Consider the following 71,826-nt stretch of genomic DNA (forward strand, 5'->3'; position numbering starts at 1 on the left):
TGTTGTTTCTGTTATGTTTCGTTTAGGCCCTGTCATAGATATAATAGTGGTATACAGCTCCGCCATGAGTATAATGGTAGTTTATAACCCTACCACGGGAGTTAAGCATGGTATACGGCCTTGTCATGGGTATAATAGTGGTATATGGCTCTGCCACGGGTATAATAGTGGTATATGACCCTGCCACAAATATAATAGTAATATACGACATCACCACGAGTATAATAGTGGCATACGACCCCACCACGGGTATAATGGTGGTTTATAATCCTACCACGGGAGTTAAATATGGTATACGAACTCACCACGAGTATAATGGTGGTTTATAATCTTACTGCGTGGGTTAAACATGGTATTTATCTCAATGTGATGGTTTGATATAATATGGAAATGTTGTCTCAGATTTTGATATGCCAGAAGATTTTTGAATAAAAGTGTTTTTGAAAGTTTCGATCTAAGATTTTGATAATATGTTCTGATTCTACATTCTGAAAGTAAATATTTTATTTTGCATTCTGAACTCTATAAATGCTCATATTTACATATTAGTATATATTTTCTGCTTACTGAATTATTGATAACACAATTTTTCAGATAATTTGAATATTTTAGTTGAAGATCGAGATTATGGAGCATTGGTGAGATGATTTAAGCATAGAAGATTTCTATGAGTATTGACAGTTTTTGTTAAGTAATTTTTTCATATTCTGATGACTTGATATTTTGGGAGGTCGATTATATTGAGGTAGTGTGTTTGACACAATAATTTCTATATGTCATTGAGAATTTAGAGTCATAAATATATTGTTGGAATATAAGTTTAAGTGACAAGAAGTAACTCTCTGACCCCTGCAGGACCGGGGCATTACAGTATCTATGTATCGGCGGGGAAGGATGAGTTTATATATGCTTGTAGCATACCTTGATTTTGGGTTCACTGGTGGTGAGTTCAACGGGCTCCATCAGCTAGCATGCACGCATGCTACGATTAAAAGAAAAAAAATTCTGCAGCAAACTATATATATATATATATATATATATATATATATATGCAACTAATCAAGAGGATTATGCTTTCAGAAATGCATGGGATAGTTTTCTGGTCGTGGATTTCTTGCAGATTATCATGTTTAGCTTGATGTTATGCTGGCTTTTACTCCTTTAACTTTGATGTAAAGACCTGTGGACTGCTAATTCTGAAGTTTAATTGTATATATCTTGTCTTCTGATTCATCTCAAGAAGAAGAAAAGGATTACGTGTTTGTGCTAATTTCAGTGGATAAATCTATAATTATTGCGCATGTGTACTGCATCATGTCACTACTGATCATGCATGTAGGTAGTACTGCAGGTATTTTGATAAAATATTAATATGAAATCAGAAGGTCTTGAATTCCAACTAAACTCATACGTACACTAAACCGATTCGTCCAATACCATAAATTTAATATTAATACGCCAAACCCACATGTAGACATCCCTTCCAACCACATCCAACACAAGGGGGAAATGATTTTTTAAATTAAACTAACTATTTTTTTACAAGTGATCTTTAAATAACAAATAACAAATACTAATAATGGTAGTAGTATTTCTTACATTAGAGAGAACATAGCATGTTCTTGCAAGCATTCACATGCGCTGAAAATTTGTCCAACAAGAATAGGGAGAAAACGTACAAGTTCCAACAAGAACTTGGAGAAAACATACAATTCCAAGAAGTATTTACCTGCTCAAAAATAATGCATATGTGGGAAATTCCAACAAGCTTTCACAGACTAAAAACAGTGTAAATGTGGGGAAGTATTTCCAAATACTTGTGCACTTGAGTAGAGCTGAAATAAAAAGAATCCCACAAAAGCAGTAAGTATAACACTAAGCAGTGAACATATCATTATTATAAACATGATTCACAATTATATAATTTATAAAAACTAAAATACTGAGAGGAAAACATATATTATAATCACAAATTAAGCTTTACAAGCTTCATACACATACCACATTCAATACAAACTTCTTAAGGCTGCGTTTGGATGTTGAAATGAGTTGAGTTGAGATAATAAAATATTGTTAGAATATTATTTTTTAATATTATTATTATTTTAGGATTTGAAAAAGTTGAATTGTTTATTATATTTTGTGTTGAAATTTAAAAAAGTTATAATAATAAGTTGAGATAAGTTGAGAGGAGTTAAGGAACCAAACGAGCCTTAGTCAACCCAATACATCACCCTTTATAATTTATCAGAGTTAACACTTATCAATATCATGCTTTTTAACTCCACTACAACTCCATCATTTAATCCCAACACTTGAACGCAATCCATCTGCATCCAAACTTCATACACCAAACATCTCAATACAATGCATTTATGTAGCATTTAACAAAGTCAAACATAATTATGCAATTACAAACCATTTCTACGCTCAAACATCCAATACTAGTGTAACCAATGAGTAAATATTGAATCTGTCCATTACAAAACTATGATACAAATATGAAATTACTCTTGAAACCCATGAACATACTATTACTAAATTCATAGTCCAAATAAACTCAACATACAACAAACTAACACAATCACATAGCTTCACAATTTCAACCATGGCCTCCCTTGATTCATGAAGTCCAACACCACAACACAACTACACACTTAATCCCCATCACTTCACAAATACTATTCACAATCAATAACCCTATCAACAATGAATAGAACACATATATTCAATCCACATCCAATTAAATTCAATATGCAACACAACATAAATTACACATACTAAATCCGTAGTCCATTTAAACTCCACACACAACAAACTAACAATCCCATACCTCAAAATCTACATGCTTCACCTATAACTCCATTTCAATCCCACCCTCACAATCACTATATTCAATCAATAGGCCCATTTATAATAAATACAACACGCATATTCAATTTATCATCCATTTAAACTCAATGTACAACAAAGCCAAATAATCACATAACTTCACAAATCTCAAGTTGATACTATAATCATGATTTACAACTTCAATCATAATTATAGTGGCATACGGCCCTGTCACAAGTATAATAATGGCATACAGCCCCATTATGAGTATAATGGTATCGGAAATGCATAGGATAGTTTTCTGGTCATGGATTTCTTGCTGAATATTAATCATGTTTAGCTTGGTGCATGTTATATATGTTGGCTTTTGCTCCTCTAACTTTGATGTAAAGACCTCGGGACTGCTAATTCTGAAGTTTAATTGTATATATCTTGTCTTCCGATTCATCTCAAGAAGAAGAAAAGGATTACATGTTTGTGCTAATTTCAGGTGATAAATCTATAGTTCTCGCGCATCATGTGTACTGCATCATGTCACTACTGATCATGCATGTTGGTAGTGTAGGTATTTTGATAAGAGTGGTGCTACTATGCTATCTTTATACTCATTCTGTGTGTCGTTTAGTGAAAATTATATATTTTTTTTACTTTTTTTTTTAAAAATATTTTTTAAAAATATTTTAATATTTTGAAAAAAATATTAATATACTAATAGTCACTTCTTTAACTATTAAGAAAAAATAATAAATATATGAACGGACAAAATAAAATGGCAAAATAAAGAGGCACACTAATATTATTCTTTTGATAAAATATTAATATGAAATCAGAAGATCTTGAATTCCAATATGACTCTACCTCGTCAAATATATTTCCCAATTTGATGAGTAGATCGGTGATTTGTCCGCCGGGCCCCACTGAAGTGAGAAAATATTTATTAGATAAGAATTTTTAATTAAACTGTGAATTAACATAATATCATAACATAAAATCATATATGTTTGTTTATTTGTTTTTATCTAATTCCTTTAAAGATAAAAAAGTGTCCTTTCACTCAATAAATAGCTTTATTATTAATTAAGGAAACTCATAGAGGAGTATTAATTGTTATAGTATTTTGTAGGTTGTAAAAGATAAATGATTTTTAAAAGCTCTAAATAGTTCCTTTACAAAAAAGAAAAAGAAAAAAAAAAGACTATATTGAATAAGTGTAAAAAAAATTATTATTTTTAATTAGATCCATTTTACGAAATATACGCGGTAGAGTTATGTATTTAGAGGTTATATAAATATTCCTTGCATACATTATACATATTGTATATATCCAACTGATTGATTTTGTCCGAAGCCAATTATGAGAATGTCAAAAGTTATTGTTCATTTCATATTCCAAAAATTAAAATTGTGACTTTTGCGCTCATGATCATCATTTCATCATTGGGTAGTGATAGTGTGCTGCTCAATTTTGACCATTGGGTGTGTCTATTAGTACAAATTTTATTTTTTATTTTTTTCTTATTTACATTTTTTAACATATTTAAATACTTTTAAAAATAAAAAAAATACACTAATATACTAATAGTTACTTCCTTAATCGGTGAGTAAAAATAATTAAATATATAAGCGATTAAAATGAAAGGACAAAATGAATCAGCATAGTAGCATTATTCATTCATTTGTGATTATAAGTGAGTTCTATTTTCTTGTCTAGGGTTGTTTATTTTGTTTTGACATGTAATGTTTTGTTATTTTATTTTGTTTTCTGGATGGTTTAGTTTACGATGTTTGGGTTTTGGTTTCTTGACTACTTGTATCTTTGAGGTGTCTTGTTATAACTACGGTTTTCTTCGTCATAATTGAAGATAATCAATAAAATTAGAGTACCGTTCTCTTTTAAAAAAAAAATTACAAAAAATTTATAAGATGATAATCGCAATTAATTATGTGGACATGCATACATCACGATAATTTTAAGTATATAGCTAGACATGATTCCATTTACAAAACAGTAGCCAAAAGGCCCAAACCAGAGAGATCTAAGCACTAAAAAAAAAGAATTTGAGTGGGGCTACTATGCCGCCCCACTCTTACCGTAGTACGTTTCAGTGTTGTGTTTTTTTTCTTTTTTTTTTTATATTTTTTAATATTTTTAAAAAATAAAAAAATATATCAATATAATTAAAATAACTTCCTTAATCATTAAGTAAAATTTTTTTTTTTTTTTTTACCAAGCGGTCAAATGGAACGGTAAGAGTGGGCGGCATAATAGTGTTTCTCAAAGAATTTATCCAAACGAATACGAACAAAGTTGCCGGAAGTTGGACGGCAAAAGACTATGAATTAGTCACACACCATTTCTTAAGTGGGGCAAAAGATAAATGCTCACTAATTCTTTTCATGTGTAACCGAACCAACATATTTTCGAATATTAATGGAATGATATATAAGTTCATCTTGCAATTTGAAGATGGAAAGAATTTTTTTTTAATTAATTCAAATATGTTTGTTTTTCCTATTCAACATTTTTTTAATAATTATTCAATTATTTTCCAATCAGTGTGTAGAACATATCATTCACGTCACTTAAATGATAAAATTTAATTTTAAATATTTAAATTTTAAATTTTTTCTTTTAAATTAGATTATGTCAAGTAATCATTTTATTATGTATGCTCTAGCGACTGATTTGATAATAAAAATTCTCTTTTTAATGAGCTTTTACTATTGATTTTGTTATATATATTCGTGTTACGTATTTTGTTCCTAAAACAAATATACCATCGCAATTTTTATTGTTGTTAAGTATTATAATCGAGAAATGAAAAATATCAGCCTACATCCTAAACATACTGTATTGAGTTGAAAAAAAAAATAAATTTTTTTTTTTAAAGGTGTTCTGCGGCTTCCGGCTGATGCCCAGCATTTCTCTTTTATAATCCGATTAGTTGCTAATGCCTGCAATTAGGACTATATAAGTATACATACATCGATCAGCCATTTCTAATCCAAAACCAAAACTTGTCAACTGACAGCAACCCATTACTCCATGGCTACCAGAAGTAACTCACCTCTGGGCTTTTCTCTCTTCTCGTCAGCGCTAGTACTGCTTCTGATTCTGTTGGTCATATTATCATCTAGGTCACCCATCGTAAGTGCAGGCTATGGCTTCTCTATCAGAGAAGCAAAAATTCGTGACCTCCAACTCGCTTTCAAGCATAGCCAACTCACCTCCAGGCGACTGGTCGAGTTCTACTTCGCAGAAATCCAGAGACTCAACCCGGTCCTCAAGGGGGTCATAGAGGTGAACCCAGATGCTGTGTACCAAGCTGATAAGGCTGACCGCGAGCGCAAGGCGAAAGCACCTTGCTCACTCTCTGGGTTGCATGGTATTCCCGTTTTGCTCAAGGATAACATCGGAACGAAGGACAAACTGAATACCACGGCTGGTTCGTTGGCGCTGCTCGGCTCGGTTGTGCCTCGGGATGCAGGTGTGGTAGCTAAGTTGAGAAAAGCCGGGGCCATCATCCTGGGGAAGGCTAGCTTGAGCGAGTGGGCTAATTTTAGGTCGCTCAATGCACCCAACGGTTGGAGTGCTAGAGGTGACCGGGGCAAGGTATGTTTTCAACTTCTGGTCAAACCAATTATATATGGGAAAATGTTATTCTTACAGTTCATTTTTTGTTCTATTCTATTATTGTAATTTTTTATTTATTTTTTACTTAGTGATTAAGAAAGTATTTTTTAATAATATTATGATTTTTTTAATTTTTAAAAAATATTTAAAAGTGTTAAAAATACATGTAAAAAAAATAATAAATAAATAAAAATTTACCTAACAGTAGCTCGCCGCGACAGCTGGGAGCGGTGGACGTAGCACGTGCCTTATATATGCTACTATGTAGCTGGTGTGCTTGTTTAACATTACAAAAGTGTTATATTTACAAAGAAATTTTATAAAAATAAATTTATAAATTGACCTATTTTAACGTAGTACATTAAATTCTAAAGTATTTTTCTTTACATTATTAAATGACATGTTGACACCCACGGATGCGTCTCCAAATCCTTTATATGTATAATTGGCCATTAATTTGATGTGCAAGTAGCATTATTTGTATACCAAGAATTCTTCATCCTTAATACACACCATATGATATAATGCAGTTTACATAGTTTTTCTATGTAAATTAATTAAGAGAAAATCTATTTATAAATATTATCTTTTACACACCCAACACATCATTAAAGTGGAAACTTTCCACATCAGTCATGCTAAAAAATTATTGCCTTTTGAATTCATTTTAAGTTATAATGAATTTCACTATAAATAGTGTGTTAACACACCAAATTATGTGTACCAAAACTCATCAACTAAATAAAAAATCACTTATTAACTAATGTGACCAAGGATAACAATATTAGAATGAAGAGCAGTATGCCAGTAATATTTCTTTTTCTATCTATTTCACCATGCTAATTAATTATTTCATTGTCTAAATCTCTTGTCTTCTATTTTTTTAAGATGCAAAATGTCACATTAATATAATAAATATATGTATTTAAAATGTTCGACACCTTAAGGATTATAATTCGAGTAAGAAAGAGTCAAGACAAAATAATGCTAATATAAAACAATCGTCTTAGATCCTAACTGGAACAGCTAATAGCTTAAACAGAAATTTAAAATTCGACACATACTTTAAAAACCAACCTCGGACCTATAATTTTAAAAGTCTATCAATAACGAGTAATAGGATATACCATACACTCATCATATTTTGATCATACTAAATATTATGTGGCACATTCATCACCTTTAGATAATAAAGAAATATACAATAAATGATCATATAATAGTGATAAATGTGCCACATCATTCTTAATATGATGAAAGTAAGATAGTAGTATAGTATATAAAATTTTCCATCAGCAACCTGTCGTAGTGTTGTGTGCTGTTATGACCAGATATGAAGAATATGCTATTCGTACCTGTCCGGCGGCCGCGAGCCTTTTACTTGATCATCTTTGAAGTTGAATATATTTTTGGTCCGTGTCAGATTTGATGAAGTAAGCAAGTTTTTACACGAGTGAATATTGTGACAAGGAAATTTGCAATCTTTTGCAATTTTGTTTGCAGAATCCTTATGTGTTATCGGCAGATCCTTGTGGATCAAGTAGTGGTTCAGCAATATCAGTGGCTGCGAATCTGGTAGCAGTGGCGCTTGGGACCGAGACGGACGGCTCAATCCTATGTCCAGCCAGTTTTAACTCAGTAGTAGGCATCAAGCCAACCGTTGGCCTCACCAGTCGAGCAGGAGTCATCCCGATCTCTCCTAGACAGGACACTATTGGGTAGGTGATGTTCATGGCGGCAGCCACTCTATTATTCCGTCTTAGTTTTTGTGCGGCAATCTTCATTGCCATCGTGTTTATGTTCATGGAGCTCCCCTGTTTTGAATTGAACAGGCCCATCGGCAGGACAGTATCGGATGCTGTCTATGTTCTTGATGCCATTACAGGTTTCGACTACTATGATGAAGCAACGAGGGACGCATCAAAGTACATTCCACGAGGTGGCTATAACCAATTTCTGAAAGCTTGTGGGCTCAAAGGGAAGAGATTGGGAATAGTGAGGAATCCCTTCTTCATTTCCGGTAGTGGCTCTGGGCAGGTTAAGGCTTTCGAGAATCATTTCCAAACTCTAAGGTCAGCAATTTCCAAGAACTAGTGTTAATATACAAATAAATCACTCGAGGTCAGCCATGTCATTTTGAAACGTCATAAGCTTTTTTCTGCTATCAAGGCAACGAGGTGCAGTTTTGATAGACCACCTGGAAATAGCCAACATTGATGTTATATTGAATGCCGCATTGAGTGGGGAAGCAACAGCGTTGCTGGCTGAATTCAAACTCTCCCTGAATGCATATCTCAAAGATTTGGTAGTTTCCGCAGTGAGAACCTTGGCCGATGTGATTTTCTTTAACGAGAGGTTCTCGGATTTGGTAAGAATATCAGCAAAAGGCCCCTTCATCTCTCTTGTCTTTGCATGTTCAGGACGTGGGGGCGGAGCTCATTCATTTTATGACTATTCGACTTGTATACATGGCCTAATTGCAGGAAATGATAAAGGAATTTGGCCAAGACATCTTTCTGGCAGCCCAAATCACAAATGGAATTGGCAATAAAGAGAAGGAGGCATTGCTTAACATGACAAAACTTTCCAGAGATGGATTTGAGAAGGTGATGAGAGACAACAGGTTAGATGCATTGGTGACTCCTGGTGCCGACGCTGCTCCCATTCTTGCAATTGGGGGATTTCCGGCCATCAATGTCCCAGCAGGATATGATAGTAAAGGGGTGCCTTTTGGCATATCGTTTGGAGGACTACAAGGGTCAGAGCCAAAGCTGATTGAGATTGCATACGGCTTTGAGCAAGCGACTAAGATCAGGAAGCCACCTTCATTTAAACCTTGAAAGCTTTCCAACAATCTCTGTTCAAAGCTGAAGAACTTGTATCAATACCTCTTATCTACAAATTTATATATCAATTGCAAGGAATATGTTCTTTGGCACAGAAAACCGAATCTTTTATCCCAACAAATTATATTAAAGGGTTTCAAGGATAAAATATGCAGAACATATTATGGATTGCAATGAAATATATTGATCTTGAATGTTTCCCATCTAATTAAAAAACTGGACAGTTGATTAAAGGAGCATGACATGTGCGAGCTTCTACAGAGGATGAGCTTCATGATCAAGCGACTCGCAGAGAAAGCTTTTACACCATAATATCTACTGGAACCATAAAAAGCAAGCAAAACTAGGGAGATGAATCTTCGATGATAGAACTAACTAACGATTAGCTAAAACAAAGTGAAAGGGCACCTTTGAGAGCGTGACCTGCCCTTTGCCTAGCTACAATTGGTTCCAACTGGTAAAAGAATCTCGTATCAATGATTTTTTATTGATGTTTTAAGGTTGACCGAAAGATTAATTTAAAAAAAAAAATTACAGAGAACGATTATAATAATTAGGGCTTAATAATTCAAATTTTTTATTTCGAGGGTGTGTGATTCCTTAAAAGGAAGTGTAATAATCTTCGGCAAGTTGTTTTGGTACACTTAAATTTAATTTAATTTTTGGTTTCAGTGGTCGAAGAATTACAGATGACACTCATCAAGGTATGGATCATCGCCGGTATATTCTTCTTCCGTACAATTAACGGCGAGGATTTCTCGATCGAGGAGGCGACGATCGAAGACATCCAACGGGGCTTTGCGGAAAACAAGCTCACGTCCAGACAGCTGGTTGACTTTTACTTACACAGGATCCAGACGCTGAATCCCTTGCTTCGCAGCGTGGTGGAGGTCAATCCTGACGCGAGGGATCAAGCCGACGAGGCCGACCGGGAGAGGGTGAGATTCGGTACTTCCGGGGACCTTTCGTCGCTGCACGGAATCCCGGTGCTCTTCAAGGACACGATCGCCACGAAGGACAAGCTGAACACCACGGCCGGCTCGTATGCGCTGCTGGGCTCGGTGGTGCCACGGGATGCGGGCGTGGTTGAGAGGCTGAGAAGAGCAGGGGCTGTCATCCTAGGGAAGGCCAGTCTCACCGAGTGGTATTCTTTTCGTTCTCTGGGCCGCATTCCTAATGGTTGGTGTGCCAGATCTGGTCAAGGCGCGGTCAGCTCTCTCTCTCTAAACTTTTTCTTTTTGAATAATTGTGCCCTGGTATTTTTGTTTCGCCAAATTATTAGGAATTCTATGGCTATAAATCGTGCAGAATCCGTACGTTCGATCTGGGAATCCTTGTGGTTCGAGCAGCGGATCAGCCATTTCAGTGGCAGCAAACATGGTGGCAGTGTCACTTGGGAGTGAGACTCACGGCTCCATCCTCTGTCCAGCTGATCTTAACTCCGTTGTGGGGCTAAAACCTACTGTTGGACTCACCAGTCGAGCCGGGGTCGTTCCCATTTTGCCCCGCCATGACACAATTGGGTAAGATCGTCTCTCCTACTTTTATAAGCATGCAATACTTGTTTATCGTCCAAGTTGCTCATATTTGTGCAAGGATAATCATATGGATTGTGCAGTGATGATTAAGCGTTTTAATAACTCTCAAATCATAGGCCTATAAGCAGGACAGTGTCTGATGCAGTTTATGTGCTTGACGTCATTGTGGGTTTTGATCCGCAAGATTCTGAAGCAACAAAAGAAGCGGCTAAATTCATACCCGTAGGTGGCTACAAACAATTTCTCGACCCAAATGGGCTCAGAGGAAAGAGATTGGGGGTTGTTAGGAATCCATTTTTGGGGTTCTTGAATGGATCCTCAGTCATTCAAGATTTTGAGCGTCATTTGAACACAATGAGGTGCAAAATTAATTATTCAAAGCAAGTAATTCTGCGTTTTCAGGATTGAAATATCAATATGCATGCTGAACAAGTACTTATTTTGTGGATTCAATCTTTTGCTTTCTAGAGAAAGGGGTGCAACTGTAGTGGACAATCTTAAGATAGAAAATGTTGATATAATTCTTAATCCCAAACGAAGTGGTGAATTGACGGCAATGCTGGCTGAGTTCAAGGTATCTTTAAATGATTACCTGAAAGAGCTTACCTCTTCTCCAGTGAGGTCACTCTCTGACATTATTGCCTTCAACAAAAATAATCCTGAACTGGTGAGTAGATGATTCTGGTATCGCTTTTAATTCAACAAAGTTGATGTTGTGAGAAGTGGAAGTCCTATATTGGATACATGTCACTCTCCTGATTGCTTAATTCAACATATTTGATCCACTCCAATAAGCTTAAACTCTGAAAATTGCATTTTGTATTCTTTGCTAATTTTGTTTAATGCAGGAGAAGACTGAAGAGTATGGTCAGGCCACTTTTATTGCATCAGACAAGACAAGTGGTTTTGGAGAGAAAGAAAGGCAGGCTATTGAGTTGATGCAGAACCTATCACGAAATGGGTTTGAGAAACTGATGATGGATAATGAATTGGATGCAATGGTGACACCAGGTACCGGTGCCATTGCCGTGTTAGCAATAGGAGGCCATCCGGGAATTACAGTCCCTGCTGGTTATGATGATGATGGAATGCCATTTGGGATTTGTTTTGGAGGCCTAAAGGGTTTTGAACCAAAGCTGATTGAGATAGCTTACGGTTTTGAGCAAGCCACCATGGTGCGGAGGCCTCCCCTTTCCAAATCATTTGACATGAACCGCGAAGTTCTATTTGGCAGTGTATAGTCATTTGGTGTCATTGTATACAACTGTTGAAGTATTCTATTAGTCTGACTGTGTAAACAACTCTATTGACCCAAAGTCACCGTAAAAAAAAAAGGGCTAGTTCTGTTTTGAGGGCTAGTTCTGTTTTGATAACATGCCTTCTTTTTGCAGCAAATATAGTGACTAACAAGGGGCCAGCTCTTCTGCCCCTGCAATCAAAGTACATCGATAGCAAATAATTTTGTGGTGGCTACATGCAACCTTTAAATATGCTGAATAAGAGGGAAGAGTTCTACATTCATCAAAATCTGAAGTGCAAAGTAATCATAGAAATACCACATGTTACCAGTGCACAACTTCCGATTAGAATCACCTCATCTTTTTCTTTTTGGTATAGATGAAGGTTATGATTCATGTATCTCTAACTTGAGTGTGCTTTCTTGTTGGTTGGGATTATTTTCCATATCTTTTTCTACTAAAAGAAAATGATACGTCGTCAATTAAGTTTGCTTTTGTAATGTTGTCAATACTTTTGCAGTAGTTCAGTTCCTGATCCCATATTTCATCCATCTAAGTTAATTAGTTCACATGTTCTTAACTCAAACTTGAAGACAGTGTTAGAATATAAAGTAACTTAATAAATTCATATTTTTCTATTAGTTTAACCTTTTAAAACAAGTGATGTTTAGCATGTCATAGCCTTCAACATCAAAAACCCAAATTTGGTAAGAATACAGGTATAGCTTTCCTTCGTATTTCTCTAATTTTATGTTGAATATGCACTCTCCATGACAGCCATTCTGCTTGGACTGAGAATACTTTCCAAGCGTTAAAACACGTACAAAATTGGAAATGTAGAGATGGTAGTAGGAGCGGCTCAAAGGGGTGCATGGCAACTAAGCCTACCGCCTAAGATCCCCATGGGAGACGGCCTTCCAAGCAAAAAATAAAACAAAAACAAAATTAAAAGCCTAATCACAAAATTAAATTAAAGAGATATTAGCAACCATTTACTATGAAACTATTATATTTATAGAAAGAGTCAAAAGTATCAGTATTTTTTATATAAGTTAATGAGAAAAGACAAGTTTCTATATCAAATGTGTTTGGTGTGTCAATAAAAAAATAATAATAATGCTATATGTAGTTATAGAGTGTGTAAGTATCGTACAATCATTTTAGAAAAGAGTAAGATTTATTATTAAAAAATTATTATTTTTTATATAGATTTCGTATTTATTTATCTTTTTCAAAATGATTGCATAGTACTTGCATAATTATAATTACAATTATCATTTAAAAAAAATACAAATAGAACTATTCTAATTTAAATTGAAATTTTAAAAAATCTATCCAAAGTGTGGGGAAAGAACAGTGAGCTGGCATCTTAAAAACCAAGTTAGTAAGAGATGGATTCGAGAAGTGACGAAAAGTAAAAGGTAGGGGGTGCCTTTAGTCTGTTTCCATTGTTCGTGAATCGTGCTTTGAGGTGGGACTTCTGAAGTAGGACCAAACTTTAGTACAAAGGTTTAGGCAATGGTGGTGGTGAATGATGCGAATGTATATCTTTATCAAGTCAACATTCATGATCCAGAAAATGCACTAGAAAACTAAAATTGTGGCCGGAATCAAGCAGTATAAAGTGCTTGTTCTATGCACTTTCGGTGGTGATGGAACAAACTGCTAATCGATCTGATGTACATAATTAATCGACAGAAAGATTTTAGACATCAAATTTTTGTATAAAAATAAATTATAACTAGAAAGTTCGCAGGTCGTCGCCTGTGCCGCTGTGGTTATAAAAAAAAAAATGGACTTGCAGGATCTGAGTATAAACGATAGTTGGCCAATAGGCGAGGCCCCACTCAGACAATGCAGTGGTTATTCTGATTTTTGTTTACTACTTCTTGAAGATCTAAGCTTGTTTTGTTTGTTTTTATTTTAAGGAGCATTTGAATAATTAAATTTTAGAAGTTCACTGAGAAGTGCACAAGCATTCTGGTTTGTCGCTTGTAAGGCATTATCACGGTTGGAAAAGGCCATCTCATTATACCATTTTCCAAAGGCACTAAAAACAAAAAGCAAAAAATAAAAAGAAAAGTAACAATCCCCGCTATCTATTCATTAAATTATTAGGCTTCTTTAAATAATTAGATGCCCTATTTGGCAGTCTATGGATCCTACTACCTCTCTTTCCTTTTCTTCTCCCAAATTTAAGAATGACTTGGATTAATTCATCTATAAGCTGTACTCTTGGAAACATTTGCAGCAGAAGTGCCATCACAATAAAAGATTTTTTTAAAAAAAAAAAAAAAGGTTAGATTTCCCGAATAGAATATCAGGTAGACTGTCAGGGCATGCAATTCCATTGAAAATCTACTATGGTTGCTTTGTTTAATCTCTTCTCATTTCAGAACTCATAAGCATTAATGTTGTTTAATGGTCTTGGACTCTCTTCTCATTTTGTCGTGTAGAAATCTTGAGTTTCATATCCTTATTAATTGATTTTCCTATTTAATTTGGGCTTGACATATGTAATGGAGTTCAATAACAACAAGAAAATAGAGGATACTATACTTCATTTTTCAAATTTTAAATTTGTTTAGATTTATGTGTTTATCATATTTAGAATTGTAATATTAATATTATTATAATATATATTTATCATATTTGATACTGTTAAAATTTCATTAAAAGATGATTATAATATCATAGTCAGAAGAGGGAATGGGTCATGACTCATGGGTGTAATCGGTGGGTTGGTGTTCTAACCAATGTTTTGAATACCGTACCGGACGCTGTACCGGTCAAGGCACTGAAACGAAATATTTCGGTACCGGTACCGTTTCGAGATAGCGTTTCGGGATAACATTTCGGAATAGTTGATATATAAATAAATTATATATAAATTATAAATAGTCTAATCTAAATTAGGGGTTAAAAAATGAGCTTATAGTTTGAAAAAATTTAAAAAAAAAAAAACGAAAGTCGAAATATCGGCCGGTACAGACCAAAACACAGGCCGAAACGGCCGGTACCAGCCGGTACAGCCGGTATTTCGACCGGTACGAAATACAGGTAGTACCTGTACCAGCCACTAGGCCGGTACGGCAAATACCGGCCAGTACGAAACGATTTTTAAAACTTTGGTTCTAACTATGTAGGGCTTTGTAAATTGTGAGTGTGTTTATCATGTTTAGAATTATTGGAATTTTAATTTCGGTCTTTTATTATTTAGATTATAATTTTAGATTTGTAATTAATTTTATATTTTGTTATAGATATTATGATTTTAATATTTATATAAAATTAATTAGGTCAAACGAATTAATTTCGAGTCTGTTCAATCTATTAATATAAATAGATTAAAACGGGTCGGATTGGATCAGATCGAATCGTGTTAATTTATTTCATAACATTCATTAATAGGTGATCGTGTCGTGTCAATCCATTTTATTAACGTGTCATGTTATGTTTAAAATTTTAATACGAAAAACCTAGCAGTTGAATTGATTCATATGATATAATATAATATAATATTCATGTTAAAAAAATCTGTTAACACGATTTAGCCTATCCTCTTCCCAAAGAAAAGCAATTGGATTTGGATATAAGAAGGTACCCTGCGGATTATGCAGTGATCCAGCTAATTCAATGGGTACTGACAAGTCACCCCTATGCTATCTAAGCTTCTCTCTCTTCTCAGCCCTACTCCTGATTCTTCTAGCCACACTAGCATCCGGGGCCGGGCTCCAAACCCTGAAGTTCAATGGTTTCTCCTTCCGAGAAATCACCGTGCAGCAAATCCAGCTCGGTTTCAAGCGAAACCAATTCACCTCCAGGGGACTCGTTGAGTTCTACCTTAAAGAAATCAGTAGAATCAACCCCGTGCTTAAGGGTGTCTTAGAGGTGAACCCAGACGCACGGTCCCAAGCTGATAAGGCTGACCATGAGCGCTATACTAAAGCACCCATTTCACTCTCTCCGCTGCACGGTGTTCCTATTCTTGTCAAAGACAACATTGCAACCAAGGATAAGATGAACACCACGGCCGGCTCGTACGCGTTGCTCGGCTCGGTTGTGCCACGGGACGCCGGCGTGGTGACCAAGTTGAGAAAAGCTGGGGCTATTATATTGGGGAAGGCCAGCTTGAGCGAGTGGTCTCATTTCAGGTCGGGTAATGCACCCAGTGGCTGGAGCGGCAGAGGTGACCAAGGGAAGGTTGGTTTAGAATATTAAGAGATGGAAAAATTGTACTTAGGACATCCATCGTTTTCGTCTCTATAACCTTCCAGCATTAACTAACTGACCTTGGATCTCTCTCTTATCCTTGCTTGGCTTCCTACTACCTACTGGGATAGGAACTACTTGGATGGGAAGAGTTCAAAGTAACCTAATTGGATCTCTCTCCTCCACTCTGCCTAGCAGACAGCTTGTTGTTTACTGTAGGGATAGATCAAATAATTTAGTGGGATAATTTATTCGGTTATTATTCACCACTTTATATTTTATATTCTATAAAAAAAAAAAAAAATTTATATCTTATAAAAAATACTATCATATCTTATAAAAAAATTATAGATACGAAATAAAAGAATAAACAGTAATTAATACATAGTAAATCACACGCGTTATGGTTCTTGACATAGATTTCTATTCGAGTATTTAAGATTTTTTTTTTTTTGACAAATCATGGCTAAGATCTGGTACGAAAAGTTGGTTTGGATATAAAAAATTACTCTAATTCATCTCATATAATTATTATATTTTTTTAAAATTTTTACATAAAATATAATAAATAATTTAAAATTTTTAAATCTTAAAATAATAATAATATCTTAATAATATTTTATTCAATTTTCAACTTTAATCTCAATTCACTATAAAACCTTACTTTATTCTCATCACACCACATGCACAAATCATAGCACAATAGGGGGCATCAGCCATAAAGTTTCTACTTTTCTCTTTCTTTTTCCCGTAATTAATATTAAGTATGTAAAAACCTAATCGATCATCTCAATCTCAATTGCAACATAAAGTTTGTCATAAGAATTCTCAACAGGACATTCTCAAAATCCATGATTTGCGATGGCTTGCAGAATCCCTATACAGGGGATGATCCTTGTGGATCAAGCAGTGGATCAGCAATATCCGTTGCAGCAAATATGGTAGCAGTGTCGATAGGGACCGAGACTGATGGCTCTATATTATGTCCGTCCAACAATAACTTGGTGGTGGGCTTCAAACCGACGGTTGGTCTCACTAGTAGAGCAGGAGTCATACCAATATCCCCAAGACAGGACAGCGTGGGGTAAGTTATCATGATTCATGTGCATGTAGATTAATATAGGAATTAGGGGGCAAAAAAAAAAATCTACCATTTTACGCCTAAATTTTATAGTCTAATTATTCTCTATCCTCCAATCTTCTTATGATTGCATTTGCTTAATCTTTCACACTTCTATGTTTATATTCCAATAACATAATCTACCTCCGATTATTTCTCATAACGAGAACTGGTTTTGTGTTTGATAATGCAGGCCCATTTGTAGGACAGTGTCAGATGCTGTTTATGTTCTTGATGTCATCGCAGGCATTGACTACAATGACAAGGCGACAATTGAAACATCACGATACATTCCGAAAGGTGGCTATGCACAATTTCTCAAGGCTGATGGGCTCCGAGGAAAGAGACTGGGGATAGTGAGAAATCCCTTCTATCTTGGGATCGGCAATGATACCAAAGCAATTGTTGAAAAACATCTCAACACTTTGAGGTAACCAATTAGGAAGATTTCTGTTCCGTTTGCTTTGTGTCAATTTTAATGATCTTAGAGATCAGTTGAGATAGAGACAGGCAACACCATTTGTATGCTAAAAAACACAAATACTTTTTTGCAAATATAGGAAGCGAGGTGCAGTGCTGTTAGACAATCTGGAAATACCCAATCATGCCGACTATGGCATTGCCGGGAGCGTTGAAACCATTGCATTGTTGGCAGAGTTCAGAATATTCTTGAATGAATACCTAAAGGAGCTAGTGGCTTCCCCAGTGCGGTCCTTGGCTGATGCAATTGCCTTCAACAAGAAAAACCCAAAATTAGTGAGTGTAGTGACCTCCGGTTCTCATAATCTAGGCATCATGATCCACATTTTCTTTTGTTAAAGCTATAGTGAAGTAGTAAATTATCATGGTATTAGTAGATATTATTCTAAACTCAAGTGATTACATTCATTCTCGATGAATGCCGAAACTAAAATCTCAGGCTCATGATATGACATCCAGCTATTAATTGACTGCCGTTAATGCAGGAGAAGCTTGAATATGGGCAAGATTTTTTTATAAACGCAGAAGCAACAAATGGGATTGGGAAAGCAGAGAAGACTGCATTGGCTATTATGGAAAGTCTGAATAGAGAAGGTTTCGTGAAGTTGATGAGAAAGAATAAGCTAGACGCCTTAGTGACTCCTACGACTAGTATTTCTCGTATCCTTGCAATTGGGGGTTTTCCAGGAGTAATTGTCCCCGCAGGATTTGACTCTGATGGCCATCCTTTTGGCCTTGTTTTTGGAGGACTAAAGGGTTCGGAGCCAAAGCTGATTGAGATCGCATATGGCTTTGAACAAGCGACAAAGATCCGGAAGCCTCCTAAACTTTAAGGCCATGTAACAGCTAGCGTTTATTCTATGCTTTACCCTTCGTATGAATATCTCATGAAGCTGGTAATGATATGCTGCAGAAATTAAAAAAAAAAAATTATATTAATCTTAAATAAATACTCGATGTTTATCTTTACCATTTCCTTCAAAGAACAAAAATTCAGGCCCTAGTGATCATCGGAATGAATAATTTAGAAAGTCGTATAAATAAATATTAAATATATTAAGACTTTAAAAGCTTGGAACATTTTATATATGTTTTTTAATCTATAATAACTGTGTCTTATTTTCTGATATATGTCTAATTTTTACAGCTATTATAATCGAAAAGGATTATATTTAGAGAACTTATATTTAGAATCAAATTGGGCAAGCGACTAGCAGTACTTGTATTAAGGATTCGGAAGATCAAACAGAATAAGGTGGTGACACGTTTACTTTGTTTTACCCTATAAAAAAAATAAAATTTGAATATTTCTAAAGAACATGATTATCATCATGCTGGCGTATATGGGGACAGTGCCATGTTTCTCTCAAATTATAGCAAACCAACATAATCTATCCATTGAAAAGCATGCGCAATTAGATCAACCTCAAAGTGGCTGAGTGATTGATCCCGCAGATTATATGGGAACCTAATATTGATCTTGAAACCCATGCCATATGCAGACAAAGAGGTAGGAAAGACTTCCATAATTCAGGGAAAAGAGACCTCCTCCTTCTAGGAAATATAGCGTTACTCAAGGCCCAAGGGTTAGGTGAATGAAATACACGTATATGTACCAGTTTATAGACAACGTATGGAACAAAACAACTGCATTTCTAGTTTTCTTTGTGGGAGCATCTCTTGGGCTTTGAATCAGTTTGTGTACGTATCCGATTCCTTCCTAAAATTTGAAAATTTAAGAGTGAGACGTACTTGTAAAAGACGCTGGCACCGCCTGAAATTAAACAAGTGGACTCCTGAAAAAAGGGTCCAAACTTCCTTCCTCTAGTCTATTGCAGTTGAACGACCTGTGAATCTTTCACATGCCCTATATATAGACTTCCAAAGCCATAATACATATCCCTCTTCTTCCTAACTTCCTTTTACAAAACTTAACTTTGCTCGACAAAAAGGAAAGAGATCAGATGGCTAAATTAGGCGTGGTAGTGGTTATCTTCTCCCTAGTGGCAGCTATATTCCCTCGTGCTCAAAGCTTGAAGGTAGAGAGCTGGGCCACAAGGCTCGAGTCCCGAAAGGAGTCAATGACAAACCTCCAATTCTACTTCCATGACAGGGTTAGTGGCAAGAATCCCAGCATTGTTAGGGTGGCTCAAGCTATAGATACAGAGAAATCTACGACTCTTTTCGGCCTTGTCATGATGGCAGATGATCCCTTGATCGAGACACCCGATCCAAATTCAAAGCTCGTGGGCAGGGCTCAAGGACTATACGGGTCAGTAGGAACTGAGTCTCATCATGGCCATGAACTTTGGATTCACAGATGGCATCTACAATGGCAGTTGTATTAGCCTTCTTGGCAGAAACACAGGTGTGCACCTTCGAGATATGCCAATCGTCGGTGGAACCGGGCTTTTCCGATTGGCACGTGGGTATGCCATTGCTCAGACACATTGGTTTGACCCCATGACAGGTGATGCTATTGTAGGGTATAATGTGACAATTGTTCACTAGTGTGTATAATATCATGTCCTTAGATTTGATTATAATGTTTTCTATTGGTACAAGTTCAATTTGTTTTTTATAAGCATTAGTACTAGAGGTCTGTTATTATGTAGCCGCATCAGTTATTATGTTCGTTCGTAGTGCTTTTTTATTCGATATATTTTATGAGCTAATTTATACGGAATTTAAAAGAGCATTCACAATAGTTCATATAAAATATATTTTTCTATCAAATATAAAAAGTTGATCAAAAAATCATCTCAATAGATTTTGCATTTTGATCTTTATTTTACATTTTGCTACAGTAATTCTCTAGTCGTAGAGAATATTGTTCACAGCTCTAAAATATTTTTAATTATTTTCTCTCTTCTTTGAAAATTTATTAGTAGTTAGAAAAAATATTTGAAATGAATAAAAAAATATTAAAAATGAATATTTAAATGATATAGAGAAAAAATAAATAAGCTGATATATGACCTATTGTAAAAATCAATATGTAAAATAAAAAAATAAAAAAGAGTTTTAGTGATGTATTTTAAATGATAGAATAAATGAACCATTCAGAATGCTCACCAACGATGCATCAACATGCAAATGACCTATTGGTTTCATAATTTTCATTGGCTGTCCATTTTGATGAATTCTAAAAATCCGCATTTAGATTTCGAACTCAATATTTATTGTGCATTTATTTAATATTTCACATATAACAATAAATATTGGGCGGTTCACTTATGTTTCAAATTTTTTTTTTAATGCAATTTTAAACTCTAAAATTAGGAGAAGATTTCCAAGAGATGTTGATCACTGAGATAAAACAGGTAGATCAGGTCGTTCCTTGGGGTTAGCATGAAATGCATGGATTCTTTGAAAGTTTTGCCCTTGGAAAATTGCAATACGTTGGTTGGTGAAATGGGAGACGAGCCATGCATGCACCTGACTAGTATTGGGCTGAAACCTTGAAGAGCCCAAAGAAGTTGATACATGGTTCCAAAAACTCAAGTATACCAAAAAGAGAAGGTTTCACTTTTTATGACCCACTATTCCACGAACAGAAGGATCACCAGGCTCGTGGGCCGAGCTCGGGGCCGGGCTTTATGGGCTTACTATGGAGTTGCATAAACTGCATGGGTCAAATAAATTTGTTTTCTTTTGGATTTGATTTTGCCTTTTTAAGATTTTGATTCGGTAATTTGTCGAGACATTTAAAACAGGCTGTGAACAGATGGACAAGGCTTTCACAAATGAAATATTCTTCACAAATTATACATCTGTATTGTTATATTAGACAGACTTTTATCCACGAATTTTGAGTAAACCCCTCGCTTTCTAGAACTACTCCAGCTTGATAAATAACTCATACCATCCAGCTAACTTAAGGGTCAGCATCAAGCCTAAGCTTTGCTTGGCTAAAGGCAAACTATGACATGATTGATATATATATCTTCACCGTTTCGTTATTAAATAATTAGAGAACACTTTCTCGTGTGAAACATGCGGATGCTACCATCAACCTCTTGTAAATTAAGTGAAGTGATGGACCGTTATAGAGGAAAGAGCACTTAGGTGGTAGATGTGAGAAAAAGGAATTGGGCAACCTAGCTTCCATTGTACATACATATATGCATTGGAGTGGCGCCCCCTCTCCCTCTTGATCTGCTCCACTTGCTCCACCATTGCCTGATCTACATCCATCCTCTCTTGAAATAAGTTCTACTCTTTTAATTCTGGAGTTTTGCTATATATAGTTATTTTTGTGTACTCTTTATGTACTTCACTGATGTGATTGGCAAAAACAATTATTTTATATTAAAAAAAAATAATGCAACCAATCATATTAATAAATAGAGTACGCAAAAAATATACAAAAATGATTGGACATAAAATTTTTGTTAATTCTATCTGCTAGAATTCAGTAGCTCAATAATGCGTTCAAGAAGATGTCAAATAGAGGATACGACATAATTGGTAACAGTTCATCTTTGGTACCTAGTAACTAAAGACTCCCTAATGGCCTATTCCTTGACAACACACGCCCAAGGACAAGAGACGTCAGCTGCATTATTAAGAAAGTTGAGTCTGAAAATCCTCCGGCTCAGGGATAAAAGACATAGCATGTATGACCAAGAGAGGGGTTATCATAGAGAAAATGATGTTGATTCTGCCATTATAAAGAGCCTCGGGCCTACATTTTTGTTGGGAGTGGTCAGAGTGAGATGCCAAAGCTAGCTCTAGTTCTATTGCTTTTCACACAATGCATGGCCATGCCATTGTTGCAAAGCACCTTTCGAGAGTCCAAAGAAGTTGGTGAATGGATCCAAAAACTCCATTATGGCAAAGAAAAGGTGACCCGGCTCCATTTTTACGTTCATGACACGCTATCAGGGAAGAACATAAGTGCAGTGGAAGTTGCCCGAGCATCAATCACTGACACATCACCTACCCTATTTGGAGCAGTATTATTCATTTTTGATGACCAACTTACAGAAGGCCCTGAAGGCACGTCCAGGCTCGAGGGTCGGGCTCAGGGGCTCTATGGCTCAGCTGGCCAACAAGAACTAGGTCTACTTGTGGCCGTCAACTTTGTTTTCACAACTGGGAAATTCAATGCTAGCAGCCTCACCATTTTGGGCAGAAATGCTGCTTTGAATCCGCCGGCAGAGATGCCAATCGTTGGTGGGACTGGTGTTTTTCGATTGGCACGTGGATTTGTGACGGCAAAGAGGCATTTTCTTAATGTTACCTCCGGTAACGGTGTTCTCGAGTACAATGTTTTTGCAATACATTATTGAGCAGTAATATTAATGGAGTCTCTTTAGCAATAAAGATTTTAGCTATACGTACAAGTCAATGACTCAGTCCTTAGAAAGGGCCAAAATTTTAACGGCTAGAATTCTTTCCTTGTTTTTTTAACCTTACTATTCTTTAGTCTTTACAGCCTGACAATTGAGACTATCCTACCAGAAAAGCCCTGCATAATCTAAACTGAACTTGTTTAAAAAAATGTTTAAAAAAAATCTATACCGTCAGTAGAAGTTTTCGATGGTTTTTGCCGGTGATTGTAGCATTACCCAAGATATTAATGCCCCTCTTGTATAAACACACGACCCTTTTCATCATTTTTTCGGGTGTTTGGAAGTTGGAAGGGGAAAAATATGAGTACAAAGTTGAGAAAAATTATAGTTTGTCTTCGGTGTTTGTCTCTAGTTTGACTATTAGTCTATTTTATTTTATTTTTATTATTTTTTAAAGTTACTACTAGTAAATTTATATATATATTTTTAAATATTTTAAAAAAATAAGAATAAATTAACGGTCATGCCTGGCAATAGAATATGGGCGGCATAGTAACATCGTCCAAAAGTTAATGGCGTGGGATATTCCTAACTAATAATGAAAATAAATTCAAAGAGCTACCTTTTTTAAAACTTTGTATGCTAGCAACCTCAATCAGTCTCTCTGAGTCGCTTCAAGCCCCACCTAAGATTCAATAATGCATGCTATTGAAGGATGAGACATTACTACTTTGGCACTTGGTGAGTGGTGAGTACTTAACAGCCTTTTCTAATTGTTTAGATGTTGGCAGCCACAAGAGCAGTTTTAATCATTAGGACTCAGGGCATAGGATCCTCGTGAAAAAAACACAAGCCCGAGGACAAGGGCCATCAACTGCATCATAAGCAAAACTGAGGCGTTGGCACATGAAAATAACAGATGGTGTAAGAGCATCGGCCAAAACTACCGGCCAGTTCGAGATTTAGAAGAATAACAAACCAAAGGCATCTACACATTGATTTTCTTTTTCCGTTGTCTTGAAAGATTACTTTTTTTTCAGGCCAAGAGATTGATAGCGAGATTTTTAATCAATTTTTTTGGTCTTAGGTATATATTTAATTATGAGGACGATACCAAGTATCTGTATTTGTATATAAAATCTCTTGGAGGGTGGCGGATAAAACCCAAAAGAATTTTGTTTATAATATACAGTATTACAAGTTGTAGCCGTAGGACCAGATGTACAGATCCAGACAATATGCATGAATTGGCCGCTTCAATGGGATCTTTTATTCTGATGAGAATCTCCCAAACGACTATGCTTATCACCAATGAGTTATGCATTCGATAGAAGAAAGAAGACTCTGCCTTAGGAGCCATTTTCTCTGTAGTTCCTTTCGAATTGCTGCACCATCCTCAAGGATGATGGGCATTCAAAATCAAAGAGGCAATATCATTACCCCCCACCTTCTGTATCTTTTTTTTGTTGACTGGATTGTTCATTCCACCAACGGCATTCAATTATGGGGAAAGAAACATAAGCACGAGGGCCAAATAAATAGAATATAAACCTCTGAAAAGCCTGGAGTCTGAAGGATAGTATTTGTTTGACCTGGCGTAGCATAATTAGATTATTACAAAGCCACATGCTGTCCACTTCAAGTAACAAGATTTCTCTTCAGCCCAAAGAAGAAACAGTTAACCATTTAAACAAATGAACATATTAATAGCATTGAAGGAAATCTGTATCCTCTACTCGAAGAGAAGGTAAAAATGATATCCATGGAACAAAGGGAATGAGAAAGGCCAAGTTATTACACACTTGGTGCATAGAAATGAATTTTCACACCACTTGAGAGAATGATTTAAACAAAAGCATTAATTGAACAAGCCGCAATACTTGGTCCAGTAGCTTAAAGAGGACAAAATTCACCAAATGCGGATATCTAACAAAGCAGCTAAAATCACTATAATCAAGAAAAGTACTTTCTTTTGGGTTTAGAAAAGATGAAATAAGCAGCTTGGTATCGCTCACTTCTGACGACGACCATTAAGAGATGGCCGATTAAAATTTATCTCCTGCGAAGATGAAGCTGCTTTCAGTATAACCTAATTCATCATTGACTAGACTGCAATTGTTGAAGCTGACCATGTAGTTTTCTGAGAAGAGGTATGAGGCCGACCAAAGCTAGTTGAATCTGTTCCGAGCTATTCAAACGAATGCTGGCTTGTCCTGCCCCCCTGTTGTTCAGATTGACACGAGCAATCAAGTTTGAAGTCCGTCCTATAGGGATCTGGGACTGTACATTACAACCAATAGCAAGGTCACCATGCCAATCCATGACAGAAAGCCCAAGAGTAGATAAAGAACGACCAAGAGGGTGATCCTTATCTCTCAACTGGGCCTCCAAACTACCACCATAAGCAACATCACCACGAGCTGCCATCACACCACCAGTAATGCCCAACCGGAATCGTTTATTAGCAATCAGTTTGTCTTCAACTTTCAATCCAGCTGATAAGGCATCACCCAATAGAGTAAGAGAGAGACCAGCAGTTGCCTTGTTCTTCCTAAAATTGCAAAACCTTGTCTCACTACGTAAAGTATAAGCTAAATCCTTTCCAACGGTCTGCATATCAAAACCTAATGAAGTTGCTTTCCCTTCCCCATGCTTTATCGAACTGGCTACTTCAAGTTGGACATTGGCATCCTTCTTATCCTTTGAAACCTGTCCAGAAAAAGACAAAGGTACTTTGTCTTTAACCACAAACAATCTTTCTACGTTAATGCCCTCATAGCCAACATCGTGATCCCAACCATGGGTGTCTAAAACAGGCCTTACAAGCCACTGGTTGGATGAATCAAGATGGCGATACCGATGACTAGGATTATCAGAATCAAAAGAAGCAGGTAAGGCATAATCTGGCAAGGGAATTGGCACAGATGCTGCACCACCACTTTCTTCTTCTACATTTTCGCTTATTACATCACTAGGCAGGTCCTTTGCCGAAGAAGCCATCTTCTTCATCATCTTCCGTCTCTTTTTCTCTTCCTTCAACTGTTTCTTCATAAAAAGCTTCTCTCTATATTCCAACTCATCAAAATATGCCTTCTTCTGAGCTTTAGAAAGCCTTGCCTCTTGGGACTTTGTCAATCGTTTAAATGGTGGCAATTGATCAAATTCTGATTCCTCATCAGAATCCGAAGATTCATCCAGATCATCATCTATATCATCCTCACCACCAAACTGCTCCTCAGGTAGCTTCAACTGTGGCCTTGATTGAAGAAGGGATGAGAGAAGGAAAGGTAGAGGAGGTGCTCTTGTTCGATTTGGAAAAGGCTTTCCAGGGGTATTATCTTGCAACTTTAAGAGTGCGTTTGCTTCAGCCAGAATCTTTGATGCAAACGAGAGAAGTAACAAATGAGGTTTCCAAACCTGACCATTTGGCAGTACTCTCTGCCCAGCCCGATTTGTTCTGCATGCAGAATGGTTCTCCACTAATGAAACAGGATTCATAAGCCGCATATCTCCAGCTGCCTGTCTAATGGCTTGCTGGACAACGTGAGAACGTTGGGTCACAAACATGTCATAACTAGAAGCAGTACCATTAGGGCCATCAGGTGGAGCAGAAGCTGCATGAGTCAAAACCACAATTGCATTGAACCATATAGATGGTCCAAATATGTCAGTGATGGTATGCAAGAGTGGCATATCACTAAGATCCCTGCTCTGCATGTCCAACCGATCAAGATACAATACAATATCTGGAGGAGTTTTCTGAATAAATCGCTTGACAGACTGGAGGATCTTTTCATTTTGGCGCTGGTCCGACAAGGAAGGAAGAAGTCCCGGAGTGTCAATGACCCGTACCTTTATCCCCTGCACCGTTCCCACAACATCCTGCACCGTCTTTGTACCCAGTTGAAAAGCATCAGTGCCAAACTTAACTTCGTCAAATATCGAATTGATGGTTGCACTTTTACCAACTCCAGTCTTCCCAAGAACCATAATTGTGCATGAGAAGTCCAGTGGTTCCTGCCCTGCTGCCTCAAGCTGCTCTGCCATTGCACTTGCACGGTCAAAGCTAAAGGCACCCACACGACCCCCATTTCTCCCTCGCAGCTGCTCAGCTAACCCCAGTCTATACAAAACCTGTGCCACAACAACATTATGGGGTGTCTGTCCAAGCCTATGCGCAAGCCGTAAAAATTTCACCCTTATCATCTGCAGGTTTTCACGAGTCTCATCATACTCCTCAGCCTCCCCATTAACGGGGTCCTCAATTTGTTGCGTTTGCGTATGAGAAACAGATCCATTCACACGAGGCTGCTGAACCACGCGGGGTGCAGGTTCCAATAGTGGGGCAGCACGCCCGAGGCCAGCAGGACGTGCAGGAGCTGGATTTGTATACCTTCCAGATGAAGAGGCAAGCTCTGGTACTGGCTGTATCTCCGGTTCTCCATTAACTTGAGCTCTTTGCTTATCTTGCCCAGCATTTTCTTCCTTCACTGGAGTCACCTCAACCACAGTATGCTTGTGGGAAACTTCATGATCATTTTCATCAGCATGCAGAAGTTGAGAACCCTCACTATCCTCAGCTGTCAAATCCCTTCTTTTAGAATTCTCTGCTTTAGACAACTCAACAGAAGAAGATCTTCCAATTTCAGACACTGCTGAACTTCCCTCCAAGAGAGTGTGCTGATCAGCTGAAGTTTCTTTTGGTTTACAAGTTTCTACATGACACCCAGAATCAACTTCAGCTTCGGCATCTTTTGCTTTCCCATTCCAATTGGTGATGCCACTATAATCATCCTCACAACCTGGAGCAATAACAGCAGTAGCATCTTTCAAATCCCCATTCTCGCTGTCTTGACATTCAGTACCCAAGGTATCATCCTTCAGCTCCTCACCATTACCATCTTCATTAAGAATCTCCCTATTTGATTCAGTTTCTTGAAGAGATTCAATGGCAACTCCCCCCACCTTATCGCCTCCATTTTCCAATTTTTCATCTACGGGATTTTGCTCCAAATTCAAATTAACAAGATCCTTATTTTCAGAGTTTTCAATTACTAGACCGGATCTTAAATCCAATTCACCATCACCCTTCAACAGATTCTTCTCTCCACCAGAACCAACTTCGGATGCACCCTCTCCACCATTTTCTCCACTAATGCAAACTACCTCATCCCTTGACCCATTCAATTCATCAGTCTCCACCTCCTTTTCAGTCCCTACCTCAACAACCCCATCCGCCACAGCTCCATCAACAACCTTCCCCCCACTCACCACCAAATTTAACTTATCTTCAACATTCACTGGTGCCTCCGCACTTAGAACCTCACTTGGAACCTCACTCGCCTCCACACTTAGAACATCACTCGCCTCCTCAAACTCATCATCCTCATGTCTAGCATTTGAATTACCATCAAACACGCCCAAATCCAACTCATCAATCACCTCAACGTCCCCACTTCCACCACCAGAGCCACCATTCACGGAATCAGATTCTGCCACCTGCTCTTCGGAAATCTTTGGGGTACTCATTGCCTCCCCCAAACCCTCTTCATCTTCTAAATCCTTCGATTCAGCAGAGTCCAACACAGCCCTCTCCACTATTCTCTCCTCAGAAACCCCAACTTCCACACTTTTCTTCTCCCCCGTTAGAGAACCATCAACAATATCAACCCCATTTTCCATCACAAAATCCTCAAATGTTGCTTCAAAACCCTAGATTCACCAAAACCCAAAAAACAAAAAACATTTTACCGAACAGATTAATAAGCAAACGGAAACGATATAACCTACAAACTACCGTACAAGAAAATAAAATCAAAACTCCAACATCAGATATACGATAAAGGAAAATCACGTCCACATATAACAGATCTTTCTGGTGTTGTCACAATTTATCAAATATCAGAATATAAAAATCAGATCCTCGGAGAGATTTTGCATGGCCATTATTAGGGTTTTGCAAACAAAAGATGTAGAATTTAAAAAATCTAGATATTGGCAAATAACAACAAAGAAATATTACCAGCTATTCTACGGTGCCACGGAAAGAGGTCTAGAGAGAGAAGTGGGCGAATTACAGAGAGAGGAGGAATAGGGAGAGAAAATGGATCTTAAGAACAGTGGCAATGAGAAGGAGAGGAAGGGCAGTCTTTCCTATGGTCTTTCTCCATATCTTCTACCTTGAGTCGAATTTTGCAGATAAAAGATTTTATCGATGGCTTTGCTGGGCTTTTGATCGGACGGTGGAGAGTGATGCGTTGGAATCATCGCAAAGACGCCAAATCATGCTGACGTGGATGCCAGGCCCAAAAGGTTGCCTGTTTTCCGAGAGTCACGTGGGGGGGATTGGTTTGTGGTGACAAATCTCAACCGTTCCTGTCCTGTCTTGATGGCTTGATTGATAGAAGCACCGGAACGGGATTCATGATGATCATCGAGAGGGGGCAGTGTTTTCATATACAATAATAACGAAGGTTTAATGTTGTCACGTGAGCAAATCTAACCCGTCCGATTGATCAGAACAATTTAAGGTTTAATGATTGCAATCTACAATCTACAAATATGATACAACTTATTATGAACACGATATGACAAAGAATGAAAGTGTTCTGCATGTTCATGAAATACATATACCTACGATTTCTCACTGTTTAATTCACAAATTATTTATCATAGAAACAAACAAACAAACAAAAAATATGTTTTTTTATCTTGAATCTTGTCATCTTCAATTACGATATTCTTAAATAACTTTTTTATTGAAATTATATTAGATCAATCACTGTGATTTTAGTAGAATTTATTTTAGTGTTTAGAGTTTTGCCTGATTTACTAAATTTTGTTAATTAATTTAGACAGGATTAATTTTTAATGGAATCCGGTCATCTTACATGACACAATTTCAATGCTATATATCAGTAATTATTTACTCTCACATTCTATATTTATAATTTTTTTTATAAGATATGTGAGAGTTTTTTAAAAATATAAAATAATAAATAGTGACTGATGAGAATAATTTTTTAATCTTAAATATGATCGAAACATCTATAATACGGTAGGTAGAAAATAAATATTATTTTTTTATTATTTATTGCACATATTGGTCAGTTCGTATTTTTAGGAGTCAAATTGATTGAGCTAGCGTGTGTCGGACTTGTTTGGCATGAAATAAGATATTCTGTGCATTTCGCAGATTCTCTTCGTATAAAAAGGAAAAAAAATCGATTTTATGTAATTGTTGAAATGAATATCAGTAATTATATAAAAGAAACATTTGTTTTTCTCAATTATGCAAAGATAATAAAAATAAAAAGGAGGGAAGGATGAGGTCTATATTGGTTAACATCATTAGATGACATGATGTGATGGGATTAATAATACCAAAATTTGTTTATTCGTTTATGCAACGTCGTGAAGTGTTCCATTATTTATTAAAAAATAATTAAATAAATGATATGATTGAGGTCTTATTGAACAGTTTATTTATTCATATATATATATATATATATATATATGCAATCAATCCCACTTATACCAAGAGCCATGTTATATTAAGACAATTTATTCTTTTTGGTTTTCATGGTTTTAAAGCTCATTGAGCAATACAAAAAATTGCAGAATCCAGCTTACATTATTTTTATTTTTTTTTCCATTTTGCTGTTTTGGCATTTGAAGCTAACGCTAACTTGACTATCTTGGCTGATCTTCTTATACAGAAGAGTGGTGTTAGTGTAGCCCGACAAAATGTCTGGATAGGGTTTAATTCTTTTTTGAAAAATATTTTAGTCACGAATAGATTACATAAAAATAATTTTACAAATTGTCCAGTTTTATATGGTTCGTCAAATTGTAAAGTTACTTTTATTGTAAAGTAGATCTAACGGATAACATAAAACTACGTCAATTTATATGATTGCTTTTGTGTAATCTGTTTGTAGCTATAGCAATCTTTTTCTTTTTTTTATTAATTTTTTTATATTGACAAGCATTTTAAAAAAATAAAATATCATTACAAAATATTTATCTAATCACTAAGTAAATAAAAATAAAGTATCGGTAAAAGTGCTCATACCCAAAATCGAAATTCCAGACATTTCTCTCTACATAAATGTTTTAGGTTGTGTTTGGATGTTGAAATGAGTTGAGTTGAGTTGAGTTGAGATGATAAAATATTGTTAGAATATTATTTTTTAATATTATTATTATTTTGATATTTGAAAAAATTGAATTGTTTATTATATTTTGTATTGAAATTTGAAAAAGTTGTAATAATGAGTTGAGATGAGTTTGGTAACCAAACTCACCGTTAGTCTATAAAAATATTTTATAAAAATAAATTTATAAATTAATATAACTTAATATAGTTGGTTAAATTAAAAATTTATTTTTATTATAAAATTATTTTAATATATAATATAAAATTACATCAACCAATAATTTTACTTTTAAAAAAAAAATTTATACTTGTAATATTTCTCCTTGTAATAATAACCATTTTTGGGGATTGAGTATGCCTCGAGTTCCAGCAATGTCACGTGTAATTTATCGTTTGGAGAAAAATTGTTTTTCCAAGAAACACGTTTTTTAAATTATTTTTTAATTGTTTTGCTTAAACAGTTGCATTAAAACGCAATACGGCGGAAATCCAATTTAAAATTTAGATAATTTACCTTTTCAGTGTATATATCAAATTCAGTTGCATAAGAAATTTATTATCTCCGCACCACATCTCAATATATAATTTATTATTTTTATCATTTTATTTAAATATATATATTTATATATTAATATATATATTTAAATAAAAATATAAAAATGATAAATCACATATTAATATATGATGCAAGACATGATAAATAAATTTTTTCATAAATTTTATTCAATATTTGTTTTCCAAGCACAAATTATGTTTATTTACTTCCCCTCGAACGCATGCATATTGCATCCTCTTCCAGCACATTCTTTCATTACTTTTTTTTTTTTTTTTGAATTCTTTAAAAAAAAAATCAATTGCACTCAAATGAAAATGAATGAGAGAGGTATTAAAACTTTTATGAACACAAAATTATAATAAAATATTAACAATACGATTTATTTGTAAAATAAATAAGTTTTTATTAAACATAAACTATAACTCAACAATAAACTAAAACTCAATTGGTGCTTACATAATGATCAAACGGACAGAAGTTGATCATCTACCGTTCGATCAAACTCGCCAAAATTACACTCTGCTTTTGCCAACATTGGATAATGAATAAATATAGATAAAAGTCATTATTGAGAATATCTATTTTAAACATATGATGTGGCATCATCTAGACCATACATCTTTTCAAGTGAATATTGAAAATAATTAATTAAAAGTAACTATAGAGTAAATACAAAGTATGCACTACTATAATAACTTCTCTCTAACATTATTCTTAGATAATAGGATTAGGTTTTACTGGACAAGCCTCGCCACTGAAGCCCACCAAACTAACTGCGGGTATCTGGAACTAGGCCCACGAAGGTTTGTCATTCCTATCACAGCCGCCATTGCCAATGCTCGGCGGAGCAGGAGCTGCCCTCCCAAGTCTCCAATATCACCACAATCAACCCAGCAATACATAGATGAAGACGTTATGCAATGCCCTCTCTCTCTTCCCCGAGTAACATTTCACACCCGACCCAACAAGAAACATCCGGTCTCCAATACTCCCTGCGTTGTCCAATCCCTCCTCAACCTCGCCTCGGAAGGTCATATCTCCCAAGCAATCTCTTCCCTAGAGCTCTTGGTCCGCAAAGGCCTCCGCTTGCCCCCCGAAACTCTTTCCTATCTCTTACAACGGTGCGCGGACTCCAAGTCTCTTAGACATGCCAAATGGGTTCAACTCCATTTGAAGCTTACCGGACTCAAGCACCCTACAACGTTTTTGTCGAACCAGTTGATTTCTGTGTACTTCAGGTGCGGTGATGAAGTGGAGGCACGCAAGGTGTTTGATAAAATGTCTGCGAGGAACTTGTACACGTGGAATAATATGCTTTCTGGGTATGCTAAAATGGGGATGATTAAGCCAGCTAATAAGTTTTTTGATAAAATGCCGGTGAAGGATATTGTGTCGTGGAACACTATGGTGATAGCTTTTGCACGGAGTGGGTGCTGTGATGAGGCTGTGAGGTTTTATAGGGAGCTGCGGAGACAGTCAATTGGGTATAACGAGTTCAGTTTTTCCGGTGTTTTGACAGTTTGCGTGAAGTTGAATGAATTGGAGCTTACTAGGCAGGTTTTGATTGCTGGTTTTACGTCAAATGTGGTGATTTCAAGTTCAGTTCTTGATGCTTATGCAAAGTGCGGGGAGATGGGAGACTCAAGGAGAGTATTTGATGACATGAGTGTAAGGGACGTCCCTGCTTGGACCATCCTCGTTTCAGGATATGCTAAATGGGGGGACATGCAATCAGCTAGCGAAATGTTTGATCGAATGCCTGAGAAAAACCCTGTATCATGGATAGCTCTGATTTCTGGCTATGCAAGAAATGGCCTAGGGTATGAAGCGCTTGAGCTGTTTACAAAAATGATGATGCTTCAAGTTAAACCTGATCAATTTACATTCAGTAGTTGCCTTTGTGCTTGTGCCAGTATAGCTTCACTTAAGCATGCCAAACAGATGCACGCCTGTTTGATACGAACTAATTTTAGACCTAACACTATTGTGGTGAGCTCTCTCTCATTGACATGTATTCAAAATGTGAGAGTTTGGAAATTGGCAAGTGGGTTTTCAATCTAATGGGTGATAAGCGAGATGTTGTATCGTGGAACACAATGATTTCTGCCTTAGCTCATCATGGTCATGGTGAAGAGGCAATGAAAATGTTTGATGATTTGATAGGATCAGGAGTGAAGCCAGATAGGACCACCTTTGTTGTCACTCTCAATGTTTGTAGTCATTCCGGTCTTGTGCAAGAAGGGCTTAAGTTGTTCAATTCAATGACTTGTGATCATGGCATCATTCCTGATCAAGAACATTATGCGTGCTTAATTGATATCTTGGGTCGGGCTGGACGTTTTGACAAGTTGATGGAACGACTCGAGAAGATGCCTTGTAAGCCTGGTGATGAGTTTTGAATGCCGTTCTTGGTGTTTGTTGAATTCATGGAAACATCAAGCTGGGAAGAAAAGCGGCTGAACACCTTATCGAGTTGGAGCCTCAATCCTTTGCTGCCTATGTTTTACTTTCAAGTATATATGCCGTGCTTGGAAGATGGGAGCTGGTAGAGAAGTTGAGAAAACTTATGGATGAGAGACATGTTAAGAAAGAACGAGCAGTCAGTTGGATAGAGATTGGAAATGAAGTGCATGCTTTCACTGTATCAGATAGATTGCACCCTCCGAAAGAAGTAATATATTGAGTTTTAGAACATTTAGCTGGACAGATGGAAGAAGATCCATCATTACTTAATACCGAAAGTTACAACTTCATCAATTTTTATCTCTGCTGGCCGCTGGGTGGGTTTTTACTTTCTTGGGACCTGGGAGACAGTTATTATATTTCCGGTAAATTTCAGAACTCGTAACATTTTTGTTCATTCCTTTGGATCAGATTCTCTAGTACAGTTGAATCGCCACATTAATGATGCACCTATGAGACTTGTTCTCTCTTGGAATATCTTCTTCTTTTTTTCCTGTTGTATCATTATTTTTACTCATTAACAATCCAATAAAATGAAATTTGGTAATGAGTTTTATGAATTTCAATGAAACTGTGTTTGGACCACTCATTATAATATGAATGCGATAGTTTCGTACTCTAGACGTCGAGGCTTATACCACTTTGGGTTTCCAGGTTGAAAGAGACCGGTAGTATCCGGGTTTCTTCTACTACTAGCATTGCAACATAAGGCCATCTCTACATGGCAATATAAGGCTTACGATTGGGGTTGGGTTGTACTTGGCCCAACCTGAATCTTAGCCAGTCAATCGTCAGGCTTGGCCTGCATCATTTAAGTTATTATGTTCAAGTCATCTATTTCTTTTTTAATGATTAAAATTTCATAGATTCAACTAGCATTTTCCTTCTCATATAGACTGAGGAGTGAACATCAAGAGAAGAGAAATGCTAGCATGGTGAAGGCAAAGCGGCGCCTACAAGGAGGAACAGAAAATTAAACCGACATACATCCCACCTTACCAAACATGGTCATGACTTGCCTGATGTAACGGCCGGCTTATATCTTGCAAAATTATGCTATTTATTAAGTTATTGTGTCCACGCATTACTTATTATCATGAGATCTATTATAATTATATTAAAATCTTTTATTGCAACTAAAATTTAAAACTTTATAATAATAATTGATAAATGTAGTATCGATAAATAAGGGTCGTTACTAATTGTTTTTTCCTCTCATTTTGTAATTCCACGGGAAACGTTGGTATATGGCCAACCTGTTTAACGCTAGCACGTGGCTTTGGTTGGATACACACACTCAAACGTTCCAATCATTGCGGCAGTAGTTAGAAACTTGATATTGACTTCTTTGGCGACTGTTTATGATGGCTTATATTATAATAATATATCATCCCTCTAATTTCCAAGTTACGGGATGAGAAAGGAAACTACGTACTTGATTATGACAATCATGTGAAGAAAGAACGTGAAGTGAATGACGTGGGACGTGTGATATTCAATTTATTGCAATGTTCAAAAGAAAGTCGCATCATGTTAATATTTTTACTTTGTTAGATAATTTTGAGATTTTAATTCATTATATGGTTAGCAATCGAAAAATTTCACAATTTTGTTGTAAATATAATTGAAAATTTATAAAAATGTGTTTAGTGATATTCAAGCTTTTTCAAAGAAGCTTTCATAGTTTTAAGGCTATTCACGTGGGTAGAAAAGAGTAATGGAGTTACGGACAAACTAATTGGCTTGCTAGCATGCCAAATGGGCCATGATGAAATTATGTTATTGCATGTGGTGGGACTCCACCTGATAAATTTCATTATGCAGCATGTGACTTTCGATGCTCTAATGTAATTTCTTGAAGTTTATTGAATGAAGATCCTTTGGTATTAAAATAATAATAATTGGTCATCTTAATTTTAAAAGCACTTTGTGTAAGTTTTATGACTTTGTATTAGGGTCTTGCTAGTCAGTCTATCGTTAGGCGTAATTGCTATTTTATTCTCTTTTTTTTTAATATTTTTTAAACATTAAAAAAAAAAAACAAAAGTTAAATTTTGTAAACATTTAAAAAAGATACACCAACCATCGATAACTATAACTTTGAGCAGTATATTTGAGGGGGGCTAACTAGCATTTTTCATCTGTATTAACATACGTACAATACTTATAAATCACTACGGATATATTTTATTGCTATTAATATTATCAAAAATCTTTAAAAAAGAGACTTAGTTTTCTGTCATTACCCCTGAAGAGTTAATTAATTTGACCGAGTTAAATTCAAGGTACAAAAGTGATAATGGAATTTCTTCAGCAATATAAATGAAGTCATGATCTAGGTACGTACCAGATCATGAATTATTTTTGCATCTTCTCATATCAAATGCAAGACTAGTCAATAATCATACAAATACAAATACATGTAATGTCCTAATGATAGACCCAAATCATATGACCTATATTCTAAAAAGACTAGTCAATAATACAGTTGGATCCTCATGAGAACCTTATAATGAATAAAAACTTTTCATTTTCAAACAATGTGAGATCTCATTCTTCACCTTACCCTTATCCTTATCATATGGATATCACGATGCATAACCAATATATGTAATTATATATAAGTGGGTTGGTGTTATTGAAATGAAAAATCTCCCAATTTGTTTATATGGTATCAAAATACCATATATATATATATAATCCCTGGGGGCTGTGGGATATTCTACATCTCTTATATATATATAATATATATAAATATATATAGATCACACATCTCCTTCCTTTATCTTCTTCCCCATTTATTTAATTTTTTCAGGATATCGCTATCTGAAATAGGAGACAGCAACTTGACGTTAATTTTGAACCACAGATTGTGAATGCACATGGCCGTAGGCCCCAAGAATTGTGTCATGGTGCAAGGGTTTTACTGGTTTGTGACTCTGTAATTACTCTATAAAGTAGACAATTGCCTATTAATCTATAAAGCAGATTAACTCTTTTAATCTTTATATAAGACTTTGATTGCTCCATCTTTGGTTTGTGGGCTGGAAAAGAATATTATACATTAGATGATTAATCGGGTGCCAACATATCTGCCAATTACAACAACTCCTGGTCTTTGAACAAAGAGGGACCATTGATATCATCGCTTGCATGCCCACTTTTTCCTATTATTTTATTTATAAGCTTTATTTTTTTGTTATTATTATTATTCAATATGCGCTATGATTGAGCAAAATTTCCTTCAATGATAAGTGATTTGACTATGAGGTGGTTCAACCACCAACGAGTAGGACCCATATCTATGCTAGCTGGATTTCTCGTTCTCAGTTTGAATTAATATTCCTTTTTTTTTTCCCCCATTTTTGTGACCATATGGTAGCTGATTAGTCCCAAATAAATTAAGACATTATTTCGCCTTGTAATTAACCTTAATTATTATTATTAGTATTATTGGTGAAAAGTTGTATAATAGGATTTTATTTTGAAAAAGATTATTTATCATCCTTTTATTATATATCTTTTGATATTACAACCAGAAATGATAAGAAATATAATACTAAAATAATGATAATTAACATTTTTTTTCATTTTAACCAAGTTGACAAGTTGTTATGCACCATGGCAAATCAAATCCTAAATTATCTTTTAAATGAAAGTAGTGTTCATGAATTCTCGCTAAGATAAGTAATATATTTTTTTCCTTTATCCTCATTTATTAATGGAATTGCACACACAGTCCCTCACTCGAAATTATAAAAAATATTATTATAATTTTAAAATTTTTTTAAACATGACTGTATGTATTAATTGCAGCAAATATGTAGACTAACTCCTTATAATAAAAGGTATTCTCTGTCGTTACTAAATATAGGATAGATGAAAAGGTAAACAGCGGTGTGATAGAATTGTAGCCATAGATAATGATTAAAAATGTTAGGAATCAAAGATCGAAAAATACCTAATGAATCAAGATGATCCCAAAGCTGGATATTAAAACCAGACAAAACCTCATAGAAGGTTGGATAGCCATACAAAAGTGGAGAGCACTCTCGATTATGACTCTCCACCGATAATGCAATGAAAAGCCGGCCCACCAGAAACAAAGACATGCTGATCACGTCCTATCACAAACCAGAAAAATGAAAATAAAAATAAAAATATATGATGATAAAACTGAGAAAGTTGGAGTAGAAGAGGAAGTTATCTCTCTGTATTTGAAGGAAGTCTATCATATACCATTATAAAATCCCATCTGACGTTACAATGCTTGATATTAAAACCCATAAACCTAATCGTTTTCTTTGCAGATCAGAAATAAAAAGAAAGAAAAGGAAACACAAACCAGAAGTAGAAAAAAGAAAGAACTTGACTTATTTTTCTTCTTTTACACTGAGATGGGTTCCCAGGTTTCCAAACAAGTGGAGCGACGAAAGGCGATCTCGACGGAGAGGAAAAGTCTGTGCGATCTTCAAGGAAGCTGTGGCCATGAATTTCCCGGCAGTGACTACAGGCCTCCAGACAGAAAGAACTGGATGTCTGGCCTCAACCCAGAGAAGCTTCGTGTGAATCAGATAGTATGGCCTGGAACCCATGATTCCGCTACCAACAAGATCGGCTTCCCATTCGTTTCTCGCCCTTTTGCGCAATGCCAGTCTTTGTCCATCTATCACCAGCTTGTGAGAGGCACCAGGGTTCTTGATATCCGAGTTCAGGAGGATCGCCGTGTTTGCCATGGAATCCTTGTCACATATAGTATTGACGCTGTCATCAAAGACATCAAGAAGTTCTTGTCGGAGACACAGTCAGAGATCATAATCTTGGAGATTCGTACCGAGTTTGGGCACCAAGACCCTGCTGACTTTGATAAGTACCTGGAGGATCAGCTTGGGGAGTTTCTGATTCATCAGGATGATCATGTGTTTGGAAAAACAATTACAGAACTGTTGCCAAAGAGAATTATCTGTGTATGGAAGCCAAGGAAGTCACCTCACCCCAAGCCTGGGAGCCCCTTATGGAGTGCTGGTTATTTGAAGGATAACTGGATTGACACAGATTTGCCATCGACAAAGTTCGAGAGCAACTTGAAGCATTTGAGCGAGCAACCACCGGTTTCATCGAGGAAATTCTTTTACAGGGTGGAGAATACAGTCACCCCACAGGCTGATAACCCAGTTTTGTGTGTTAAGCCCGTGACAGGACGGATTCACAAGTATTCAAGGTTGTTTATTACTCAGTGCGTCTCCAGGAGTTGCGTGGATCGATTGCAGATCTTCTCCACGGATTTCATAGATGAGGATTTTGTCGATGCATGCGTTGGGCTTACACATGCAAGGATCGAAGGGAAAGCCTAAAATTTTCTTCGTTTGTTCAGTTTTTTCACCTCCTTGTCTTGTTCAATAGCATATTATAATGTCCTTGCATATTACTATCATGTTCTGCATCCATGGAAACTGGTGCGTTACTGTTAAATGGATCTGCTGTTAATTTGTTTGTTTGTAATGTAATGTATGATGTACAAATTAAGGGCTGAATAATATCAATCATAAATTGGGAGTGATTTGTTTTGGTTTGAATGACCGAAGCCTCGTGGTAACGATGTATCATGTTGATCTGCTCGTTCTAGATTTTACGGGAGAAATTTCGTCTAATTTGTATGACCTGGAAAAACCAATATTGCATTTGTTTTCTTCTGTTTACCAGAGAAGACTACGCATATAAGCAGATTGGTAAGCAGGGCCTAAAGCTTAGGTTGTAAATTGGAGTGTTTCTTTCAGATAATTGGAATATAAGACTAATTTCCACTAAATTAGCTGTTTTATTTATTACCATCGATCAATCTTTCGTTCTTAACCTCGAGGTTTCATCCCATTAGAACTTGTCGGTTTGATCTAATCAAAACGAGACATTTGGTGGTGCAGGTTTATTTCCTTGATGAATGGCGCCCTTGTGCATCAAACTTTATTGATTGAGACATCTTTGTCAGTTACCTCAGGCTCAAAGGACTGATCACTACAAGACAGATGGGAGAGACAGAGGTCCTGTTCTTGAGAATGATAAATCAATCAAATCCCAAAGAATGGGATAATGTTAACCATGAAAGCTTAATGTTCATATCGAGTACAGTGTGGTAAGGGGAAAGGAAACTGGAAACATGAAAAGGTATGGTCAATTAGAAAATCAAAGATGTAGCTCCAAACGCAGTGATGACAAAAAAAGACAAACAAGGAGAATGAAAAAATGTGCAACTGAAGCATCGCTGCTCAAACATTCTTTTGCTTGGGATAGAGCAACTTCATGGTTGTAACCTGCAAGAACATAGCCTACAACTTAATAATTTGTTTCTACGAAATAGCTTGGACAGGCACATCAACACAAAGATCTCATTTTTTTTCCTAAAAAAAATTGGAAGTACATCAAGTCAAAGATCTAAGCAATGCAGATCAATTCTCAAATATTGGATAACAGCATATACCACCTCATGTTGTATATGACTTTACAGAATCTATTAAGCTGCCTTTTAATAATTTCCCTCAAGTCTTTAACTAAATAAAAGTTGGCTCGTAATTGTAGTCAGAAAGATCGGAGGTGAACCAAAATTCAGGATGATGAAATAAAAGATATGTTACTGTGCCATAAGTGTTGAGGACAATCCAGAATTAATAACGTTTAGGCCTGGTTTGTTTTCACAAAACATCTAATTTAATTTAATCATTACAATTTTTCCAAACTCCCAAACAAAATACAAAAAATAATTCAACTTTTTCAAATCTCAAAACAAAAATAATATTAAAAAATATATTTCAATAATATTTTATTTAACTTTCATCTCGTCTCATCTATGTAACCAAACGAGGCCTTAGTATGAGCAAGACAAGTCGCTAACTATAGTCGAAGTAGAATGAACACTACAGTCCCATGGACTTGGACTTCGATGATTTGGGTTTCATAACACCAAGAAATCTCTTCTTCGGAATGGAGTTGGATATAGATTTGGGCAACATAGGCAAGCTCAAGAAAGTCACTTCCAATGTCAAGAAGAAGATCAGCACCACTGCCTCCAACAGTAATCATTAATCTTCTGAAATTGAAGCACCAGATGAAAATGGAGTATGAGTTATCTCCAATTCCCATAAAGAATACTTTTTACCCAGCCACCACAAAGGCAAGGGCTAAAGTGCTAAAGGCTGCGTCCAAACATTTCAAGAGAAGGAAGAAGAAAGATCATGCGGCATATTGGAAGCCCTCCAACTATCTTAGAGATGGAGATATTTCAAGATGATTCTATTTGTATTTTTTTTCTTTTTTTTGTTAATTAGCTTGATTTCTATTTATAATATGTGGTCTTTAAACAGGCACTCTCTTCGTCTGAATGTATGCATGTTGCATTGTATAATGATAAACTTATAACTCTTTTATAATTTTAAAAAAAGAACAAATAAAAACCAGCTGTTGATCTTCCTGCAGATGTGGTTTGCATGTTATAAGGAAAAAGGATTTCTGAAGGTTTGTGATGAATTGATAGGTATATACGCCTCAATACCCAAAAGAAATTGAACCCATTACTGAACCTTCCGCCCCTTATTAATGAGAGAAGGAGATGCTATTCCATCTAAAGACCTTTGGCAATGACCAATAATTACTAAACAAAGCTGAGCATCAAGGTGTCACAAGATTTAGGGGAGGGGGAGACGAAAAAGAACATTGGGTGTAAATGTGAGAAAAAAAAAAAAGGCAAAATAAGATCAGAAAAAGCTTGCACAGGGCCATAACTGTAGAAGCAAGGATTTTTTGTGAATAGCCAAGTTGAAAAGAATATTTCCAGAATTCTTGTAAGAATTGAAAGACTATAGAAAATTATCAGAATGCTACAATAAGAGCCTTTTGTCAAAGATAAAAAAGAGATACGAGAAGTGTTAAAGCCAGAGGCAGGGAACCTGAGACTGAGTTATCTCTATGCTGTAATGATCCTTTCACCAGTACTGTCCCCGGGTTTTGCTGAAAAACCTGTTTACATAGAGCAAGTAAACTTTGATGTGATTCCACGATCAAACTCATTAATCAAGCCAAAAAAGAAGGTAAGCTCGCTGAATACCAAAATGCGAAACCTAAGTTATTTGAAGGAGGTTGCAAGCAACTTGAACCATTAGACGTCTCTGGTTCAAGTCAACAACTTGTAGCTTCATCAATAGATTGTACTTCATTCTTCAGGATTGCACCACAGTGATCATCTGATTCAGTGATTTATTAAAATGGGATTTCACCATGTAAGCCCACAGATATATCACAAAAATTGTTTCAGATGCTATGATAGATCAGCAGTCATAAAAATATGCCATCTGTAAATGAGGCATTCAATTCACAGGATGCACCACAGTACAAAGTAAGAATCTGTCAATTGCAATACATGGATTGCAGTGTTGCAATGAATAGGCGTTGAAGGCCCTAAGAATTTGAGAAGAACACAGCATGATGTAATAATAATAGGAAGAAAAACATAAAATATGAAAACAGACCATAGACATAAATTAATGCATTTAAAACCTCAAATGCCAACATAAATATGTATGCACATAATCAATATACCAAGTCTGCCAATGCATGACTCAGCTTCAAACTATTTTGAATCTTTTGCTTGGCTGATTGTAAATGCAGATATGGTACAGGTATATATCTTCCTTTTAAATTTACCTATGAAGTAAGGAAATAATCTTCATTTTCCTATTGATAGAGGTAACATAAGTTGTTTTCAAGTGGTCGTAGGAACCTAGCTAAAAATACAGAAAACTTGAGATTGGACAACATTCTTGGGCTAACATAGAGAGGAAACCACCAGGACTTTTGATTCTCAAAAACAGGGAGCTAAGGCTGATAAATTATATGGCCATTACGAGAAGCATCAAATGCAGCAAAGCCACCATTCAAGTGAATATCAAATGGCCATTATGAGGATCATCCAAACTGCAATTTTACTAAACCCAGACAAACAAATTTCTTAACATTAGGAAAATTAGGAAATTGTCTGGATAAATAGAAATATAGATATCCAGACCTTAAGCATGAAGATATTCTTCTAAGCCACACGAGCTGATGCTGTTGATACACTGGAGGGAAAATGACCAAGCAAGCCAACATTGATCTGTTTTGCCTTGGACAAATTCAGTAGTCATTACTATTGTGACTCCAACCTCCCAGAGCATCGATATAAGGCGTATGTGATTTGATTTTCTCTCAATCAGGACAGACAAGGCCGAGGGGCCCCGACGACCTAGCTGAGGGCCATCCGGCGCCGGTCCTCCTTCCGGCAACCTGGACTATTGCAAGGGTCTATTTCTGCTGTCTTTCAGAATGCTCCGGTGGTCGTGCTGCTAACACAGAAAGTCTTGCCGACTTCAGGCAAGGCAAATAGGAGTACTTTGACGTCGATCTGCTGGTGTTTTCGTATATCCTAGAGGGCTACGACGACCCCAACCGCCGCATCCCTCCATTCCCTTTAGCCGGCGAGTGACACCTTAGTCACAGACAAGGCCAACGGGCCCTGGTGACTTCTCTAAGGGCCGTCCAGAGTTGGTCCTCCCTCCGATGAATTGTATTTTTGCAAGGGAGTTTTCCGTAGTCTCTGTTGACACAAAGAGTTGCCGGATTCCGACGAGTCTACTTCGAGCACTCCGGCGTTCAGATTAGCCAATCCCGTGAGCCCTATCAGCAGTTCATTTCGCATATTTTTTTCTGCCTCAAATCTGCCTCCCGAAGCTTTTTGCATAAATACTCGACAGAATGAAGCCCTTCAGCTTGGGAAGCCCTTGCATCTGAAGTCGAAGGTTTGATATCATTATGGGTCAATTGGTGCTCTTTTCGGTGGAATCGAAGACTTTTGAGTTTTTGCTAGAAACATGGAGGTCTTCATTAAAATTGTGGAGAGGAGCAAAAGGGTTTGGAGATTTGTAGTGATGGGTCAAGGAGTTACAACGTCTTTCTTGGGCAATCAACTACGGCGCTAAGGGTGGTAGCTCAACTAGAGGAAAGTCTAAAGGGAAGGCATTGTGAAGACGGGAAACAAGGGGTTGGGGTGGGGTTTTCAGGTAGACTTCTAGTTCTACAGAAACAAGGGGTTGGGGTCGGGCTTGGTGTATTTTGGGTTGTTTTTCACGGGCTTTTTGGGTCATTAAGGGATTTCTATTATGGGCAAGGTGTTTTCTTGTATACATTCAATATACTTGGTTACTCCTTTTGATATATATAATATTTTTACTAATAAAAAAAAAATATTTGTCGTGATGGGTTGTAGTGGTATAGAATAGTTGATGGCTACGATGGAAGCAGTATTACAGGCGGGGAGAAATTTGGATTTCACAAAACACTTCCGCAAAGGAAACAGAGCATTCATGGCTCAACGATTCTCCAACGAGCATGGTAGGTATCTAATTGTCACCGAATATGGTGGAGGAGGCCGGCGGAGTATTGTAGTCATTTCTGAAGGGTATGAAGGTCTGGGTTGGGAGAAGTTTGCTGCGGAATTACACAAAGTTGCGAATATGTTTTTTGTTGATAGATCAAGGAAGGAAAACCAGAAGAAGAATGAGAACATCAACTTGGAGGTGAATCATAAAGACCCAAGTACATCTACGGTAGCGAGGCGATCATATGCGGCAGCTCTGAAGATGGGTCATGCTTCGGGGGTTCAGAGTGAGGGGGGGCTGCAAATCACGCCTCAGAACTAGCTTGTCACGATGCACAATTCTTTAAAGGAGATGGAAACCCAACTTGTTGAGTTGAAGGCAACGATAGCTTTCTTGTCTACGAAAATAGATCTGCTTTCAGCTGGAGGCAACAGGGTTATAAGAAACAAGACTAAGATAGGCCCAAATCCTTTAAACTTAGATAAAGGAAAACAAAAAATTGGATTCAGCCCTATCCCTATAACCAGATCCAGGAGAGTATGGTGTGTCAAAAGGAAATATGGGTTATTTGAAGGGGGTTCTACGTCGGGTATCAGAGTAGAGACATCAGTAATGGACTGTCATTCGCCTCAAGTAACACAGAATAGATTGATAGTCGGTATTACACCCTTGGTCCTCGAAGAAACTATGGCTCCCTTGTCGGAGTTAAAGGAAAATGGTGTACTGCCGAGGTCTGAAGGAGATGTAGGATCCACTAAAGTTGCACATAAAGGGTCACCAGAGGTGAAGGGACTAGCTGTCATCCCAGAATCTCCAATGGGGACCCTGATACCATTGGGGAGAACCAATGGAGTTGCTGAGGAGGTACGAGATTTGAATATAGGTTTGGCGTTGGTGCCTTGTGTAGAGGAATGTCTAAAGTCGGGAGTGCAGTTGGATACTATGTCTAGGGATAATGTTGCTCCCCTAGTCTCTCTTCCTCCAATAGCAGATTTGATTTTGCCTAAAGTTAACGAGATTCAGCAATTCGTGAAAATTTCACATGGAGGATGTGAAGACCAATTTAAAGAATTAATCATTGCGATTAAGACAAGCCACGCACTTGAAACCAAATCAAGTTTCAAGAAAAGCAGGGAGTTACAACGTCTTTCTTGGGCAATCTACTACGACGCTAAGGGTGGTAACTCAACTAGAGGGAAGTCTAAAGGGAGGGTATTATGAAGACAAAAAACAAGGGATTGAGGTTAGGTTTCGGGTAGAGTTTTAGTTCTACGGGAAACAAGGGGTTGGGGTCGGGCTTGATGCATTTTGGGTTGTTTTTCACGGACTTTTTGGGTCATTAGGGGCTTTCTAATATGGGTAAAGTGTTTTCTTGTATACATCAGCGTACTTGATTGCTATTTATATATATAATATTTTTACTTATAAAAAAAAATAAACAAAGTATAAAATTTTCAAAACGAATTTATTTGACACGTGCCTGTTTAATAAGAAGGGTTTAAATCGACAAGATTAATACTGAAGGGACTGCATCAAACAACACTATCTTCAACAGAATGAGTTATAAAAGCCTTTTCTCCACCAGGAAAAATCATCTCCTCTAGAGTTTCACTCCAAGAAGTGTAGGATTTCTTCCTACTTCCTTCATGGTTCCAAAAAATTTAGGGATTACACAAAATTAAGTCAAACTTCTTGCCATCCTTGAACAGTCAAGAAGTACATGTGGCCATTATAACTCTTGTTAGCATCTGCATGAGGATCGAATGAAGCTGAAAGAAAAGCACACACCTGACCTCCACCCTAACCAAATTTACAATCAAGTCTGTTTTGCTTTCGCAAAAGATCGACTCACCATTGAGTCACTCTTTGAATGAATAGTCTTTACAAATTTCAACTTCTCTAAAAACAATGTAGAAGTCTACTTGCATTGAGTAGCCTTCAAGATAAAAGTCCGATTAACCATGTCAAGACAAAAAGGTGAAGCTAAGAAATTCTTTTGTTTTTTTATTTTTCTTAAAGGCCAGGGCGACAAGAAAATCTCAACATTTGAAGGAACAGCGTAACAAAAAATATTTCCCTCAAAGTAAGTTAGAGCAGCCTACGGAAACACTACACATAAGTTGTTTATATAAAAACTAAGGTCTTTGTTGGATAGTAAGATGAGATGAGATAATCTGTGAATAGTAGTGAAATTGTTTGTGAATAGTAGGAAAATAATTTGAATTAGAATGTTTTATAGAATTTTGGGAAGTGAGAGAAAAAATTAAATAAAAATATTATAAAGTTAAAATATTATTAGAATATAATTTTTGTTTTGGTATTTGAAAATGTTGAATTGTTTTTTGTTTTGTTTGGAAGTTTGAAAATTTTGTAATGATTATGTTATAATTAGATGAAAAAGTTGAAAATTTAAAATTGAAAAGTGTTTGCGTTTATGATGTTTGGATATTGAGAGATGAAATAAGATGAAATGAGATGAGTTGTGTGAATTTTGCTATCCAAACCAGGCCTAAATATTAAATCTTTTGGGACAAAACTACTTGGGAAGATGAGTTTAAATATTTTTTTCATTATTTTGATTAGGGGTGAAAACCGACCCCTTCGGTTTGGTTTTTGGGAAAAATCGATGCCGACCGAAAGTTAATTTTTGGGGGAGAAAACTGGCCGAAACCCCGATTGACGGGGAGGAGAAACACCAGCCGAAACCGTTGCTTCATTTTTCTAGCGGTTTACGATCGGTTCTCAGACCGAGCTTCCTCTAAAAAAGTATAGAGAGAGAGTGTTGCAGAGGAGAGAGAGAGAGGATGAGAACTGGAAAGACGACGCGAGGAAGAATATGAAGTTATTTCGAAACAACGCCGTTTGGTTTGAACCAAACAACGTCGTTCTACTTAATTTTTTTTTAATACGTTCTAAATTAAACGACGCCGCTTGGTATTTGGTAATTATACCAAACGGCATCGTTTAAGTTGTGTTTAAAACACAACTACATGCTTAAAACGACGCCACAATATATAAAAAAAAAATTTCTTGAGTCGGCTGGTTCAGCGGTTTGAACTAGGTTCGAACCGAAGCCGAATCAGCTGATATCGGTTTTCTCTATTTGCTGCCGCATGCCGACCGGTTCTCCACCGGTTTCGGCCAGTTCTGAGCTCCGGCGGCCGGTCTGAGTTAGTCTAGGTCGGTTTCTCAGTTTTTTGTACAGCCCTAATTCTGATCACCAGCATAGCATCTTATCGCAAAGCCGAAGACTTGGCCACTTGTACAACAAGGTCCTTAGTACCTCAGTAACCAGACTGACAGCGGTAACAGATTAAGGAAACCTTTGATTATCGCCACAAATTTATAAGCCTCACTGCATCAGAATCACATATAGCATTTGAAAGAACACAAAATAATGACATTGAGCATTTTTTAAGGTTTATAGGGTTCAACTGTGGGAAATCACCCTTATCCCAATTTCACATGGTAGAGAGGTCTTGAATCATAACTCTACACTTTATGCAAATAATTAAATATATCGCGTGATTGGTCTACTTATTGAGGCGAGTCTAGCTCAGATGTGAGGAGTAGCATTAAATAAATACAAATGATTAAATCTATTTATTCCTATTAACTTAATCTTTTTAGCCAAGCGGTTATTTCACAAACCGGTAGGATTTCACACTTACCAGTTTTTCAAGGTTACTACGGAACGATAACTAAGAAGAATAATGCACAAACTGGAATACTGGATTACCTCAAACAATAAAAGAAAAACACAAAACAAAAATTTCTCGATTCTTACCTCTAATTATATAAACACGACCAAAGTAAAAGAGTAGAACCAAAGGACGTCATGGTCGTGGAGGAGGAGAACCCGAGCTCCTGGGTGGCGTTAAAGTCGGTCCAGTGGCTTTTGGGACGACTGTCGCGGGTGTAGAAAAAGAAGGGCTGGAAGGAAGGGTGGAGGGAAGCCACGAGCGCGAATCGGGTGGGTTTCCGGAGTACTTGTTTCTAGTAGGGGTCGTGGGTCGCTACGACTCCATCCTCATCTACTTCTTGCTCGGCATTTTCCAGACCTAGTGCATGGGATTCGACCCCTTGTCGTGGACGGTCTAGAAGCGCAGACGGGAGAGGATGTGTGCCTTTTCAACTTTTAACATCGAAATCGGAAAAAGTTTTTCAATTGGTACGAGAATGACAAAAAAAAAAAAAAAATGTTAAATAAATCGCTGTAAAGGCGATGTTTTCATTTAATAAGTCGATAAAGTGGCCATAATAGTCTCTACTTGTCTTCAACTAAAGTTGTCGCAACTTTGTTTTGCTGTTTTGATATTTGAATTATCTCAAAATTCTGTAAATAATAATAAAATTATATGTGAATAATAATAAAATAATTTATGTTAAGATATTTTATTAAATTTAAAAAAATATGAGATAATAAATTGAATAAAAACTTTATAAAATTAAAAAGTTATTTGAATATAATTTTTTAATGTAATTTTGTTTTGAACTTTAAAAAAATTATATTGATTTTTGTGTTTTGTTTTTAAGTTTATAAAAACTATAATGATTAGATGAAAAATTAAAGATTTAAAAATAAAAATTATTTTGTATTTGAGTGATATATAAGAAAAAAATTATAAAAAATTTTTAAAAATTTCTTATTTTATCTCATTATCTAAACAATGTTGAGTGTCCACTAAATGTCAAATATAGAGCAGGAAAAAAGTTATAAAAACACTATAAGTATTTTATTTTGTGCCATCAAACTTTTGGAAGTCGTGATCTTCTAACGAATGATCATTAATTTATAAAAAAAAGTAAAATTAAAACTAATGCCATAGCAACAGAATCTTTCTTCAATGTGGGTATAACAGTATAAGATATTTGATAACATATTAATCAACGTAGTTAGATGCCAGTAATAGTGCTTTACACGTAAAATAAAATGAAAAACCCAAAAAAAAAAAAAAAAAAAGAAATGTCTCAAATTATTAACTCGTAACTCTTTTGTTGCCACCCCCCACCACGTGTCCCTTGTCTACGCTGCCCATGACTTACACCCTCTATAAACTAATCGAATACATTTTCCACTAAGCATTTGAAGGTCCCATGTGAGCTGTTTCACAGTTCCCTGTGATGACAAAGACCGCCTTGTTTGGTCTTTGCTATTAACACTATTCGTACCTCCTCAATTTTCCTTCATTTTTGTCTGTGATAATAAAAATATATAGACGCAAAAGTGAAACCTCGTTGCCAATTAGATTAAGAGAAGTGTTATAATCATAAAAAAATTATATAAAAATAATTTGTAAATGGACGTAACTGATCTATCTTATAATAAAAATAATTTTATAATTTATATATCATATTAAATAATATCAATTTATAAATTTAAATTTATTTAATTTATTTATATTAAAACATTTCTCACAGGCCAGATCGCATGTATGTACGGCTTAAACGTGAAAAGTCCAAGTAAATGTCGATTCCATTGTCTACAATGTCATCCAAGTGGGCTTCTTATTGCACGCTTCCAGATCCATCCCATTTGCCCTCGTCCTATGTCTTTTCGATATTTTATTTTCTGGGAAAAATAGGAACTGCCGTAGGCTGTTTACTGTTGTTTCGACTGTGAATTCAGCATCATCAAACGGCCATGGAAGAATCCAGAACTACTTATTAGCCGAAGTTCTCTTCCCCCAATAACATAAGCTCCAACTCCAAGTAAATCATGTTTAATTGCAAAAATGTTCCATTGGATCGTTTATTAATTAAACATTACCATCGATTAAGGAATTTGAACTTATGTTCCTGCATTTATGGGCTGAAAAAGGCCAAGTGGGCCCTATCGTCTATGAAATATAAGGGTAAGCCTATCCATATAAACAGCCAGCTGACTCAGCATCCAATGGATAAGCCTTTCAAAATCAACCACAGTTAACCCCACGCCAACATTTCACCCTGTTTTTCGTTTCTCTATATAAAGCCCCGTTCCCCTCCTCCCTCCACTATTCACTTCCAGCTTTTTATTCTCAACTCAAGCTTTCTCAATGCTCGCCTCCTCATCTTCAACCTCCTTTCTCCAACACCCACTTCCACTCGCTCTCTCAAGCAGACACCAACCTCAAGCAAAGCCATCTTTTCTTAGATTTCGTCCGCACAAAACTGTAGCTGCTGCTTGTAGCGCAGCAACAGAGACAGGTCAAGCTCAGAGACCTCACCTTAATTTTTCTGTTCATCAAATGGCCTCCGCTGCCTCATTGTACGAGGTTCTTGGGATCCCCATGAGTGCAAGTTGCCACGATATCAAGACGGCATATAGGAGGTTGGCGAGAATGTGTCACCCTGACGTGGTGGCCATCAACCAGAAGGAAGCATCGGCCAACGATTTCAAGAAGATCCATGCAGCTTATTGCACGCTGTCCGACCCCGACAAACGTGCCTGTTATGACAGAGAAATTTATGGGTATCGACGAAGGCCCTACGGTTCTTCGCCGCTCTCATCGTCGGCGGTGGCCATGGCGGGGTTTCCTGGACGTACTAGGAGGAACTGGGAGACTGACCAGTGTTGGTAGCTAAATTAGATTAAGAACTATGTATACATACAGAGTTTTACAGAAAAAAGGGAAGGGAAAAAAAAAACTATGTATGCATATCATCCCCTGTTATTCACTTTCTGTGATCGAAAACAGAGCAGAGAACAGGGTATAACGATGCCGTTTCTCTTTTTTCGGATGGGCATTCACGTGTAATATATTACCTCGTATTTATTTCTGCTGGTCCCTTTTATTCATCGTTTATGTCTCTTACATTTATTATTTTTCTGGATTTCTTTTAGAGAAAAGATAACTCTTTTGGAAAAAATATATTTATAATTATAAATTTATTTTTAAAAAAATAATAAAATATAAGATTTAAATGTAAAAAATTAATTTTTTAATAATAAATTTTATTTATATTTTTAAATAATTATACAATATTTATACACAACAACAAGATTATAAATATCTTTTTCCTAACATGATCAAACGATGAAGTCGAGATGGAATGTTGGAGACATCCAAAGTTCACAAATAAAAATGGAGAATTTAAAGTTGATGAAACTGGTTTGCAGGATAAATAAATAAATAAAATGGTTTAGTACAGCCCCCGAGCAGTGCTAGTATTCAAGGTGTACGTGGCCCTCGGCACTAAACCATTTTATATAGACCACTGCTAGAGTGCTAGGGCACCGAGGCGGATCCGACAAATTCTATCATAAATGTAAAATCTAATTTTTATTTTGTGCATTTTTTTTAAAATTTTTAAAATAAAAAAATTACAAACTCATTAGAAAAATATTTATTTAATTATTAATTAAAAATTAAGATATACAAAATAAATGGATAGAAAATGTCGGTGACCATCCTCGGTAAGAGTAGTGTTTCTCCTTAATAATGTGGATGGTGTCAGAGACGAGGTTAACTTTCTGGTAACTGCTTAAATTTAAAACTCTTTCTGGAAAGTCTGCAGTTGGTCGGTGAGTTTTGTCAACAAGACAGAGAGCAAGAGGAATCAACCGCTAGGCCTGCTGCAGCATTTTACAGGGCAATGTATCCTGTATCTGGGTGCCGAAGTCTCAAAATGAGCACCCACTACCTTACGTTGTTCAGAAGAATCTGACTCAAAATTAGGAAGTGATGTCTCTCTCACATGGTAGAGGATTTGTGAGGCCCAAAATAGCATTAGTATTAGATTATCAATATAACCGAAATGCTTTGTTTTATGTTCAACCACTATCTTGTCCCTCCCTTACTAACTATCAACTAACAGTCTCCCTGCCCATGCGTCCCCTTTTCCCTCTTTCACCCTATTGTGTCAATTCAAATATTATTTCTAAGTTTAATAATTAATCATTGATTTATGCATATTTTTTTATTTTCACAATATATTTAATATAAGATTCTACTTATTAAGTCACCATATTCCCTATTATGAAAGTCATTACAATTAATATAAAAATAATAAAACATTAATAATTATTTTTAAATTCCATTTTACTACTGCTATTGCAGCTAAATAATTGTGTTAAGATCTTTTAGATCAATTGACAATATTTTAATTTTTTATTAAGAACATTAAAGATCGAATTTCCATCCATTTGGATTTAAAAAAAAAAATTGTTCCTTAAGAATTTCCTTTTATTTAATTTTGTTTAATAATAAAAATAAAAGTAAAATTTGTTTATTTTGTGATCAATAAATGCTTGTTGTTGCCATCCTCATCCATTGTGAAGTGGGACGGATCATATGTTGGGAAACGACCACCTCTGGACGACATAAATAATTGGGGCTACGTGTTACAATCCGCGAGAATCGAGATGCCACCTACGGACCCTCTGGCCCATATTCAACGACGTGTCGACATATATCAGTGTAGGGATTTGATGATTCGCATTCCTCTAGGTCCCTAGGAGGCACTGACTCGAAACCGTCCCCTTCATTGCCTTGTCGTTTACTGTACGAATAAAATTTTGCCACTCCTATTCATTGACTGGTCGTTTACAGTATGAATAGGGTAAAACCCTACTATTTATTTATTATTTAATTTTTTAATAATTAAAAATATTAAAAAAATACTTAAAAATATAATAAAAAATTTTAAATATACTATAAATAATAAGAGAATAATAACCTATCACTGTCCAAACTCAAATATATGTTGGATTCCGTTCATGCATGGGAACAATTTACTACGATTCCAGAAAACTACATTAAAAATTGCCAACAAAAGGGCAAAAACAAAAAAGTCAAATTTTCTTAAAGAGCCGGCCTAGGCTATTATTAGTTAATATGGATCATGGCCATTAAACTTTTCAGTTGACCTGAAATATCAAACTCGTATGCCGTATTTCATAAGGATTATTATAAATACAAGCCTTTCTCGGTTGAAAATTTTTACTGCGTATCATACATTATACATAATTTTTTAATTTTTAATTTTTAATTTTTTTTCTTACTAAATATTTATTATATAAATGATGAGTAAAAAAATTAATTAATTAAAAAAATAAAAATATATATATAAATAATGAATAACAAAACTCTTATAAGATGTTAGTGACGTGATAAGGCATGTCAGGGCCTATTATAGTAGATTGTGGTGGTCTTGGCCCATATTCAAGATTGATCTGCATGACTCGGCCGGCTAGTAGCCCACCAAGGAATTGCGTAAGATGGGGCAGGAGCTTGCTTTGGTTGAACCACGCCCTGGCGTGACAGATAAAATTGAGGATATTCGGCCACAACAGATAATTCTATTTGCATGGTACTATATGACGTTGTTTCTCGATCCCTTTCTTTTATCTATTTGCTCAACTCAGCCACAACTTCTTTGATCATTTAAGTTTTAGAATAATCCGGTGCGCGCGCAACTAGAGAAAAATTAAAGGGATATATGCAAATCAAGACAAATTCATAGTTATTAGTTAAGGAATTATATATATTATCAGAAATGCTATAGACAACCAGCTTGTGTCCTCGCATCGGCATCATGTCTAATGTAGCTAAAATGAAAATGGCAACGTTTTGTTTCTGTTCACAAAAATTTAAAACAGAAGGGGCTCTGGTCTTCATCCCCATTTCGCATCCCCATTTTGATTTCCCTCATCGTTTTGAAGATAGAAGATTCTTTGGTCTCCATCCTCATTTCCAATCCACATTTTCTCCATCTTCTTCTTCCTCCATCCCCACAATTACGTTTCGAATTCGAGAAAGCCACAGGCCTCACTTTGTCTTCATTTTGCCCCCATTTTCTCTTTCTATTTTCTCCATCTTCTTCTTCTCCATCCCCACGATTACCTTTCGTAGACCTCTCTTCGTCGTCTCCACGTCGCAGTTGAATCCACAATGGTTTTGGGTCTCTTCCCTTCGTTCTATCCCTGCTCACACTCGCAAGTTCCATCGGACTCTATGGACTCTCGTCACAATCTCTCTCTCTCTCTCTCTGGGTGTTTGGTTGTTGAGAAAAATATAGGAAAATAAATGCGAAAGGAAACTTATAACTTCAGGTCTCGATTTGAGCTCTAATTTTATGTGATTATCTTTTTGGTTGCAAAGAAAACATATAGAAGTAAATGAAAAGAGATTCATGATTTCTCTCAAACAGTTTATAACCTTGACTTGCTCTATGTATGAGCATTTTCATAAGGGGGCGTTTCCATAGAAAGCTTCGACGATGGCTCTCTATCTCCATATTCGGTCCTTCTCACGTCAAAGCTCCAAACTATCATTTTCATGTCTTTGAGCTGCAGAAAAATGAAACATTGTCATTTCCATTTTAACCACATAGGACGCGATGCCACAGCGGGATGCAGGCGGTTGTCCATAGCATTTCTGATATATTATATACTACTAGCTGCCACCATCCATTCTGACGTTCTACTCATTCATAAGTACTGGTACATACGTAGGGCTGTATATACTGGTACATACGTATTTTTATGGGAAATTTATCCAAATATTTTCAGTTGTCTAGCTAACGCTAGGCTGCAGAATCACGTGAGACTTTTACTGCATGTTGCACCATGCATACTGGATGGTGCATACTGCTGCACCATCCATATATATATATATATATGGATCCATATATATGATCAGTAATGTACGTACGTGCATGCATGCAGGACGGTAATTAACAAAAAATGTCTAAATTTAGGTAGCTTTGGTACTATATAATATATATATATATATCTAATATATGTATATATATTTTGCTTTGTTTCATTCGAGACTATAGTACTGTCCAAAAAATCCAGTACTACTATATTGAACATGCAGCCATGTTTTCAAAATGTTATATATACAATTAACCGATCATATTACAAATTCATATTTGAGATTTACTGACATAATATATCATTCCTTTTTTTCTGATAAAAAAAAAAAAAAAACCCCATCCTGTTAATTAATGTACGTAGGGGTACTACTACTAGTACTACCCCATATCTATGCAATATTGGAAAACTCGTACCTAAATTTTGTTGTCTAGCTAAGAGCATTGATATTGGATTAGTTAAATATCTTTTCATCTTTAAATTTAGTGAATATCATCTATATTTACGCCACATTAAATTAGTTAAATTGTTTTCATCAAAACTATAAATTACAGTAAATTTATTCTTCTTTTTAAATATGAAAAGAACTATAACAAGTCTAAAAATATTTTTTTAAATTATTATATTATAGATATGAGATTTTTATTCATATGAGATTTTACCATCTATATACATATGTGATTATTATATTATAGATTGTTGGATTGTGAAAATAAAAATGAATATGATTTGTTAGAAGTTATTAAAGATTATGAAAATAAAATAAAAAATTAATTAAAAAAATATAAATAATAAAAAATAATAAAATTTTATTATTATAGAGAGTATGATGACTAATCCAATATAGACTTCAAGTTTTGAATGATTAGTTAAAGGTAAAAAAATTACATATTAGTTAAAATTTGAAGAATAGGATAACCAATCCAATACTAATACTCTAACAGTACTACTCACAGAATTATCATGCGAGTACTAAGTTATTATAAGTAGTACTAATGTTGTTATGGGTAACATATATACGATATATATAATATTTAATTTGTCCCCAAATTTTATATATAAATATATATATATATATATATATATCCTGATCCAGTTCGAGATTGTCATCAACAAACAATAATATAATTTTGCACCCAATGAATACACCCATTTTAAGTGAAATAGAGAGCATCTAATTCATTAATATTACCATTAAACAAAATGTATAAGAGTTTAAATGAATACAAATCATGTGTTGCGAATAATTATTAAGCTTTCTCAAAACCCTAACCAACCGGGTGATCGATCATCACGATGAGGATATGAGTCAGTACTGGTGGAGTACTTTTTAAATTTCAATTAACGTTGCCTCAGATTCATTATTCGCTACATCAAGTTATACCTTTAATATCGCCTTCAACTTGCATTTGAATCTAGAAATGATAAAATGTTGAGACGTCAATATCATAATGTTGAATTTGAAAGAAATTGCTGGAAATTAAAGGATCGCCGTACTGCCAATATTATAGATGTTTTCTATACGAGAGGAAATGGCCGCTTGCTTGCTGCATAGTGCATCGGGAGGTGTTAAAAGCAAGTTCGTACTTAATGTTCAAGCTCTTTCTAAAACATCGATGGAGAGGCTGATCGATAAAACACACTGTCAAAAGGATATGATCACGAGAGAGGGTGTGTTAAGTATTGAAGGAAAAACACCCAATATCACAAATTGAAAAAAAAAAAAAAAAAAAGGAAATATATATTGAGCTGTCTAGCAAACCGTTTGGGCTTTGGAGTAGTTTGGACACCTAGCATTGACAATTCCGATCACTCACAATCAACCAATGCCAAATGCGTAATTGACACACACTTGTGTTCCTTTTTCCCTTTCTCGTTTATAATTTTACAGCTTGTTTGGGATTAGAGAATAACTATCGATGCAGAAACAATTCAACACTTTCCTCCTGTACGTACGTGGTGATAACCAGTGAAAAGAGGGATCCAGGGAGAAATTAAGGCTACGTTTGAATATTGAGTTGAATTGAGTTGAGTTAAGTTGAGTTGAGTTAAATTTTTTATAAATAGTAATGAGTTGAATAATAAAAAAAATTATGTGAAAATCATCTAAACTGAATTTAAAGTATATTTGAATATTAAGATGAGTTTAATATTTTTTATAAAAAATTAAAAAAATTATAAGTCCTACATAGTTAAAAAACTATAAATTACAAGTATAAGAAGATTTTGAATTTAAATAAATTTAATAATTAAAATATTAAATATTTAAATATTAAATTTAATTTAGTTGAATTCAGCCGAATTTAAAACATAAAAGAACTGATAAGATTGAGCTCAGCTGAATGGTCCACAATCCGGGACAGAGGACGTCGACAGGATTTCAATGGCCGAATGGTACCTCGTACATCACGACGTGTGTGTGGCTCTCGCCTGTCCCTTTTGTCATGGATGGAACCTTCACTGCGCCTTCCAATACTGGCGGGGGGGTCCTAATTGCGTGCATAGGGAGAGGCAAACCGTGCAATTACCACACAAAAGTCTGATCGAAATGGCCCGGCGCCGTGTGAAAAGTCAAAATTTTCATCTTCATTCATTCGTCACATCTGCATTAATCTCAATCTTTTGTACTGGTCTTGCCCGTGACTTGTTTTCAATATCTTTGATTTTCTGTCCCAGCTAGCTAGCGCACTCATCATTATAATTTGGGACACTGTACATGATACTGATCATGAAAAAGTCATGGTGATGCCGGAATAACGGAATATAGAGAAGAGATTTGTTCAAAATATAATTTTTTTTTTAATAATATCGATTAATAATAAAATTTGAAATTCTTTTATGAAACTCATGGGACTTAATTAAATAGTTGTAAAATTTGAAATTATAACATTTTTTTAAAAAATAAAAAAATCTAAATTATTGTATGAAAAATTAATATATAAATAAACGAGAATCCTATCAAATATTTAGTCAAAATCAAAATCAAAATTAGAATTATTTTTAAAATTAAAACCAAATATTTACTAACAAAATAAAAGGGCATAAACATATGATTTGAAGAAAAATAATTAATACTGCCCTTAGTCAAAGAAAGATATTAAATTTTTCCTTCCATATTTGTAAAAATTTATCTTCTGAAAATAGTACTTCAATACAATTAACGTAAAATCTAGACCTAAATATTCTATATCAATTCGAATTTGCATCATATACGTAAAAATTACACCTAGTTATTTAGTATATATCGTATTAATATTTATATAATTTATCGAGGCCAATCCAGAAGGGTACGTACTCATGTTTGAAAGACTTTATAAAAAGTCATGTTCATGTCACCTCCAAAATTATAACCAAGGCAAAATGGCAGTTCGTATATACGTACGTACCTTCCAAAAGGAATTCAGTCTTGGATACTATATTGATGGCCTCTCATGTGGCGTCCTCAACCTTACATGTTATTTTAGTAGAGTTCGTAATATCGAAATGATGACTACACAAATCTGCACCTCAACGATAAGTGTTCAGAATGTGTACAATATGTAATAAGTATACAATATAATACTCGCAGTGGAGAAATAAAAATGCCATTCTTTATTAAGTACCAAAGAGTTCAAAACAATAAAATACTCTTTACAAGAGTTATACAATCATCCGACAGATAATTACAGTAAAACAACATAACATCAAGGAAACAAATCTCATATCGCCGAACAACATATAAGCAAGTCAGGCCTTTGGCGGAGTCAGTCCCTCAGGTTCATACTCGACCTCTGCATCAAAATCTACGGTACCATAAGACGGAACCATAGTGTAATACATCACAATGAGATTATGAACAATCAAGTAATCAATGAAGGAATATGAAGGAAACAAATCAATCAAAAATCCACATAAGAATTTAAAACATATTATTATAACCATGTCCACATAAAATATGAAGGAAACAAATCCATTTCTTTTTTCCGAAAATACTCTTTTAATAACTCACGCCAAAAATCACATTTGGCCCAAACATAACCATTATTTTATTATGCATGCACCACAGTCTCCCCTATGGCCCATCTGCACACCCTAGCTCTCATCGTCACATCACGAGTAACGTCCATGCATGAGACTTCGTAATGAGTAATGCCAAGTTCTGCGCCCGGCGCATACATGGCCAAACATCCTCTAGCCCCGCCAACAAAAGGCCACGGAATCGGTACTGGAGTGCTAACGTCTCGTTCGTTCCCGTCGTCACCCTGCAACAACTCAAGGGACGTCATGTCAGTCTGTTACGCTCCCGAGTGACTAGAGGAGCTTTACCGAGATAATACCCCATCTCGACTTAGGGTCATGATACACACACACCAACATAATTAATGCCATCACTCTCAATTTCCAAACAGACAACGTGACTCTATAGCATAATTTATTAAAGATGATAAATATGCATGACAACAAATATTGGATAACATAGTAAATTGTTCATTTATATAAAATCACAACAATTACAAATACATAGTTTCTCAACCAACTACACGCGTAATCTCATCCTCCAATCCGACCCAAGTCCCAACTCCAACATCAATTGCAATTTAATCCCAAAACTTCAACGGCCCAAGGCCCATCTCAAACCAACAATTTACAAAATAACGTTAATTATAATAATGCTATTTTAAACCTCACAGGTCGCATTGAAAAATTACATACAACGTAGAAGGAAAAATTCTAGAAGATCGCGTGAATGGATGTGTTGCCAAAAGTGGCGGCGCACAACGGAGTTCACGGCGACACACGGTGGAGCAATGCCAAAAAGAGCTCCTAACTCACGGGTTGGGCTATTGTATGAGTTGTAATAAATGGGTGGCTCTCGGGGATGGCCGCACAACCCCAGGAAAGACACTGTGTGCGGTGGATCGTGGTGGTGCACACAGCAAAAAGGCTTTAAAGATTATAGAACAAGGATTTTGGGTTGAGAGAGAGAGAGAGAGAGAGAGATGAACAATTATTGGAATCCTCTGAAAAGTGAGGAACTCGATCCTATTTATAATATGAGTATGGCGGTTCGATTTTGTATATGACTAACACGATTCAGATGCAGCGCTGGAGAGGGACGGTGATGAAATGCCGTGGAAGAAACGTGTGGCAGTGAAGGTTGCGTGGTGAAGTGGCTGGTTGGCAGCAGTTGAGGGAAGCATTATTGATCGACAAGGGGACAACATGGAAGAAGGAGGTGGAGAAAAGGAGGTGGTGGCTTGAAACGGGTTGCATTGTGTGGCTAAGGTCCGAATGGAGGAGGAAAACGGCGTCAACAGCAGCTGGAAAAAGAATCCAGAAGAAGATAGAAGAAAGAAGAAGAAGAAGGAAGAAGAAGCTTGCACAGTGCAAGGGAGAAGAGATGAAACCGTAAGGCGTCTTTCTCCAAAACGTCGTCGTTTGTCATTAAGGGGCTGGGTTCCGCACATCCGTATGGGCTAGGCCCTTTTAAAACACACAGTTGGCCAATTTAAAACACCCACACACACACACATAGCCCAACAGAAACAAAAACACTACAAATCAAAAGCCCAATCCGAAAACATACAAAAATAAATTAAAATAACATTTATAAAATAACACAACTAAATAAATAATAAAGAATTAAAACACATGAGATTTAGGGATCTCACATCCCAGCTTTCTAATTTTTTGCTCTCACTCTCAGCATGCAATTCATGATTCTTCACGAATGAATGCTAGTTAATTTCAAAGAAGAAAAATGGTAAAAGAATAAGAAAAATGATATTCGTAACGGGATAAAGAAACCGCTAGGGAACCACATCCCACATGGCTAAAATGAAACGACCATATTTCATTCAACTTGTTAAAATGCACGGTTTAAGCCACAGAAGTCTTCATCTTCTCCACAAACTCAGCAAAACTCTCTTTGTCTTCTCCACCCACATCTAAAATATACGAACCCAAAAACCCATAGAGCTCTACATCAAGCCCATCCATTTTTTGTCAGAATATATCATCCTGGTTGCTGGACAATGAACAACGACAATACCACAGCTACTACTTCTTCTTCTTTACCAACCTCGAGATCTAGTGGTCATGATCGACCTCCAATGGCAATGGCAATGGCAATACACACCTCTCTCTCTCTTGCTGAAGGACTCGTTTTGTCGTACTCTCTCTCTCTCAATTTCTTATTTTCTTTTTCTTTTGAATTTGTTCTCTCTTGTTCTGTTTTCCTCGAAGCTTGGTTCTCCATGCTTTTGGTCATTGCGCTCTAGCGTCTTCATTCATTTTCTCAAATACACAATGTTAATAGCTGCAAAAACATGTTGATCGAAGAAATAAATATTTATATGTAAATAGTTAGTTGGCGAATGCATACATGCGTTTTGCAATTAAGACTGTCTTCCCTGTCTTTTTTTCCCATTGAACCTGTTTTCAGACTGGTATAGGGAAATGTTTCTTTGTGGAATAAAATAAGAGAGGAAACAACAAAAATGCCCAACAAATGTACAACCAAATGGAAAATCAACAATCGAAAGAGAGATACAGTGGAACAATCAGATTATGGATAAAAATTATTACAGGAACACGGAAAGGAAAAGGGGAGAGACGGAAGGTGAGCATAACATAGAACAGAGAAAGAGTGTTTTGGATATCATGGAAAGCTTACAAAATTCGTACGACAGGTAAAGTTGTGATTTCGGGCATTGGAAATCATGGATGATTTATGACCAATGTAAAGGTTTTGATCACTTTCCTTTCTCTGGGTTTCAATCTCGTGGGATTTCCTCATTTGATAAGGTCCTATCAAACCTCCCTCTGTCTCTCTGTGTTTCTTTCAGGATTTATCACCATTAACCCCAAGAAATGTATCTAACTCAAAGTATGTCATGGAAGGCGGGAAAGAGTTGGTCAAGAAGAGAGTGTGTAGGTTCTGAGGTCGGGAGGAGTGGGTGAACAGGTTTTTATGCAGGTTCTGGAAATGATTTTCAGTCTTGACAATGATCTAACTCTTGAGTATTTTTGCCTTAGAATCAATACTTTGTAATTTGGAGTTTGTTTTTTTCGATGTGAGCTTCTGAAATCTTTCTTCCCTCATTTCCCTTTCCCTTTCGTTTTTTTTATTATTATTATTGGCTAAAGTGGTAAGTCGATTTCCCATGGTTGTGCCCCTGGTTGCTTGTAGAAGAATTGAAAGAATAATTACCATGCAAGAAAGTATATTTACAATCGTAAATTGTACAACTGCTACGTAATCACTTTAAAAAATAAAAATAAAATATGAAACCCACATGAAAAAAATTAATTTTTTAATAATAGATTTTATTTATTTTTTAAATAATTATGTCGTGACTATATATTTTACAATTGTACGTAAAATTACTCTTAGCATGCAGCTGCTATCTTTTTATATTCCACCACCGAATTTCAAGGAGTCTTTAATTGGTATCTCATTTAATTTCTCTCTCTCTCTCTCTCTCTCTCTGTTTTTAGCTAGCAGGGGAAAACGGTATCTCATTAATGTGACATTTCTCATTTTTTGTGTGAAATGAATTTTAGGTTGTATGTATTAAACAACTCAAGACGACAAGCTAGCTAGCTACCAATCAAATAATGGGGAAGAAAAATAGTAGGACAGGCAACTGTCACGTTATTTTTTCATCTTGTGTCATGTATAACAATTTGCATATAGAAAGCATTTTAAACTTCCAAACAAATTATTATCTATAAAAATTATCATTTTTTTGAGAAGTGGTGCTACAGTTATAAAAAGATTTATAAAGATCAATTCATAAATTGAGATCATGTCTTCGTGTGGTATGTTAAATCTACTAATTTATAATAAAATTAACTTTACAATCTAACATATCATATTAAAACACGTCAATTTATAAATTTCTTTTAATGAATTTTTTGTAACTAAAATATTTTTTTTAATATTCGAGGAGTTGATTATCAAGATCATTGATATATATATATGTGGTTTGGAATTTATTACAAAATATTTTATTAGTACAAATCGTATTAGTATATTAATCAAAGGGCGGAAAGTCATGTTTTCTCTTACTTTTAGATTAAAATCCATATAATTTTAATTAATTACTAACCACCATGAACACCTACCTAGCTCTTAAATTTGTGTGCCGGTGCTGGAGTCAATTAAATATAGGAGAAACGATAGTGGTAGTGGTGAGTATCTATTAGGGATCATCGTTTTAAAAAAATTAAATAAATATGATATTTATATAAAATTTAATTAATTTTTTAATAATAAATTTTATTATTTTTTAAAATAATTATACAGTAATTACTTACGTACTCTTAGAATTAATCTAAATATAGTGACAAGCCGATTTCATCAAAGTGGAGACACGTCCTTCACATACGTCACAGAGACGAAATGCACAACATTGAAGTAATTAACAAAAATCCAGAATGGCAGATTTTCTGATCTGCCAGTTAATGGCATCATCTTCAATATCTAGACACGTCCTTCACATACGTCCGGCTTGTTTATTGTAAGAAATAAGATGAGATGGAATTAAAATTAAAAAATTAAATAAAATATTATTATAATATATTTTTTAATATTATTTTTATTTTAAAATTTAAAAAAATTAAATTTTTTATTTTATTTTATATTAAAAATTATAAATGATTAAATGAGATAAAATGTTTGTTAAAAATAAACTACGCCTAAGTTTCAACTACCATAGTGACAAAGCAAGAAACTGACCCTAGCTCGCTCGTATAATTAATTAATTATAATATGATACTCTTATATATAATTAGAGTGAGTGAGTACGTACGTACTTTAACCACCAAACATTTTCTGCAGAACATGTCCTGCCTTTGAGCGATCTCCAAGTGCCCGTTTTCGAGAAAATGATGAGCTTAAAGACGTTTTCAGGGTGGATAAGTACAACGTTGTTTTTTATTTTTCCCCCGAACAACTAGTACGAACAATATTCTTGAAAATCAAATACTGATCGATCGACGCAGCTTTTGCCTACTTATTTCCTGCTGGTCTTGCACCAAAGAACGTAAGCACACCATCATGCAAAGTGTTTGAATTAATTAGGCAATAATATTATATATATATATATATATATATATATATATATTCCCACATTCTTCCGATCGAGGCGCGTAGAACCTTGCGTAATTTTGTTTACTCCGGAACTTAAGCATCGCCTTTAATTAGTAATTACTGATCTCAGATTGTATAGCACCTAAGTTAATGGAATGTATATCGAAGGGATGCTGGGGCTTTTCTTTCCTCTTGTACTGGAGTTTAGACCAAACGATTTCCCATGACCTATCTGTAACGGAGAGAATAATGGTAGCTTTTTTAGTGGGAGAAAAATCCGTTGAACCATCCCTAAAATCTCCTCCTCCGCACACAGGCCACATCATGTCCAAAACCGCCATTATCATTAGCCCCACCACCGTCTCACATCACCCACGTAGATGAAACTAAATCAAATCCCCCCCAGACCTTGAGCTCGTTCCCATGAAAAAATACAAAAACATAGCCATCTAAACTGTCATGTCTGTTTAGGTTTTTATGTCATAAACATGATAACAACCCCAGCAAGTTCATTTACATAAAGGAAACGTCCACTCACCATTTATAACAAACCCGTCTCTCTCCTTTTCTCTCTCCGAGAGATTTGTTCAGCACTGGGTTAACTATTTTGGGGGTGTTTGATCAGATTTTAAGGCGTTTCGGAGTTGGGTTCGCTCAGGCCATGGCGGACATAGTGAAGGAGATCCTGGCAAGACCGATACAATTGGCAGACCAGGTGAGCAAGGTCGCCGACGAGGCGCAATCTTTCAAACTAGATTGCTCAGAGTTGAAGGCCAAGACCGAGAAGCTAGCAGGCCTATTACGACAGGCAGCACGAGCCAGCAACGACCTCTATGAGCGTCCAACGCGTCGGATCATTGATGATACAGAATTGGTGCTCGACAAAGCCCTCACGCTCGTTATTAAGTGTCGTGCCAATGGCATCATGAAACGTCTCTTCACCATTATTCCCGCTGCAGCGTTTAGGAAAACGTCCATCCAGCTCGAGAATTCAATCGGAGACGTGTCATGGCTCCTCCGAGTGTCCGTTTCTGCTGATGATCGCGACGATGAATATCTGGGTCTTCCTCCAATAGCATCCAATGAGCCAATTCTTTGCCTTATCTGGGAACAGATTGCTATTCTACACAATGGATCCTCGTTAGAGGACCGCTCGGATGCGGCTGCCTCCTTGGTGTCATTGGCCCGGGATAATGATCGATACGGTAAGCTTATTATTGAGGAAGGTGGGATCGGAGGGCTTCTAAAATTGGCTAAAGAAGGACGCATGGAAGGTCAAGAAAATGCTGCCAGAGCCATTGGCTTACTGGGCCGTGACCCGGAAAGCGTCGAGCACATTGTGAATGCTGGTGTTTGCTCTGCGTTTGTGAAAATCCTTAAAGAAGGGCACATGAAGGTTCAAATTGTGGTGGCTTGGGCAATCTCGGAACTAGCACATCATCACCCCAAATGCCAGGACCATTTTGCGCAGAACAATGCAATTCGGTTGCTGGTTAGTCATCTTGCGTTTGAGACCATTCAAGAACATAGTAAGTATGCCATTCCCAGCAAACAACAAATGTCTATACATTCGGTTGTCATGGCTAGTAATGGTCCCAGTCCAAATGATAAAACGGATAGTGAAGACTATGATAAAGCATCCACTGCTCGAATTGCTCACCCAGTGGGTAACCTCCAAACCTCGGGCCATATGCACAATGTGGTTACAAACACGATGGCCATGACAAGCCAGACTCCTGACCACTCGATGCCACAAGCATCTCAACATCATATTCTTGACCATGCTATTGCTAAGTCCAATCATGGCAATGCAAAACAACAATCCCATCACCAGCAGCAGCATGTTTCGCTAGCGGGATCTAGCATTAAGGGGAGGGAATTTGAAGATCCGGCTACTAAGGCCGAGATGAAGGCAATGGCTGCCAGAGCACTATGGCAGTTGTCCAAGGGAAATGTATCCATTTGTCGGAACATCACTGAATCAAGAGCGCTTTTATGCTTCGCTGTGTTGTTAGAAAAAGGAACTGATGATGTTCAATCCTATTCAGCCAGGGCATTGACGGAGATCACAGCTGTGGCTGAGCAAAATGCTGAGTTGAGGCGCTCCGCTTTCAAACCCACTTCCCCTGCTGCTAAAGCTGTATTAGAACAGTTACTTAAAATTATAGAGGCCGCCAACTCGGACCTCCTTGTACCCTGCATCAAATCAATTGGAAACTTGGCAAGGACTTTCAGAGCAACGGAAACAAGAATTATTGGGCCATTGGCGAGGCTGCTTGATGAAAGAGAACCTGAGATTTGTATGGAAGCCTCCATTGCACTTACTAAGTTTGCATGCACTGACAATTTCCTCCATGATTATCACTGCAAAGCAATCATAGATGCTGGAGGAGCTAAGCACTTGATTCAATTGGTTTACTTTGGTGAACAAATGGTCCAAATTCCAGCATTGATTCTTCTATGTTACATTGCCTTACATGTCCCTGACAGTGAGACACTTGCTCAAGAAGAGGTGCTTATTGTGCTTGAGTGGTCATCAAAGCAGGCGCATTTTGTTGAAGAACCTGAAATTGAAGAATTATTACCCGAAGCCAAAAGTAGGTTGGAACTCTATCAGTCCAGGGGTTCAAGAGGATTCCATTAGTTTAATCCAATTGTACAATGTTTCTAGGAAAAAATCCAACAAAAAACCGGTTGCATTTTGCTGTTGTCCTTCTCATAAGATGTATATAAATTAGCACTGCTGTGGTCATTGCTGGCTTTTTACCATTATTATACCACAATGATAGATGCATGCCAAACTACGCCAGGGCCGGGAACTGCTTCACTTTCCACTTCTCTTGCAGTATCGATCATCATTTTTCTGGGTACTTGGATATGGCAGGATCCTAATCGATCAGAACTAGAATAATTGAGGCATACACAATTTTAGGGCAAAAAATTTCACAAGCTTCCTTGCCACATTCTAACTTCAATTTTGTAAATTCAGTGACCCCAATCCTTTATCTTTTCATGTTCACGACAAAATCCCACTTACATTCCACGTAACATGTAACACCCGGCCGAGCAAGAAGCTCGCGTCCCAATTTTTTTATATATGGATGAAAAGCTCACTTAGAATTTTACGAGTAGTTTTGAGAATAGGTTACGAACCCCAAAAATTTATTTCGGCAATTTATGAGTTTTTATTGAATTATTGATAACTCATCCCTTATCTCCTTAATATTTTTCAGATATTTTGATGGTTCAGCTGAGGATCAAAATTATGAGGCATTGGGTGAGATGATTTAAGTATAGTGGATTAAGCATATAAAGTTTTTATGAGTATTGGTGATTTTTATTAAGAAATTTTATTGTGTTATGATGACTTGGCATTTTGAAAAATTGGTTATATTGAGAAAATTAGTTTAAATCGAATTTTATATATGATATTGGGAATTTCGAGTCTATATTTATATTGTTGAAATGTGAGTTTAAGTGATAGAAAGTAACTCTCCGACCCGTGCGAGACCGGAACGTTACAGTTGGTATCAGAGCTAGGTTAGAGATTATGCATACTATAATAAGGAGTTTGATGAAATTTAAGATTTAAGGTTCTGCAGACTATAACATGTGAGGTCTTGGATATCTATGGCTTTAGGAAATAATTTCATATTTGAGGTGCAGACATTTGTTGGCGGCAAGAAATGATTCTATTGATATTTAAGGTTTTAGAAATTATGCAGGTCCAATATATGATTTTGAGGATATTTAAGACTTCCACATTTGATTACTCATGGAAGGTGGCTTATGAAATCTGAGGTTTAGAGGTTCTGCATACTTTAAAAATGATTTAGGTGAGATTTGAGGTTTTAGACTTTTCAGTATTTAAGAAATGATTTTCATGAGGCCTAGAATTTAATATTCGGTAGGCTTATTTTGTGGACTTTAGGAAATGATTTTCATAGATTTAAGGTTTAGATTTTGAAGGTGTATATAAGTTTGATATCTGTAGACTCTAATATTTGAGATTTTGGACTTCGCTTTTATTTTATTTTATTTTCCGATATACTTCTTTTTATTCATTTTTGGGTAAGTCTCTTGGTACAACCTAATAAAAATTTTGTTGGCAACTCAAGTTAGCATTTTGATCATAGTACTTTTGGAAACTATTTTTTTAATAAAGATTTTTTTTCCTTGTATTTTTTGGAAACTATTAGAGTTTTTCAATGATATGACCAATTTTTAAACCCAACTACATCGTGTGATCCTCCTATTCTAGGTGCGGGTCAATTCCTTCCATAGTCACTTAGTGGAGCGCACCTTTTGTGCCTAAATTTTTTTATTTCAATCATTAGACCAGTTTCTCTTTCACCAACTATGAGAAGGTCCCAACTTCACCGCTTCATCTTTGAATTTCAATCATTCTGTTATGAATACCCAACCCTATCCACCCCATGGGTTTGATTTGGCTTATGGATTTCTGCGTTCTCGGATCACTCCAAAACAAAATGATGGTAAGGATGTTGTAAGTACTAGTGTGTAGTCATCAGACATAAATGTGAATGTAATGACAATTGATTGCGATTGACAATGGAAGAGGGTATCTAAAAGTATAAGTGAGTGGGCATGGTTTTGGGTAGACAAGAAATCTTTTGTTATCAAAGTGTGGTAAAAGAAATCTTGGTAGAGGTTGAAATGGTTTAGACTCCGCGTTGAGGTGTTTATAAATCCTAGTTTTAGAAATTTTTGTGAATTTATCAAAGGGCACAACAAAAGCGTGGTTTTAGTAATATGTTGGTTTGAGAGTAAGCTTAGTGATGATTGGGTAATTAGTTGCGACTTGAGATCGCGTATGTTTCAAAATCTCGTGGCTATATATTAAGTTTGAGGATTTTTAGGAATCATGAGCTAAGTTGGATTACTTCGTGAGTTGTGTGTGAGATTAAAGTCATCGACTTTGGAGAGTTTTTTCTCATAATTGTATGAGGTTATTAATATATGTGGAGATTTCGGAATTATTAGGCTTTAATTTCATTGTGGAAGTTCTTTTTTTTCTTTTTTACTCGAACTAGACCTTGAGGTGTACAACTATTGACACTAGGTCTGTGAATATGAATGGCAAGAGGATTAGGAGATATTTAAGGCACCAGGCACAAAACATGGGAAAGTTAAAATCTCCGAATGTTAGGTTCGACATAATTGTTGAGGATTAAATTAGGTGTAGCAAATGTAGCAAATTTTGAGGACGAATTTTATTTTGAGGGGAGGATGTAACACCCGGGCCTAGCAAGAAACTCACGTCCAAATTTTTTTTATATATGGATGAAAAGCCCACTTGGATTTTAACAAGTAGTTTTGAGAATAGGTTACAGTCTCCTAAAATTTATTTCGACAATTTATGAGTTTTTACTGAGTTGTTGATAACTTACCCCTTATCTCCACAATATTTTTCAGATATTTTGATGGTTTAGCTGAGGATCAAGATTATGAAGCATTGGGTAAGATGATTTAAATATAGTGGATTAAGTATAGAAAATTTTTATCAGTATTGACGATTTTTATTAAAAAATTTTATTATATTATGATGACTTGACATTTTGAAAAATTAGTTATATTGAAGAAATTAGTTTGAATCGAAATTTCTATATGATATTGGAAATTTTGAGTCTATATTTATATTGTTGAAATGTGAGTTTAACTGATAAGAAGTAACTCTCTGACCCGTGCATGACCATTGCTTTACATAACATATATAATTTAAATTCTTCCCGAAGATGGATGCAAATTGGCGAATTATAAATTGTGAAGGTGGTGCATAAGTAGCAGATATTCTATCATCTATGGGCCATGCAACGATGTGGTTTGTGTCTGCTAGCATCATAACTGATCTGTTGTTGAATGGAACTCGGCTACGTACGTACTTGTGTTCATCCACGTTCTATTAATTGGTCTTGGCTGGAAAAAAACAGTACAACAATGTTCGAAAGAAACAACTCTCTCAAACACTATCCCTCGGGACAAAGAAAGTCATGATAGTTTCGCAGGAAGTCATGAACAAGGGAATGAGTACGACTGCTGCATTTGCGAGAAGGATGGAACATGATTGGGCTCTTTTGAAAATGGTTTGGAAGTGGATGGATCGAGCTTGCATGTTGCTATATAGAAGTCTAATCTAAATGCTCTTTTGAGAGCGGAAGTGCCACGCGGCCACTCCCGTAATGATTTCATAATATTTCTATATTCTCTAATGCGGATAGGAACGTTACAATAATGAAAGTCGATCAGCTCAACCAGGCTTGACTTTTTTATAAAATTCGTTGAGCTTGACTTGTTAAGCAGTTGGAACACCAACAATTTAAAGCATTTGTTAGTCGGATAGTTGGAAAGGCATCCGTATATTGTCATGCAGAATCATGATTGACATTGGATACAGCATTTTTTTTTTCCAGCTTGGCTTGTATAGCTTCTTCTCCCGTCTTATAGTAAGAGTATATTCTTTACCTATCGGTAGGTACAACTTGTCATCTAGCATTAATACTTATTAAGAATATTGGAGAAGATTTTAGGATCCATACGTTTGGGTAATTTGGAAACATGAAACACTGGCTGTGGTAGCAGTTGTACGTTCATAACCAGTCGGCCTCTTCTCTTAATCATTTTTACCCTTTAAGCTTGATGGTTCTGTAAGTACATGACCTTCTGCATTGTTGCAGAATCTTGCCCATGCAGAGTGCAGGGGCGGAAAGCATGTTCAAGCAGTATAGGTAAACATGAAGAATAAAATTAACAGGAGATCAATATAGAATGCATGCATAAGGCAGCAGTTAGATCGAGTTTAGACAAAAACTGGAGGAGACCAATGCAAAGCGTAATGCAGCATGCAGTTGATAAGCATGGGCGGCCTAGGAAATCAATGAAGTGAAACGTGGTGTTTTTATTGAACCGAGGAATTTCATGAGTTAGTACAGCTTACAACCACCTTATAAACTGAGAAGATATATGGGTCATGTCATGAGGTCTTTGAAAAAAAGATACCAATAATAATTATGTGTCAGATGGAAATTATGTTTGTGTTTCAGATCTAATTGATCCTGATATGATGATTTGGAATGTCCACTCTCTGAATTTTCTGTTTGAGCCACATGAGGCTTCCTTAATTCAATATATCCATATCAGTAAGGGTGAAAGGAGGATAAATTGGTTTGGTTGCATACGAAAAATGGGATTTTCTCTATGAATAGTGCTTACCACTTGCACAAAGACCATGAATTTAAGGCTGCTGGTGAGACCTCTTGTGGTGAGCAATTTGAAGAATGGAAAGCTATATGGAAAATGAAGATCCAGAATGGGGTAAAAGTATTTATATGGAGAGCAAGCAAAAATGAGGATCCAGAATGGGGTAAAAGTATTTA

The 71,826-nt window shown here is 36.0% G+C and overlaps 8 protein-coding genes and 2 pseudogenes across 9 annotated transcripts; 9 read left to right on the forward strand and 1 right to left on the reverse strand.

Moving 5' to 3' along the window:
- The first annotated feature begins 5,848 nt into the window (after window positions 1-5,848).
- On the forward strand, window positions 5,849-9,418 carry LOC108993435 (probable amidase At4g34880). The gene is made up of 5 exons (XM_018968358.2): window positions 5,849-6,445; window positions 7,970-8,184; window positions 8,299-8,538; window positions 8,636-8,834; window positions 8,950-9,418. The coding sequence occupies exons 1-5, from the start codon at window positions 5,879-5,881 to the stop codon at window positions 9,304-9,306; spliced, it is 1,578 nt and encodes a 525-aa protein (XP_018823903.1). The 5' UTR covers window positions 5,849-5,878; the 3' UTR covers window positions 9,307-9,418.
- A 187-nt stretch (window positions 9,419-9,605) lies between these two features.
- LOC108993436 (probable amidase At4g34880) lies at window positions 9,606-12,203 on the forward strand. 2 transcript variants are annotated; one of them, XM_018968359.2, is made up of 6 exons: window positions 9,606-9,769; window positions 9,985-10,520; window positions 10,621-10,835; window positions 10,967-11,209; window positions 11,319-11,517; window positions 11,699-12,203. In XM_018968359.2, exons 2-6 carry the CDS (start codon window positions 10,002-10,004, stop codon window positions 12,089-12,091), a joined length of 1,569 nt encoding a protein of 522 aa, XP_018823904.1. In that variant the 5' UTR covers window positions 9,606-9,769; window positions 9,985-10,001; the 3' UTR covers window positions 12,092-12,203. The 2 variants fall into 2 exon arrangements, with proteins under 2 accessions (XP_018823904.1, XP_018823906.1); XM_018968361.2 differs by lacking the exon at window positions 9,606-9,769 and having other exon boundaries at window positions 9,881-10,520; window positions 11,705-12,203.
- Window positions 12,204-15,651: 3,448 nt separating this feature from the next.
- Window positions 15,652-18,864, forward strand: LOC108993413 (probable amidase At4g34880). Its single transcript, XM_018968328.2, has 5 exons — window positions 15,652-16,291; window positions 17,173-17,384; window positions 17,614-17,850; window positions 17,981-18,176; window positions 18,386-18,864. The coding sequence occupies exons 1-5, from the start codon at window positions 15,725-15,727 to the stop codon at window positions 18,731-18,733; spliced, it is 1,560 nt and encodes a 519-aa protein (XP_018823873.1). The 5' UTR covers window positions 15,652-15,724; the 3' UTR covers window positions 18,734-18,864.
- A 1,000-nt stretch (window positions 18,865-19,864) lies between these two features.
- On the forward strand, window positions 19,865-20,411 carry LOC108993414 (annotated as a pseudogene).
- Window positions 20,412-22,586: 2,175 nt separating this feature from the next.
- Window positions 22,587-23,236, forward strand: LOC108993365 (dirigent protein 23-like). Its single transcript, XM_018968249.1, has one exon. It carries the CDS (start codon window positions 22,619-22,621, stop codon window positions 23,192-23,194), a length of 576 nt encoding a protein of 191 aa, XP_018823794.1. The 5' UTR covers window positions 22,587-22,618; the 3' UTR covers window positions 23,195-23,236.
- Window positions 23,237-24,940: 1,704 nt separating this feature from the next.
- LOC108993368 (translocase of chloroplast 120, chloroplastic-like) lies at window positions 24,941-29,397 on the reverse strand. The gene is made up of 2 exons (XM_018968254.2): window positions 29,220-29,397; window positions 24,941-28,909 (listed from the first exon to the last, which is right to left on the reverse strand). The coding sequence occupies exon 2, from the start codon at window positions 28,877-28,879 to the stop codon at window positions 25,295-25,297; it is 3,585 nt and encodes a 1,194-aa protein (XP_018823799.1). The 5' UTR covers window positions 28,880-28,909; window positions 29,220-29,397; the 3' UTR covers window positions 24,941-25,294.
- A 3,279-nt stretch (window positions 29,398-32,676) lies between these two features.
- Window positions 32,677-34,887, forward strand: LOC108993302 (annotated as a pseudogene).
- Window positions 34,888-38,560: 3,673 nt separating this feature from the next.
- LOC108993383 (PI-PLC X-box domain-containing protein DDB_G0293730-like) lies at window positions 38,561-39,953 on the forward strand. The gene has a single exon (XM_018968277.2). The coding sequence runs from the start codon at window positions 38,772-38,774 to the stop codon at window positions 39,726-39,728; it is 957 nt and encodes a 318-aa protein (XP_018823822.1). The 5' UTR covers window positions 38,561-38,771; the 3' UTR covers window positions 39,729-39,953.
- Window positions 39,954-50,721: 10,768 nt separating this feature from the next.
- LOC108993305 (chaperone protein dnaJ 11, chloroplastic-like) lies at window positions 50,722-51,555 on the forward strand. Its single transcript, XM_018968184.2, has one exon. It carries the CDS (start codon window positions 50,813-50,815, stop codon window positions 51,335-51,337), a length of 525 nt encoding a protein of 174 aa, XP_018823729.1. The 5' UTR covers window positions 50,722-50,812; the 3' UTR covers window positions 51,338-51,555.
- Window positions 51,556-64,812: 13,257 nt separating this feature from the next.
- LOC108993323 lies at window positions 64,813-67,238 on the forward strand. The gene has a single exon (XM_018968206.2). It carries the CDS (start codon window positions 65,094-65,096, stop codon window positions 67,074-67,076), a length of 1,983 nt encoding a protein of 660 aa, XP_018823751.1. The 5' UTR covers window positions 64,813-65,093; the 3' UTR covers window positions 67,077-67,238.
- The last annotated feature ends 4,588 nt before the right edge of the window (window positions 67,239-71,826 follow it).

Source organism: Juglans regia, chromosome 13, assembly GCF_001411555.2.
Source record: "Juglans regia cultivar Chandler chromosome 13, Walnut 2.0, whole genome shotgun sequence".
NCBI classification, from domain to species: Eukaryota; Viridiplantae; Streptophyta; class Magnoliopsida; order Fagales; family Juglandaceae; genus Juglans; species Juglans regia.

Bases quoted from the DNA above. Each gene is read 5' to 3' on its own strand.
- LOC108993435 (XM_018968358.2), top strand. From the start codon at position 5,879: ATGGCTACCAGAAGTAACTCACCTCTGGGCTTTTCTCTCTTCTCGTCA. The intron at 8,185-8,298 runs GTAGGTGATGTT...TGAATTGAACAG, and splicing joins CCTAGACAGGACACTATTGG to GCCCATCGGCAGGACAGTAT. The intron at 8,539-8,635 runs GTCAGCAATTTC...TCTGCTATCAAG, and splicing joins AATCATTTCCAAACTCTAAG to GCAACGAGGTGCAGTTTTGA.
- LOC108993436 (XM_018968359.2), top strand. From the start codon at position 10,002: ATGACACTCATCAAGGTATGGATCATCGCCGGTATATTCTTCTTCCGT. The intron at 10,836-10,966 runs GTAAGATCGTCT...CTCAAATCATAG, and splicing joins CCCCGCCATGACACAATTGG to GCCTATAAGCAGGACAGTGT. The intron at 11,210-11,318 runs GTGCAAAATTAA...TTTGCTTTCTAG, and splicing joins CGTCATTTGAACACAATGAG to AGAAAGGGGTGCAACTGTAG.
- LOC108993413 (XM_018968328.2), top strand. From the start codon at position 15,725: ATGGGTACTGACAAGTCACCCCTATGCTATCTAAGCTTCTCTCTCTTC. The intron at 17,851-17,980 runs GTAACCAATTAG...TTGCAAATATAG, and splicing joins AAACATCTCAACACTTTGAG to GAAGCGAGGTGCAGTGCTGT. The intron at 18,177-18,385 runs GTGAGTGTAGTG...CCGTTAATGCAG, and splicing joins ACAAGAAAAACCCAAAATTA to GAGAAGCTTGAATATGGGCA.
- LOC108993365 (XM_018968249.1), top strand. From the start codon at position 22,619: ATGCCAAAGCTAGCTCTAGTTCTATTGCTTTTCACACAATGCATGGCC.
- LOC108993368 (XM_018968254.2), bottom strand. From the start codon at position 28,879: ATGGAAAATGGGGTTGATATTGTTGATGGTTCTCTAACGGGGGAGAAG.
- LOC108993383 (XM_018968277.2), top strand. From the start codon at position 38,772: ATGGGTTCCCAGGTTTCCAAACAAGTGGAGCGACGAAAGGCGATCTCG.
- LOC108993305 (XM_018968184.2), top strand. From the start codon at position 50,813: ATGCTCGCCTCCTCATCTTCAACCTCCTTTCTCCAACACCCACTTCCA.
- LOC108993323 (XM_018968206.2), top strand. From the start codon at position 65,094: ATGGCGGACATAGTGAAGGAGATCCTGGCAAGACCGATACAATTGGCA.